The sequence below is a fragment of the Megalops cyprinoides genome, chromosome 2 (assembly GCF_013368585.1).
Source record: "Megalops cyprinoides isolate fMegCyp1 chromosome 2, fMegCyp1.pri, whole genome shotgun sequence".
Classification (NCBI taxonomy): Eukaryota; Metazoa; Chordata; class Actinopteri; order Elopiformes; family Megalopidae; genus Megalops; species Megalops cyprinoides.
In genome coordinates this window covers 63,266,012-63,337,695 of record NC_050584.1, presented here as the reverse complement: position 1 = coordinate 63,337,695, position 71,684 = coordinate 63,266,012, and the positions used below count along the sequence as shown (strand labels likewise).

Below are 71,684 nucleotides of genomic sequence, written 5' to 3'. Positions count from 1 at the left end.
GAACGCTCTCCGAGGTCACATTCCTTCATGCTTCCAGCTCCGCAGTGTGAGGCCTTCCGGCACGGGACCGTCCACCCCCTACACCCCATCCTGAGGGGTGCGGGGGTACAGGCGGTGTGCTGCGGGAGGCCCAGCCAGGCCTCCCGCCTCTCCCGGGTCTACGCAAACAGAGTGGGAGGTGGCCACACAGAGGCCTACTTAGCTGAGAGGATCCCGTCGCCCGGCCCCCAGAAAGCATTTTTCCAGCATTAGCTCACACGTGAGAGAACGAGAGAAGGCTTTGGAGGGGGGGGGGGGGCTTGTAAACGCGTCTTCCAGATCCTCCTCAGGCCTGAACGCTCTGCTGCTAGTTCCTCTCCACCCCCGCCACGTTCCCACCCACACACACACACACACACACACACACACACACACACACACCCCACCCACACACCCCACCCACACACACACACACACACCCCACCCACACACACACACACACACATACACATACACACACACACACAGCCACCCCTCCCACCCCACCCACTCACACACACACAGACACACACACAGCCACCCCTCCCACCCCACCCACACACACACCCACCCCTCCCACCCACACACGCATGCACACCCCCCTCCACCACACACACACACACACACCCACACACTCATGCCCACCCACACACACACACACACACACACACCCACACACCCCTCCTTTCCTGCCGTCTGAGGCTGGAAAGCAGGGAAAAGTTCAACGACCTCTCCCCGCTATCAGCCGATCTTGCCAAGTGCTGGGGAAGGTATGAGAGGAATGCATTGATGTGGGCACAAACAAAACCACTTTGTTCCGCACAGCGCTGGAGATGGGAAAGTAGCCACTAGAAAAAGAGGGAGAGAGAGAAAAAGAAAGAGAGACTGAAACTGCATCCCCTTCTCCCTCCTCCTCCTCCTCACCCTCTGCTCTCTGCACGACGAAAGAGAGGGCAGTCGCCCTCACTGAGGATTACCCACTGGGAAACCGTGACAGTACATCTGCCTCACAGAACATGCAGACACACACAGACGTCTCTCTCTCTCTCTCTCTCTCTCTCTCACACACACACACACACACACACACACACACTCACACAGGTGCATCCATTCATATCTAGTATCATATCATATAGTTTCCGCACTTTCGGTCACCCGGACTGACCGCTCCAGAGAGATGACAGCTGACAGACATCTTTGATGACCTCCAAACAGAGATAGCTGAGCTTTACTGAGAAATTGCACATCCTCTGCTTCTTCCTTGACTGCTGCTAAGAGGCCTCTATGACAAAAAACAAAATCCTAGAATATAAATAAACATTGAATTCTGGTCCAATAAATGGTGTCTGACCTTTTCCACCAGGCTAATAACATTTCTACGAGTCTTTAAAAACAGCTGACCAGCCAGCATTTCGAGATTAAAATACAAAAAGGTGATTCTGCAATAAAATAAAAACCGAGGATAGCATTTGGTTGGACGTAAGTGTAAGCCTTTTAAGAGCCAATTAAAGGTGTGCCAGACAAGACAAACTACACACTTTCCATGGGGTTCGTCACCTTTGAGGCCTGCCAATGGAAGCCCAACACCGTAACCAGACCCACTCAATCAACACGCTAATCACTCAATCAATCTAAGTTCTGTCAGCTCAATTGCAAACTGCTGAAATGTGTTTAAAGGGAAAATTCAAACTGGAAAAAATCTTCCCCACAAAGAAAGTTTATTAATGCAATAAAATAGTTCACCAGGATATAATATACCAAATATAAGCTAAGACCAGATTTTGGGTCAGCACAGACACACCGCTTGATATAGTCTAATCTACAGGTAACAGGGTCAGCTTGGTTGGGCATGTTTTGTCTGGGCCTGTTGGGCCAGTTTTTATAATTAAACCACATAATGCTTTCAAGCTCCAGCCAATCAATCCACTTTTATCTGCTATGGCGCTCTTTACAATCAAACCGCTACAATACACAGAGAGAATCGAGAGATACGAACAAAAAGTGAAAGAGTTAAGAATGCCTCCCTGGGCTTTTGCAGAAGGCGGCAGAAGCAAACTCCTCTCCTGACATGGAACCGCTCTGTTCCTGCCACCTCATTCACCTGACACGGCGGCTCCGAGTTTCGCACCTACCCGACTTACGCCGTCTCTGCCTTCGGGAGATTCGTTTCCCATTCGTCAGCACGAGAGTTTTGGTTTTGGCGCTTCCAAGTCCTCATACGAATGTTTGGACAACAGAGGGACATTAATTGCACGGTGCACTCAGTCGGGGGGGGGCCTCTAATTTCATCCAGCTTAATTAACCGCGTTTTGGAAACGCCGGAGCGTAGGCTCAGCGCTACAGCACAGCTGAGAGGAGCTGCACGCGTGGGAGAGAGCGAGAGAAAGTGGGAAGAATAACACTTTTAATGGCGGAGAAACTTCTAACTGAAAAGGTGAAGATCTAAAAATCTGCAGGTGTGTGTGTGTGTGTGTGTGTGGGAGTGGGGGGGGAGGGATTGTAAAACTCCCATTGTTGAGCAGAACGGCTTGAAACATTCTGGTTGGTGGCTGCTGCTAAAACAACGTGCCTTTTTCCCAAGACAGCCGCCTTACCGCCACAGGGCAGTGCAGGTCACCGACGGTGTGTGATGGCACCCAAGTTTCTGTTAACACAACACTGCTACGAGATAAGGTCTGCAGTTAGTGTGTAAGAATCACAATCCACCAATATCACATCTTTAAAAGGCAACACGGTCATATAGGAGCTCTCTCTCTGTCTGTCTGTCTCTCTCTCGCTCTCTCTCTCTCTCCCCCTCTCTCTCTCTCTCTCTCTCACTGTGTTACTCTCTCTCTCATGTCTTCTGAACCTCTTTATCAGTGGAAAAAATGGTTTATAGAATTCATAATAAGAATGCAGGCGAAGAGTATTCTTGTGAGCTTCTCAGAGAGAAAAACCTATGATTACTTATATGAGTCTGTCAAGATTTAAGAAGAAATGAAGAGAAAAATATGTTTAAATAACATCAGAATATTTTTGGAAGTGGGAATACAATTACAAAAGGTTTTTCTCACAATACGAAAACACTACAAATGACCAACTTCATAGATTTTTAGTATTTCAGTATTTTAGTACTAGTATTTTTTAAATAAAGTTAAGCTTTTTTATGATCACACATAAATGTTTGTCCAGTGCAGCTACATTAATAAAATTCAGCTGTGATGTGAAGAATGAGTTAATCCTGAAGCTGTTCCAGTGAGAACAGACATCCACAGGGCAAGAGGTCACAGGCTTTGGTATCGGCACAAAAATCTGTCACTTTCCAGGACTGTGGAAAAAAAACTCCATTATCAGCTTAGCCATCTAGCAACGGGCTAGGACTTCCTGTCCTTAAAGTACAGAGGCATATAAGGTAGACAGGTGCAACGGCCACAACCACCTGAGCGTAGCCCAACTGCCAGGTCCCCCTTTGTTAACTGCTTCTGATCTGCAGCCTGAGGCCATGTGAAGAAGCATAATGATTAATGGAAAAACGATCACAGGGCTATTTCAGAGGCAGCGCCGACGGGCCAACAGCACAGCGGAAAACACCGTACCAAAGTTTGCAACGTCCCGGGGGACCTTTTCTGCGAGTTTTTAAAAGACAAACGCAGGAAATCGAGACCAAAACTGATTCAAACGAAGTCAGTAATAGCCCTGCGTGAATGGCCAAATGAAAAGACATTACACAATAAATTTCCAATTTGTTCCCTGACAAAGCAGCGTGAGGCCGCACCAGACTCATCTATTCCCTTCAATTTGCTTGACTTTTCTGTGCCGTCGAATACCCATGTGATTTTCCAAACTATTAAACAGATCCCCCACCCCCAGCATTTTGCCTTCGATAGCTTATTCCTAACAAAGATCATTACATGCCGCCTGCTTCCAGACTGAGATTCTGCTTTAATTAAGCATTCATTGAAATAAAATGGGCTGTATCTTTGTTCAAGAATTCAATTAATTGATGATTACCACTAGTGCTTACTTTCATACTTAAATATTCAGATTTCATGTCATCATAGTAACGTAGCATTGATATGTTTTTTTTTTAAAACTCTTTTTACAGCTAAATAAATGTTCTGTTTTTTGAGTCTTTGTTATAGCTATGTGTGCTTATCTTTGATGACCCTGCCCCCAAAATAATTTTGCACCTATGAAAATAACCATAAAGATTATTTTTAAAAATCTGAATTGAAGTGCCATTAGGTAGTTTTTTCTTGTTATTGTGCTTAATTTAATTTCTTAATGCTTATACTTAATAACCTTATTAACCATAATAACAAAGGCAAATCTCTGGATGAGATCAGATTCATCTGCTACATAAAACAATAATAATGTTCTCCCATCAAATATTGCAAATAGGAAAGTAATTATATAAAGGTAACGCAAATGCATTATTCAGAGTTCCAGCTTTAAATCAAGTTGACGTTTATCTCCTGCAAAATTACAAAAGCGTACTACATTATGGAGATGAAAGTAATTAAGGAACAGCCGTTATTTGCTGCTGCAGAGAAGCCGTAAGGTTTTTCTTTTAATGATTATTTTGTTCTCGTTCAGCAAGGGGGAATACCGAGGGGACTTTCATTTTCTCTGTCACGGACAAGGTTGTAAACAGTGTAGGTAACCTTACATTCGAACAGGGACTTTTCATCCATGTCATTTGCATTAGCGTCAAAACACTTTGCTTCTTTCACTCGAAATCTAGTTTTGAGTCCCAAAATAAACCCGGGACAACATTTTTAAGAAACAAACTTTCAAAATGGTTAGTTCGTGTCATGTGTGGAAGGCCACCGGTTGATTTAAAGAGAAATGTCTGTCATTTCTGAACCAAAAAAAAAAACAAGAAAAGAAAAAAACACTCCGGACAGTGTGATTTAATCATCCAGATGGTTATGAAATGAATTACCCACTAGTATGTGGGAAGTATTTTAATCATATCTGGTAGCATGCTAGAGAGAGTACAGAGGCAGGACCTTACTGAACTGAAAAGCCTGACCAAAGTGACGGAACTCGATGTGTGGCCAGGATTCTAGAGATCTATTATGACGACCACAGCATGGTTTATTGTTCAGTTCTGATTCTGGGGAAGCATTAAGTACATATTGAGAGGAGGAGGAGGAGGAGGTCAGGGGACTTTTCTGCCAGCTGGATTGTGTAAAGTAGGGTGGAGGCAACATTTCCAGCGCAGTAAAATGACAAACGTCTCGCTGAAATGACAATGGCCCTCACCGGCGGCTCCAATGGCAGGAAACGGTGACAGACTGGGCACGGGCGCGGCTCCGTCCCGGGTGGGGCTCGGCGATGTTGGGCGGCGTTCTTTTAGCGGGACAGCTCCCCTCCGGGTACGCGCCCCTTCCTGCACGCCCCCCACGCCCCCCAGCCCCGCCCAGGAGAGGCTGCAGTCTGGCACCGGCACAGTTAAGACCTGTCTGAATCAGCAAGGGCGGGAACCACGGTAACAGTATGAGGCGGGACACTCCTGCGGGCCTGATGTAGGACTGCTGAGGTGGAGAGCACGCCACAGTACTGAGAACAGCGATACCTGCACTACCCCACACCTGTGCTCACCTTTCGGCCCACCTCAAGACCATGCAGCACAGCCAGTCATTCTCATTCCCATTCTACACTGCATTACATTACATCATTGCCATTTAGCAGATGCTCTCATCCAGAGCAACTGCCAGCTTTATCCATACATACAGCTGGATATGTGCTGAGCCAACTGTGGGTTACCTCGCCCAGCGCCCCGGCAGGGAATTGAACTGGTGACCTTTTGGTAATGAGCCCTGCCCCTTACCACCACACCGCTATGCCGTGCTGCTTCTAGAGCAACTCCATCGTGACCAAAACCAAAACCAAGTCACCTGAAGTTGCTGTTTTCCACCACAACTGACATTACGTTACATCACATTAAGCTACATTATTGGCATTTAGCAGACGCTCTTATCCAGAGCAACCTACATCAATTACAGGTTTTTACCGTGTTATCCATTTATATAGCTGGATATTTACTGAGACAATTGTGGGGTAAGTAACTTGCGCAAGGGTACAGCAGCAGTGCCCCTGTGGGGACTTTCGGTTACGAGTCCTGCTCCTTAACCACTACGCTACGCTGCTGCCCTTCTGATGAAGCCATTGTGACACTCCCCAAGCTTATGCTCAGCTCTCAGTATGATGATCCAGGCCTCAGAGGCCCTCGGCACGGGGGGAAGGCCCCAGCACTGGGGAGCAGGAGGAAACCCCAGAGCGTGTTGCTACACGTTCAGGGAGACCCCACTGCTGCTGTTGTTCTGAGTGTATTTGGGTGGTGGCACCGCACCCCCCCCAAAACCTCCCTTAATGCCAAACCATCCATCTGCTCCTGCAGTCCCGCAGAGCAGTAATCCCCCCCCCCCTTTTCCCAGCGCCAACAGCCCTCCACTACCACATCAACTGTCCTGGCCTGGGTTCTGCCCCTGCCCCGGCCCCGCCCTGCTCCCGCCAATCAAAGCTCCATCTGCGGGAGCTGGCGGGCCAGTATCCCCACCCAGGCCACGGGCGTCTAATGTGGTCTGGATTTCATTTGAGCGCTCGGTACACCGACTTCGGCTTAACTCTGTGGTCACCCACCCACCCACCCCTTTTCTGTTCTCTCATTTCGAGATTTAAACAAAACAAGGCAAAACAAAAAAACGCAACTATGGCCGCTGTTACAGCCATCACTTTACCCAGTGACGCACGCAGTCGGGCCTGGGTTTGGAAACTTGTGCAGCCAGCATTCTTCATCCACTCGCTTATAAAACCAAGATACGCTAAAGATCTTTCCAGCTGAAATGAACCAAGCTGGCACATTGCCAGGTTGGGTTTTTTTTTTTTTTTTTTTTACTTCTTCAAAGTTCTCTTTCCAGCACACTTTTACTGTTCGAATTTTCTTTTTTAATATCTCAGAGTTTTCATTTTGACATACATCTACAGTTAGAGAGTTTCTCCCTTTCAAAGTTTTCCCCCGTCACGAAATCGATTCTTCACGTTGAAGTGGCTGGTGGAGACGTTACCTAGCAACAAGGGGAGAAACAACAAGACAATACAGCACTTAGCTTTCTCCCTTTAAAGGAGCTACTTTTAACGGCTCCCTCCGAAACTGAGGCCTGCACACGTCCGACGTTTTGGGCTCGGTTCAGATTTATTGGCCTTATTCAACCAATGGATTAAGCCAAAGTGGCTTCATCTTCTGTTTATTACTGCACCGAACCATGTCTAGACGCCTCTGCCTTCAATTTCCCACAATCCCGCTCGCCATAACAAAAACAAACACAGGCGAAATAAAGCAGAGCTTCAGTGTGGATTTTGTTTTTTTTTTTTTTTGTTTGCCATCGTTCTCTTTATCGCGTGATGCGTTACCGCTCAAATCGACTCTGGTGGTTACGATGCAAAAAACAACATGGCTGATAACTGGAGCTGATCTTTGGGATTCCTAATGAGACCATATCAGGGGACACCCCCGTGAATAATGGGGTTCCTGATGTCAAGAAACTGCCTCGTCCCCCAAGCCGGGAGGAGACGCTGTAGAAACCAGAGGAGTCTGACGCCAACCCCATCAACCATTAAAAAAAAGCATCAGCGTAGCATAGTGGTTAAGGAGAAGAACTCATGACGGAAAGGTTGCCGGTTCGATTCCACGCTGGGGCACTGCTGTTGTACCCCTGGGCATGGTACTTAACCCACAATTGCCACACTAAATATCCAGCTGTATAAATGGATAACATTGTAAAAAAGTGCACCCTATGTAAGCTGCTCTGGATAAGAGTGTCTGCTAAATGCCGATAATGTAATAACGTAATGTAATGAAAGACTATGCGCCGCACGTGCACCCAAGAGCACGCCGATGTCACCGCTTCCTTTCGCCCGGGGCCGCGTTGCTGTAGCGCTGGAACGTGACAGCTTTCAGGCTTTCGAGTCTCACGTATCGCTTTCCCACACTTCAAACCTCACCAGCTCTAATCAAAGGTGACTGCCGAGCTTTGGTGGGGGTGGCGGGGGATGAGGAGGAGGAGGAGGAGGAAGAATCCAGGCTTCCACCTTCGTCAGCCTATTTGCAGACTTAAAAGGCCCTCGATGCTTAGCAATCCTGATGTTTTTTTACAGGATTCTGGGATGGATACCACCCCCTCCCACCTTTTTTTTCTGCAAACTAAGACAACCCTCACCTGACTGGAGCACAGAGTTATGACAGTAGAAAAATAAAAAAAAAAGGGTGTGTATCCTCATGAACAAGCAAGTCAATCCCAATAAATCAGCCTTGATCTCTACGGTAACCCCCACAGTAAAAGGGCATTTTCTCTGCTGTACCAGGTCACCCCTTGTCAACAGAACTGGGCCCGGCCCACATTATCAGGGGGCGGCTCTCAAACCCGGGTCTCGTTTCCTGCTCTACCTGATGAGTGGCAGTTGAAACCCATGCCCTGGGATGCTTCCACACACAAACTCGTTCCGCCGTTTCCATGACACTAGATGCGTTTGTCAACTGAATTCCAACAGACTGCTCCTTGGGCTGCCCTGTCCACCTCAGTTAACAATCAACATGTGAACTTACTTAGGGCCTGTAAATACTTCAGAAGGTGGTTTCGAGAAGAAGAGAGAAAGCTGTTGAAGATGAACCCCAGTGAAGGTGTTAAGATCCCCCATACTGTGTACATAACATGTCAAGAGCAAGAGAGGGAAACACACAGCAAGTCACTAGAATTTAGCAGATGCTCTTATCTAGTGACTTGCATCGGCTACTGTTCGTACATGTTACCCATTTATATAGCAGGCAATTTACTGAGGCAATTCTGGGTTACCCAAGGGTACAGCAGCCCCAACGGAGAATCGAACAAGAAACCTTTCGGTTAACGAGCCCTGCTCCTTACCACTATGCTACACTGCCAAACACTTTAGAGTTTACATGTAAATTCCCTGGGATTTTGCTTTCTCAACCTTGTTACAGTATGCCTTAGCAGTAAAACAATACTCCAACACAGCTCGCAAATTCACTTTGCTGCACAAAACTGCTAACAAACTACTACTAATAAAGAGGCCAGATTTACATTACATTAAATTTACATTAGATTTACTCCGGTGCTCTCGCTCAGTGAGCTAGTGTAGCAGCTAATTCCCACAGCTGTGAGGCTGATCAGAGCAATGTGTTTGTGAGAACATACGCCCCCGAGAAGGCAGCTCCCGAGCCCAGAGACAAACTTTCCTGATTAAACAGAGGCACTGTAGTGCCCCACACAAAGGCTTCCTGTTGCGACCGACCGCGGCCTGACCGCGGCCTGACCGCAGCGCGACCGCAGCGACCGTTTGACTCCCGTGCTACACAATAGGGAATTGTTGGGATAATACCCTGGGGGGGCGGGGGGGGGGGGGGGGGGGGGGGGGGGGGTGAGGTGAGGGCAATAACTTATGGTACCTTACGATGGCCCCAGCATAATCCAGCGAATCTGGGGGGGTGGGGGGGGGGGGGGTGGTGCTGCCCAACCAGCAGGCATCCCTTGTTCACCCCAAACGTGTCTTCATTCCTCTTTGCAGTTCTCACTTCGCACTTGAAGTTCACTACCTACAACGGCAGTTTAGCATAGAGGTGAAGAGCAGTGCTCATAACCACAAGGTTGCTGGTTCAGTTCCCTGCTGGGGTGCTGCTGCTGTACCTTTGGGCAAGGTACTTAACCCCCAGTCGCCTCAGTAAGCATCCAGCTGTATAAATGGATAAAACTGTAACCTATGTAAGCTGCTCTGGATAAGAGCGTCTGCTAAACGACAACGTAACGTAATGTAACGTAGCCAAGGTCAGGGCCCGAGAAATTTTAGGAATACGTCAAAATGGGTGAAGGTGGTGGTTTTTCGGCTGTGCTGAGAGCGAGGGGATGGCCGGCGGTGTTCCCCTGGGCCCAGCTCCGGGGGCGCGGCTTAACGATGCGGGGGACAGGCCTTCCCTCGCATCGCTCTGCCCCTGCTTGCCGATCGAAATATGGTCAGATTCCCCGCTGGGGCACTGCTGCTGTACCCTTGTGCAAAGTACTTAAGCGATAATTGCATCAGAAAATATCCAGCTGCATAAACGGTTAACATGTAAAAATGTGTAACCAATGTAAGGTCACTCTGGATAAGTGCGTCTGCTAAATGGCTGCAATGTAATGCAATGTACTGTTCTTTATGTGCCTTCGTAACATGAGCTTTGGCAGCTTTGCTTTGTGGGTCGCTGCCAAGCGGCTGGATGCAAATATAAACAGGACCCTGGTGATTCTGCATGTCTGTGACCTCCCCTCTGAGCCTCTAGAGAGGTCTTAACCCCGCCGGAGGGTTAAGTCAACAGAGGTCTTAAAAAGGCCAGGCGACAGTAATCGCATTCACACGAGACTGTGCCAGCCTCATAGTGTAGATTACATCGCCAGCTAGTAAATGCTGTAGCCATCCCATCCGGCAGCGCTCTCTCACTAAGCGGATAAAGCTAGGCACAGCCAGGCCTGGTGAGTACATGGACGGAGAACCTTCTCAGAAAACACAGTGGCCGCCGCTGGGCCAGTAGGGGCTGGCCCAGCGGCTGGACAGAGCAGAAACCAATGTCCAAATGCAGTGATGGGAACACTGTCCTGTAGGAGGTTCTCACTCATCCTGGATGGGGCGTTAAACCAGCTAATCCTCTTGCTATGTGGCTAAATAAATCCTTACCTTTCCATCTCGGCTGATACCTACCGAGTGCTCAGGTGCAAAAGGGCAGTTGTGTAACACCCAGGTGAGTGATGCGTGCTGGTTGTGGCTCAGGTGACTTACCTCTCCTCCACCCTCACTAAATATATCTTATGGGAAAGCGATCTGCTGCTGCTGCTGTTGTTATTGTGGTCATCCTCATTAGCGGCCATGCCACAGCACTTCCCCGAGCGAGAGCAGCTTTCCTCGTCCGCGTTCCTCTCCCCGGGGGAAAGGCTACTGATCCCGGCCACAGGAGGCGCCAATGAGCCGGAGCTCACTAAAACAGCAGCCTGCCTCTTCAGCACGAGCAGAGCGGGATATTTCCGTCAGCAGAGCAGAGGCAGAGAGAATCACGGCTGCGAGGGACGACCTGTCCGCCACATCGTTAACCTGCACCCCCGGAGCTGGGTGCAGGGGAACACCACTGGCCTTGGCTGCGATGTTAGCACACACGTTAGCTACGCTGTTTAGCTGGCTATGCCGACAGCAAACACTGTGACCTTCGCCCATTCAGCTGCATTCAGACAATTTCACGGGCCACGACCTTGACTGCATTACATTACGTTATTGTCATTTAGGAGACACTGTTATCCAGAGCGACTTATATAGCTATACAATTTTACATGTGACTCATTTATACAGCTGGATATTTACCGAGGCAATTCTGGGTTAAATACTTTGCACAAGGGTACAGCATCAGTGCCCCAGAAGGGAATTGAACCAGCAACCTTTCAGTTACAAGCTCTGCTCCGTACCACTATGCGACACTATCACCTGACTCAACACAGTCTGGCCTGATTCAGGGGTTTTTTTTCCCCTCTACAGATTACCAGAGTAGAATAATTAGATTTTCACAGCGTTTCACGTCTGATGTGAGATTTGCGAGGTTATCAGCAAAGGCACGACCCGAATGCTCGGCTTGGAGCGGGGAATGCGGCACACCATCACCCAAACGTGCCGTGTGTTGCTCCGCACACACACACGCACGCACACACACACACACACACACACACACCCAAAGCTTGTCGCCGGCTTTTCTCGCACCGCGCAGGAACGCATTCATAATCAGGACAGAAATAACCGCCGCACCGCAGCGGCGGGGCCCCGTATTTTTAGAGTCCTCTCACGTGTCCCTGCATTTTTCCACAGCCCCCCCCAGTCACCTGACCCACTCCAGCGGCATCCTCAGGTGACAGGCATACGGACGAGCACTCCGCTCGGCTTCAGGGCTCAAGAGGCCGGGGGGGGGGGGGGGGGGGGGTTGGAGGGAGAGAGAGAGAGAGGGAAGGGGAAAGACAGAGAGAGAGACAGAGAGAGAGAGAGAGGGAAGGGGAAAGAGAGAGGGAGAGGGAGAGAGAGAGAGAAAGAGAGAGAGACAGAGAGAGAGAAGTGAGGAAAGAGGGATAAAAGGAGGGAGAAGAATAGAAAGAGAGAGAGACAGAGGGAGATGCGGAAAGGAGGATGAAAGGATGGAGATGGACAGAAAGAGGGAGAAACACAGAGAGAAAGATCGAGACAGAGAGAGCAACGGACAGAGAGAGAGAGATGGAGAGGGGGAGAGAGAGAGAGATAGAGAGAAAGAGAGGGGGGCGCAGTGTATTTTCCAGGGAAGTCCATTTAGCGTTTGAGATCAGCCCCTTCGGTGAATTATTCATTGCCACATGCTCTGGACTCATGCGCTGCGGCCTCACACCGACGAGCTGGAATAACTCACCGTCAGGCCGAGGACTGTGTCAGACAGCCTCTCTCACACACACGCTCCACACATGGTCATAACTGTAAGGTATGCATGCGCATTGTTTTCAAAAACTTCAGGGGCTTTAATGAGGCCCCCGCATTAACACCCATAATGTTCCAACATTGCAACACCTAAGCGTGCTTCACTTTGACATTTCTGTAAAACAGGCAGAGGGTCCACTTTGGGCCTTCCCTGCCTGCTTCAAAAATCACCAGAGAGGCACACTGGCTGAACAAATCCCAGCCAAAAATGAAGCTCGTTTAGGGGGCTGGTCATAGCAAAAATCTACAAGCCATTCCCTGAGTCAGAACAGCACACGCTATCACATTAATACCTGGTGTGGGTGCACCTTTCTGGTTCCTGTCAACTGTAAATCTCTCACCATGGCTCTGCATTTGTTCACATGGAAGTTAGTTTGATCCTAGCCTGAAGTGACGTTTCCCAAAGAAAATGATGAGCACAACGCGTGCAATCGGGAGACTCGCTGAGCCAACTGTCACCTGTGTCCCACAAAGCGATGAGAGCTCCTCTCTCATCGCTGGCCCAGGGCCAACAGCGACCGAACCCCACTGATTACAGCAGCATTCCCAGAATGGGATTCAACAGCGAACTGCGAGAGGCCGCCTCCGTTCCTCCGTGGTGTAAACATGGTGTGGCTGCAAAGCATGATGGGAGATTGACACCTCACCCTTGAGCAGTTCGCCGCTGCTCTTCTTCAGCCTTCTCAGGTGCTGCCACAAAGCGCGCACTCAAGGCGTTCGATGCTACGTCTGAGCAGCAGTAACTCCGTACGGCAAGAAACAAGGACAAACACTCCCTCTTTTAGCAAAAAAAAAAAAGCAAGCCAGACAGGTAAAAAGCAACGGAGAAAAAATGAAGTCAAGTTCCGCCGCCAGGCGTAGCGCTGAGCAGCGCCGAGGCCGGCCAGTCGCTGAGGGCCAGTCTCCTGGGGACACGGCCTAGCTCGGGGTGAACCCTGACGACCCAGCCGCAGCCCGTCCTGCTGAGAATAGCCACTCCACACCCAGGGCCCGGCCGGCCTGGAAACCAACCACCGCATCGCGTCCACTTACTAATTTACTGTAACCGTGAGGGCGGCGGGGGTTAACGCGACCGGCCACAAACAGGCAAGCGGGATGGGGTGGGGGGGGAGGACGGGTGAACTTGGATTGAGGGATTTTAACCCTTTCCCTTCCTCAACCAGTCAGCGCTGGAAGTGAACATCCAGAGAGAGAGAGAACGACAGACAAACCCCAGACCCTCCCGCGTGATGTTCAGTTCTGCTTGGATGATGCTTCCCTGGACCGCGGTGGAATTCCCTTCACCAGAAGTGATTGCATACCGTCACACCCACATAATCAGACAAACTCAGACGCGCAAAGGAATTCTTCAGGGGTTTTCCGGGTCATCAATCCCAGCAGTCACGTTTTCCCACATTTTACTTTGCGGATCAAACCTTAAACATTTTGAAAAACGCTACCCTTTCCCCCAGAATGGTACTCAAAAGGACACCAGCCTGCAAAAAAGAAAGGAGGGTCGTCTGCAGTCTGCACTCAATGTGGTCCTAATCATGGGAATCTTTTTAACTCTTTATTTTCCCCCACGTTGGCTTTCCCCACTTCCCCAGCACATCTGTCCTTCCATTTCTCCACTTGCTGGTTCAAAGTCTCAGCGCCCCAAGTGACTTTTGCCTCCAACATTTCTGCCATTTATTTTGCCACTTGGCACTGCCCCGCTGGACAAGTAGCTGGCCAAAGAAAAATAAACAAAATTAAAAACACCAGTTTATTTTTTTTTACCGCTGTAACCAATAACCACATCACGGATGGGCAAAATAAATTCATCACGAATCAAGCGCTGCTACCATGGTACCGATATGATAAACAACGTTAATAGAACATGTGCCGACACAACAACAACATGTAGTTCATGCTTATGCAGCAGAGTCTCTCGACACTGGGGCTTTGATAATTTCTAGCTTCCCCAATAAATGCTAAAAAGATTCCGAACATAAGCTCTCTTTGTGAGCCTGCCTCCGAGTGAGAAAATCATGGCTAGGAGGAAGATACTCTCTCTTTCTCCAAGAATATGAATAATTTATTACACGGCAAAACTATCTTACCGACCTAAAATACATAATTAGTGGTTGGCTAATCTCAGCTTTGATTCCTACATATCTAGCTTCATTATAGCCCATGCTTTGGCGATATCTGCTTAATAACTGCTCTGAGTCAAATCGCACTTTTTAACATTCTGCAGCTGTAAAGGACCGTAACTCTTGGGTGGAGCTGCATTCTTTTGCCCTTTGCTCTTTGCCTTAAGATGAAAAAAGGCAAAGCATTCACAGAATACAAAGCGCCTGACTTTAAAAGGCGGTACGAGGTGGGGCAGAGGGCACTGCGGGGGAGAGGGAAGGTATTTGGCTTGTAACCCAGAGGTTGCAGGTTTGATTCCTAGGCGTGGCGCTTGCAGCTGTACCCCGGAGCAAGGTGCTTAACCAGCGTCGTCTGGGTGAAGATTCAGCTGCATGAAGAGGTACCGTGTAAAGCACGAGCTGTTCGGCACTCACAGGGCGTTTGCAAACCGAATCTACGAGAAGGAGGCAAAAGTTGATGTACGCAATATGCTGGAGCACTTGGTTGCCCGGACGCGAGGCCAGATCAGTTTGTCTCTTCCTCGAGAGGGGTTTTATCGCTGGGGGTGGGGAGTCGGGGGGGGGATGCTTGGAGAGAGGGCACAGGATGCTGCGGCGAGCACATGAAAGGGGGGCATTGACGTTCGGGACAGCCCGGGATGTGGCTGGGGCCTGCTGGTAGGAGATGTTTTGGAGATTACAGGCCCTGCAGTGCTGAGAGTGTGCGCAGAGGCAGATGGCGAGTGACACAGAGAGACTTTGGCCTGGAGGTATCGGGGGGGGGGGCGGAGGGGGGACTTGGCCGGGTTGCCACTGCCGATGCCGCCCCGGCAGCTCCCAGCAGATCTCCCGCGCTACAGAGCCCAGGTGGCCGGGGTTTCCACAGACTCCCATGATGCACCACTTCTGAGGCCCCTGAACGCCTGCTGGTATCCAATCCCTGCGCCCGGGTTCATGAATTTTCACTCACACAGTGGCTTCACCCAAAACACCTCCGCTTTGACTGACTCCGTCTGCCTGCAACTCTTCCGTCACCTTCCCCCCAAGCCGCCCGTCAAAAGGTCATGATCTGACATAGATTTACAGGATGCTTAGTCATTCAGACCGCGTTCTTAAATGTCCCCAGCTCGATAAAAAAATAACACCAGGGCTTTAACGCCGTTTGCATAGGGGCGAGGAGGTAATGACTAAGATTTTCTGAGCGCGTAATTTCTTGAGAGCGTAAGTGAACGAGGGACTGTGTTCTCACCAGCGCCATGTCAGGAAGCCTTCTGGCATCAAAGGGAGGCGATCATTGGGGTCATCGGTGCTCGCAGGGAACGCTGCAGAAACCAAGCAGCTCAGGGAAAACCAGACCAAGCCGCCTGGGTTCACTTACACGCCGCGCACGGGTGTCCCAGGGATGGGAGGGTGGAAATGAAGCAGGCATCTGTCATCCGTCCGCCACAAAGGAGAACGCGTCATCGCAATCAAAAAAGAGGCTCCTCCGACAGAGCTCACAGAACTGGCACCGCTTTTAACACAAACAAACAAGTGGAAATAAAACGGGGAGAAGAATCAGACGTAAAAAAAAAAAACAAAAAAAAACTAAACAAGACAAACAGCAAGGAGTGGGTTTTAGCTGCGGAACACATCTGAAGGCAATTGGCAATCCATATCCCACGCCCAGACAAATTCCATTAACCGGCCCCCGAACCTGCCTACACAGCCTCCCACACACTTCTGAAGACCTCAGCTGCCCTGAGGAGGCTTGCGTTAGAATGTCTGCGTGTCTGCCGTCTGTGTGTGTGCGCGCGTGTCTGTGTTTCCGTGTGTATGACTGTGGGAGTTTGTTTGTGTGCGTGTTTGTCTGTGTGGATTTCTGCGTGTAGGATTGTGTGTGTGTGAGCTTGTGTGTGTGGGGTGTATGACTGTGAGAGTTGTGTGTGTGTGTGTGTGTGTGTGTGTGTGTGTTTGTCTGCAGGGATCTCTGTGTGTAAGACTGTGTGTCTGTGAGCCTCTGTAAGTGTGTGTGTGTGACTGTGTAAACATTTGTGTGATTTTATGTTTCACTGTAAATCTGAGTATGTGTGTGTGTGTGTGTGTGTGTGTGTGTGACACAGACAGAGAGAGAGGGAGAGAGAGAGAGAGTGAATGTGTAAGCATGTGAGTGAGTTTATGTTTTTCTGTGTAAATCTCTATATGTATGTGACCCTGTGTGTGTATATGTGTGAATGTGTAAACATGCAGAGGATTTATGTTTCTCTGTGTAAATATGTGTGTGTGTGTGTGTGAGAGAGAGAGAGAGAGAGAGAGAGAGAGAGAGAGAGACAGAGAGTGACAGACAGAGAGAGAGTGTGTCTGTGCTGGAGGGGAGGGGAAACAGATTTGCCATAAAGTGCTCGGGAGCGTCGGCTGGCAGGGCTGACGACTTTGTGTGGGTGGTTTAAATCGCCCGTTGTTTGAATGGGGCCCACACTCTTCTGGCAGACTTTCCCCCTTTTTTTTTTTTTTGCAAAAACAAAATCGGATTTCCCTTTTGTGACAAGCAGGAGAGGCAACTCCACAGCAACAGGGTACGAGGGCACCATTAACGAATCCGAGGCCGCGCTTTTGTCTCTTCCTCCGGAATGTGCTGTTTGGGTGTGTTCCGCGTTGCCGCTTTACTGGCAAATTACCGGCAAATTACAAACTGCAGCCCTGACGCGCACCAGATAGCTCACATCTTTGCCTCCCATCCGTCTCCCCCTGCCGCGAGCGAAAGGAAACCGCCCCCCCGCCCCCCCGCTGAAAGGACAGGGCTGGTGGGGATGGGTCAGGACACAGCCCGGGATCACGCTACAATGCGGCGCAGACAAAGGAAGGGGGCCACCCTATCCCAGCATTCCCTGGGATCTAAAGCTCTCCTGTTTGACCTCTTCTCCCCCAGGGGTTGATGGGATATTCCATAAATCTACCAGGCTTTCAGCAACCACTCGTGGCGTATGCGGTCGATGAACATCCTACCGAACCGGCAAAGAAGGTCACAGACTCACAATTCCTCCGCTTCCTATAACGATATGACAATAAATGCTTGTCCCAAAAAAAAAAAAAAAAACAGATTTTTTTTTATGTCAAATCACAAATAAACAATCCGTCAATCAATCAATCAAATTTTACTTGATGGCATGCTCTTAACCAGGAAATTGTCACAGCTTCAGAGTTTATTAGTAGAGAGCGATGAAAGCAAGTTACAGCAGATATGACATGACTTGGATGGGAAAGGGAGAGCAATTACACGGTGACAACAGAGAACAAATCAGAGTGACAGTATTAAAAAAAAAACAGATGCATTTAAGCTATGCTGGTTTATGAACAAAGACATGCCCTGATGCAATATCCTTCAGTTACTCTGTAGTAAGGTATCCAGCTTCGCTCGAGAACCAACAACAACAACAACACAGGGCCGACTGAGCGACAACATTCAGACACAGAACTATGGAAAACAGTAACAGCAATGGACCGCATGTGCGAAACCCCTTTCGGCAGAAGCTGTAAAATGGCATCTTTGGAGGGGTCACATCGTCACAGATTATGGGTCAACACCCCCCCCCCCCCCCTTGCCTGTCCCCACCCTGCCAAGCGGACTGTTTCTCATGAACAAACCTGCATTAGCTATACATTGGTCCGTCCATTATCATTGGGCTAGAATCCACGCACACAGGCGCACACACATGTGTTCACACACACACACATGCACATTTACACAGAAAAACATACATTCACACAGACGCTTACACTGTGTCTCTCTCACATGCACATACAGACTCTCTCACACACACACACACACACAAACCCTGCCTCAAAAACATACATGTGCTACTGCTTCACCACTTTAGATTACGACATAAATCAATTATGCGAGATTATGAATATCCTTAATTTGGTAAAGGCCGAATGCGCCGGGGCCGAACAATGGCTCCGTTGAACGCGGCGGCCGGTCCGGGGGCCACACAGAACGTACTCATAGTAGTAGGGGGACACTGTAGTCACTGTCCCCCTATCACAACATCCATTTCACGCCACTGGGGAGGAAAATTACCCTGCGACAGGGGGAATTACACAGGGCGACTTTCTCAAACCCCAGGCTCCAGCAAGAGGTTTACAGTTAACGAACAGGGGGGGGACCGCTACTGTACGAGTGTTTATGTATCTGGGCGGGAGGTTTATTGACTCTGAGAGCACCCAGAAAACCCCCGGTCTGAAGCGGAGCACTGGTGTTTTTCTGAGTCAGAGTGTTTTGATGAGTAAGAGTAAGAATGAGCGAGAAAAAAAAAAAACAATAACATATTTGCTTTGGAGTGGATGTGGCTGCAGCTCGTTCGTACTTTCCTTCCTCGAGCCTGGCTGTTTGTCGGGGGCCGGGCGGTTTCCGGGGCCGGTTTGTCCTCCGTGACATACACACAGGCGAGACGTAACGGCCTCTCTCTGGAAACAAAGGAGCGCTTTTTTTTTTTTTTCTGGGGAGCAGGCCCCCTCGATTGGTTTTGACAGGGAGGTGTTATGGCCAGTGCCTCTCCCAAACCCCCCCCCCCCCTCACTCTGAAAACAGAGGCCACACTGCTGCTGATTTACGACTTCCCACGGTCTCGGCTCCTTCAGCGGTAACCGCGCGAGAGAGGGGACCAGGTTTCTTCTTTTTCTGCTCTGTGGCTCAGGTCCGCCCCATGCCTCCAACGGAACCTGGGCTGCGTCCAAGGGCCTCGCTCACCCAAACGCGCGCCCACGCCCCCGGCTCACCCCCCCCATGGAGTCGTGGGCACCGTCCGCCCCCTGCTCCCGCCTGAAAACGCACCGCAGAGGGCCCCCCGAGAGGGCAAACAAGGCCAGCCCATCAGAGGCCCCTGCAGGCGGCTGCTCCGCCACAGCCGTAAACAGGGTGTGGGCGTTGATCAGCGTGTCCTCCACCTACACCAACACCCACCCACCCCCTCCTCGCCACATTCCAGGTGTGCTCTGTCACACGCTTTCAAAACACAGAGAAAAAGGCCAAACGAAGCATGACAGGGAGGAGGGAGAGAGCCTGAAACTACGCAACCCCCCCCCCCCCCCCCCCCAAATCTGGCCATCTCCACACCCCCCCCATGACCACCTGAATTTACTTCCACGCTTTGCCAATCACCCCCCCCCACACCCTCCACCCACCCCACCCCACCCCACGTGAGGACAGCTGACATCAATGTCTTCAAGCTGCAGGTTAAACAAACCAGACACAGCCTTTACTACCTGTGGGGTAGCAAAGCCACCCCACGCCAGATCCCAGAGGTGTCTCTTTCATGCGCCTCTACCCGCCCTCAGCCAGTCAGACAGCCCCTTTCTCGCCACCCCCTCCCTCCCAGGAGCCGCCAGCGGAGAAGGGCACAGCTGCCAGGTACATCGCGGCTTCGTGTGAAGCCATTATATTCTCAAAAACATGCCGAAAACAAAGCTCTGCCCCCCCCCCCCCTCCCTCTCTCAGGGGCTTTTGTCTTTTGACTTCAGTGTCGAGTTCACGTTCATGAACATTGTCACTTGAAAGACCGGAGTAAGAGGCTCGTGCTAGGGAGAACGAATACCTGTACGGCGTCTGTTTGATGCCTTCTTCCCCCCTGTTTTTTTCCCCTGAGCGCTCCCCACTACCAGATTTAACACACACGTGCACACACACATGCACATGAACACATACACACAGACACACACGAATGCATACACACACACGAATACATACACACACACGTACATGAACACATACACACGCATACACACAAGAATATATACACACAAACACACACAGACATGCACATGCACATGAACACATACGTAGAGACACACATACACACACACACACACAAATACATACACACACACGTACATGAACACACACGCACAAGCATGCGTGCGTATACACACATGTGCACATACTCACACCACACACATCACAGGTGATGATAACACTTTTGTCTGAACTACACTTCAAAAAAAGAACTATCAATGTGGGTGCCATTCTATTTTCATTTGTTTTAAGCTTTTAGCTGCCTAGTAATAGACATGGAGAGTGTCCACCGGGGTACGCTAACCTGTTACAGTTTGCACCCTAGAGATCAAGGGACTTCACTTACAGCCAGAGCATTTTAAATCCCAAGCAGGTGGAGTACCACAGGTGTACCCTTGAGCGAGGTACTTAACCTGACTGGCTTTGGTAAATACACCCAGCGGTATGAACAGACAGCACAGCAACTTATATAAGCTGCCCCACGAGAAGGGCACCTACTACGCAAACAAGCGAAACAGAATTTTCCCAAAAAGCCCCTTGACTTTATCATGCTATTAATACCAGAGGCTGGTGGAATCTACTTAAACCAATTTGCCGGCGGAATCGCTTTCAAACTCAGTTTGACATAAATCAGCATACAGCAGGTGAGCTAAAACCGTCTCCCCTACACACAGAACAAAAGACCGCTAAGCTTAATGGTAATCAGAATAAGTCACGCATCCTCATTTTAAGCGAGGGGATAAGGCAGCAGTGGTGATGAATTAGGCACGCCTCTATGATGCCTCACGTCCGAGCACCGGCAGATCCAGAGGCTTCACCTGCCTTCATTTGCGTGAGATGCTGGCGTCCTGCCAGAGACCTGTCAGCCAACTGGAAACTGGAGCTATGTCTCCACCCGGAATACGAGCGAAGGCATACACGTGACAACGCCATAACCGATATACCGTCCCACCACAGACAGGTGCCGAAAGGATCCGCCAAAAGGCTTCGGCCCCATGTCATTTACGACAACGTCATCTGGGTCTCACCCAAACCCCTTTCGAGGGGGTTTGTGACACCTCCCTCCAATTTAAAAAAAAATCACGTGCGGCTAGTTTCGCAAGGGGGACCTGGGGGAAGATGGTGGCTCTTCACTCACTTTGAAGCCCCCAGGAACGTAGATAGTGCCAGTTCATTCAGCAGATCCATTTCACTGCCTCCACAACACTGCGTCTCTCCCGAGACCCAGCTACACACCTGACCGAGGACACCTTACTTTACTACTCTCAGGTCAGTTTCAACCTGTCGTTAACTTGACTTTCATGGCTGTTTCTACCCTCCAGTAACATCTAGTGACCAGCTGCGGAGGAAAATTATGAGAACTCTAGCTCCATCTCTAATAAATAATTTCTAATTCTGCATTTGCAAGACACGCTCACACATGGACACACCCAAGCATATCGGGGGAATTCATGTGCCCAGCAGATGAATAAATACAATGTTCTGCAGTTCTCTGCGCGCTACCGTTCAACGCAGCGCTCACCCGAACAGTACAAATATGCGCATTGTTGCTCATTTCTTTTTCAGAGAGGAAACGCACGGTAAGGGTCACTGCAGTGAAACCAACGGAGAGGAAAATGAATATGCCTATTGTCGTAATGAAAGCCCCTTTTCTGACGCAGAATGAACGTTGTTCTGGGAAGTCACATTCAGGGTAGGGTTTTTCAGCCTGAAAAACACAGAGGTCATACCTATATCGAGCCTACGCTGCCCGTTTTCAATAATAGGCACAGGGAGGTGGGGCAGCTGGGAAGCCTTCCACATCATTTCATACTACTGCTTACTAAATATGATCGTTAAGACTAACTGGCAGCCCACTTCTTACTATTCTGAGGAGAAAACAGTTTAACGTCCACGCTGAATCATTTCAGCCCAATGAGGTCGTAGGTGTTCCTGTCGCCATAGGCAACAGGAGGCCTTTTCACCTCCTGGCTATCTCTCCTTCTCTCGCCATGTTTGTTCCACGGTTCCCCATCACCCTGTTGCATTTTCAATCCCCGGGCCAGGAAAGACTTCAAAATGGAAGAAAATCTGCTTCAAAACTGTAGAAAAATCGTATCTCTTATTGGCACTATTACCATCTTCCGAGGCCGAAGAAGGTTAACCACTCTTTAAATGTATCAACAAAAAACGTGCAAAACTTGAAACCATTAATTCATGACCTACAGGAACGTTCTGGAGGGGGAAGCCTGATTCATCCGACTGGACAAATGTATTGAAACTCAAATAAGATTTCAGCAATTTGAACATCTTCAGCACATGCAAGTTCACTAGTTTGGGGGGGGGGCGGGGAGGGGAGAGGGGGTGAGGGGGTGATAATTGTAAGCCTCAAGCCACGACGTTGCTAAGTCATGTATTCTATATAGACGTTCCAATTATCCCAGGACTTTAGCTACGGCTTAACGAATCACACTAATTCAAAGCGGGATAATCACAGTGGATTAATGTGAGGGGGAAAGGGGGAAAAAATGGGAGGTGCCTGACCAGTTTTCAGCCATTGGAGAGACAAACTTGTTGCTTATAATTGAGCAAACCACTTGAACTGTATAATTACATATACACACGTTTTATATATAAATACTCACGAGTTCATAGAGCCAACAAAGATGGGCAACTGCTCTGCAATGAACTCTTGCCTGACCCATTTTTAGACTCTGCTAACAAGTACGCTCTGCCAAGACTTCACCGGAATGGGCAGCGACTCAAGAGGGCGGACATGCTTCATCACAAAACAATGACACAACTGTCCAGAGGTGGCACGCCAATCCAGGAGTATGACCTCATACCTCGCTTCCACGATATCTTTGCGAGAAATCTGATGATGAAGGTGCTGCAAATATCACAGGGTGGAGGAGTTTTTCCCAGGGACGTAATCTTGGGTGCACATCAGATTCTTTTTTTTCCCCCCATTAGGGAATCTTTCTCCCTGACACAAAGGTGAATTACCATGACGACTGGACACAGCCGTTGGCCGCTCAGAGGTCGTTTGGATAACATAACCCACAACACAAATTCATCAGTCATTCCTGATCTACCTTCAACCATAAAGACTCCATTCACGCAATTTTGTGATCACACCACCCTCTACCACCTACCGACAAAAGAGAGCATTTTTAAGCTCACAACCAAAGCTCTTTTTTTTTTTTTTACACAGGCAATAAATAAAGTGCTCTGAAAATGCATCAGGTACAAGGATGTCAGATGGGATTTCCCCATGAAAAGCTTTTCATTGAATAAAGGGGAATCACTGTAAGCAGCTGTTTACAGACACAGCAAATCTGCGTCAGATTGTTGGCTGTGCTGAAAAATGACTCCCCTGTTTTTTTTTAACACAATGACATTACCAGGTTTGGATGAGAGTCATCCGTGCCCCCCCCCCCCCCCCCCACCTCCCCACCTCAAAAGAGGCACAGCAGCTTTTCAGGGCCCTGGGCTTTACTAAGGAGATTTAGAAATGACCTCAGCGTGAACATGAGGCGGCTTGCAGACACCGACTCTAACAGGGGAAGGGTTTTATTTGCTGAATAAAGGGAAACAGAAGGTATGATTCAACCAGGACTCTCGCTGGGGCCGATGTAGGCCTCTCCTTTATCCCAAATCGCCAATCAGATTAAGACAACATTCACCCCCCGAATGAAAAGCACAGAACAAAGATGCTTAAGCCCTGTTACCTTCTGTCTCCAGAGAAAAGAGAAAACACACGGTTGTCATTGTCCATATTTCCAACCGAGGCACAAGTTAAGAAGTGAGAAATTAGCAACAGAAGTGGGCAGAAGTCCAACATTTTGTAATATCGACATTAATAAATGGACAGTTTTCACGATAATAAAAGTCTATACGAACACTACCACATAATGGCACAGTGGTTGCAAATGTACTGTCCAAATGTACTGTGCCTCCTGCCATATGCCAGTGTGAGAGTCATCATGCAACCGTCACATTTTTTCCTTGTTAAAGGCCTAAAACACTGACCGCCCATTAACAGAGTGCATGAGGACCACTAAAATAACGCAAATTATGACCCAGTTGCAAGGGTTTTTCATCATCAGGAGGGAGATGGAGTCACTGTCTTTGTAACCCACGGAACCAATGCTGACGTTAAATGTGAACCTCAGGAGTGAATCCAGGTCCTGGCAAACTCGCTAGTGGCATCTTTTAGGGAGCTTAACTCTGCACCTGTTGGAGTGACTCATTTTAAACACCTAGGGAAATGCCACTGACAAAACTTGGTCGTGTGACAAAGCGTCTGCCCTCTGGGGCACCTCACGTGTGAGACCTGTCCAGGGGTGTAGTATTACGAGGAACCCAGAATCAATTCCACATTTTGATAAGGCACGGTGCCCTCTTATGATCATTCAGCCTGTGTCAGCTGCATACCTGAGATCAATGATTACATTGATGCCCATCAAGCTGACTACATGCAGCCAGTATCAGCGGCAGACCTGAGGTCAGTGATTACAGCGATACACAGTGAGGTGAGGACATGCAGCCAGTATCAGCCACAGACCTGAGGTCAGTGATTATAGTGACACACAGTGAGGTGAGGACATGCAGCCAGTACCAGCCACAGACCTGAGGTCAGTGATTATAGTGACACACAGTGAAGTGAGCACATGCAGCCAGCGTCAGCCACAGATCTGAGGTCTCCATGCTACAGAATGGAGGATACCTCATACCTGAGCTGGTCAGCTGCTCCTGCTGCCTGTATGTGCCTGTAGGGGCCATTTAACTTAAGAGCACCGACATTTGTTCTGCTTCAGGTGTCCCCCCCCCCCCCCCCCCCCTTTCAGGCCAGACGGGGGATAATGGCTCTCCCCATCCCATGAAAGGCCTGCCCTGTTTTTTCTTTTTTTTTTAAAGCTGCCTCTTTGATGCATGAGACTGAGCTCCTCAATCCGACAGAGGGTTTAGGATGACAGGCAGACAGCACCGCCACGCAGTGCACCTTTCTCACACGGTTTTCTCCACACGGTACCGAGCAGTGCAGTCTCCGACAGGTTTCTCCACCGCGTACTGAAACCCAGAGACGGCTAGTGCCCATACATTCAGCCATGTGCAATTATTTGCACTAATGCAACACAGGACAAAGAATCAATTGAATGAGCTGAAGGAAAAGTAGAGGGAGAGATATAATGGAAAGAATGTGCACTTGAACTAGACTGTCTCTTTGATTCGGACAGGAGGAGCTCATGGGAAAAGCGCTGTCTCTCCTTTCAGACTGGCTCTGTCACACAGCGCAACTTTCGCCAATCTAGAACTTCTACTATGTATCATACTGTTCATTAACATAATCCAGGAAAAGAAAAAACAGCCCAGCCTAATGAAATATTTGATGACACAATCAGAATGAAGTATGACTGAGTCAAAACTGTCTGCTCGCCTGGTGCGTGTGAGATCTCAAGTGTAATCATTTGCATGACCTAACAGCACAAACTTCAGGGGTCTGACCAGGAAAAATGAAATCACTCTGATGCACAATGCCAACACGTCCAGGTGCGTATCTGTGTCTCTTGTGCCTACCACAGCCTCACCTTTATTGCTGGCCAGAGCCTCCTTCTGTTAAATACACAGCAATCGGTTCAGCCTAAATGTGTTCCCCTACCAGAGAGACACGTGCTCACCTTTTAGGCACTAAGGCAGGTGTCTGACATTGATAGCGTCTACTGATGACAGAGCGCAACTACAGACAGAAAGGCGTTTGGGAGGAGTGACAGGTGAAAAGCCATGCCATTGGTGGAAAATACTAGGCAAAGCACCTGACCTTTAAATGGGGGAATTCTGAGCTCTGATGTCATTGACTTTAATGACTTCCCATACTGCGCTCGCCTGGCAGAGACAACAATGCATCACTGTATGCTGGCACTCTGCATAACGTGACGAAAGCGACAATGCGAAATGACAAGGAAGACATACCCAGCCACCATTCTCCTGGATCCAGTTCTGCAGCGGCCCGTTTAGATAGTCTGTCATCCAGTGTGCAATGTTGTCGACCTGGGACGTCATCTCGCGGTTCACGCTCTCCACGCACATGGTACCCCCGAACTCGAAAAACGCCACGATCCGACCCCAGTTCACGCCGTCGCTGAAGAGCTCCTCTATGACCGCAGTGAACCTGCGCTGCGCCGTGCTGGGCGTGAAATGCAACTGGTTCGACATTTCTGCGAAGTCCCGTTGGTACATCCTTTCGATTTCGTCCCCCGCCTCGCGCAAAACGCGGTGGAGGGCAGCGTGCGGGTCCGGCTGCGCGGTTCGGCCGGGGTAGGGAGAAGCGTCCTCTCCCGCCGTGCCTGCCTGGGGTCGCCGTGTCAAAACTTGAGAGTCGGAGGGGGAGATGTCCATTAATCCATTATTCGGGGAATCGCTTTCTCTGGCCGCGTGGAATTCCCACACGTACCCCTTTTTTAACAGTTTGTGGTAGATGTATTTTTCCACTATATTCCGGTTGTCGTAGGGGCTCTCGTTTGCCATTACGATCTTAGGAAAGGTTCGACAAAGCCTCGGCGCTGTACCAAGAATCTCACACAAAATGCATGTCCACGAGTTACGTTTTCAGTTTGAACAATTCCGAATATGGGTGTTGATAGCCAACCGATGTATTCGCTGAAGTATTTTCAATAAGCAGCAATTAGACATGTATCGTTAAACTGCCTTTTCTTATTGCTGACCTTCAAGAGGGAGCACGTCAGTGCATGGAACACTATTTTCTTGATGTAAATTGCGCAGAGAAGCTGCCTTTTCTATTTTAATTGGCAAATATTGATATTAATTAACATTCAAACATCAAAAAAGGAAGCATCTGCCGTGTGCAGAACTGCACACATTCACGTCAAGTTTGAGCAGCAGACCAACTTACAGCATGGTGCCGACACGGAACGTGTTCCGCCGATGCGAAATAAAAATCCGCCTGGAATGCTTGATCTTGGCTAATGATACGCCCCTTTTAGCAGCGAGCAAAGATCCTTGGAAAAGTAGCAAGTTTCGGATATCCTTTAAAATATTTTTTGCTCAAAGTCAAGCATGGGGAAACTGCGTGTCTCTCTCGGATGCATCAGTCGAGATAATATATCGTGTATATTTGTACAAAACTGCAGAAACGCCGCTTCCCTTCCTGGGTTAAATTATTCCACTGACATTTGCAGCGCCTCAGAAAAGACGGAAGAGAAAGCATTTGCTGGCAAGCAAGCTTTCGAAATGCACTTATCCCAGAATGAGGAAAAAACACATGAGGAAAACCGACGAAAGGCAACGTTAGATCGTAACGGATCTGAAGTCCAGACAACGCCGTTGTTGTGTAGTCCATATGCTTGCACCTTGACAGCAAAAAACTACTACACTAACGCTCCTGTCATGTAGTACAGTGCAAGCAGAGAATCCCTCACTGGAAGTACTCTCACTCTCTCGCTCCCTCTGCCTCTCGTTTTATGTTACTCCTTCTCCAGTGAGGTATTTCCTCTACGTCACGCCATTCAGCTTTTTCACCAGCTATATGATATTATGCTATATCGGCGGAGCCGCGGACACCATAAATGATGGAAACGCTGCACGCTGCAGCACCTTGATGCAGTATTCAGCTGCGCTCGGGTTTGGTGTCTCTTGTGTCCTAACTGAATTTAATTTTTCGCGTCCTAACGTGCGCTTTAACAGTTATCCGGTGCTATGTTTGTGTTTGCGTCATACAGAAGAGGACTGAGATCTAATGCTTAGATACATATATATTTAAAACTTTTAAACTTAATCGAAATGTTATATAACAGTAATGAGCTCAGGAATAAGGAATAACTTCAGTAAGGTAGCAAGAAATGAAAGCGATAACAGCATTGAAGAAGAATGGCCAATTAGATGTGCATTGGGTAAAAAAAAAATATATTCAAACGAGTTCAGCGGCCGTACTGGGAATCGCCCTGTTCAGATGTTCTCTCCTACGCAGGTTCTCCTTTGATTAACGGGGGACCCCACTGTGGAAAGGGTTAACCCAGTTGTTGGGCTGCGCTGGCTACCGTCTTCCGATTCTTTTTGAACATTTTCAGTTTTTTTTTTCTTCCTCTGCGTAGTGTGTGTAGCACCGCTCACAGGCAGTTCCGCCAACTGGGGTCTCCGGTTGCGAGCGTGGGGCTACAGCTAGCTACAACTCTTAACATGAAAGGGCACTTCTCAAACGGAATATCTGAACCCCCCCCCCCCCTGCAACACACATTCACATTAACAAACCCTCCCTGGTTTTGGGATATTTATTTATTTATTTATTGAACGACTATTTTGGAGGGGGTGGGTAATTATTTGTAGAGTGCAGTTTATGGTCTAGCATTGGGGGTAGAGGCCAGGGAATAAGACTTGTAAGCAGACGGTTACAAGGCTGATTTGAATCCAGGGCAGGGTATGTGCTGTTGTATTCTTGGGTTCTTGGGTTTTTAAAATCCTTGTAAATCTGCCTGGATAAGGGACATTCACCCTGAAAATAAATAGGAATTTGCGATGTAAAAAAAGAAGAATGAGGGTGCCAGTCAGTTGTAGAGTTGGGGCAGACTGGTGGGTGTTTGCGTTGCAGATTATCACTGCTTTCCACAAGCAGCTCAAATTTAATCTCTATTTTAAATACGTAATTTAATGTCATTACTGAGTCCAGTCGGGAACCGTGAACATCTTTTCAAAACGGATTTTTTCAGTTTTTTTTTTCTTCTTCTTTTTTTTTTTGCCACATACAGCAGCCTGATGAGGTCTTCAAAGCAACGTCGGGAGCTTTGCAGTCTAGCGTGGGCTACTGTGTGCAGGGGGGAAGACAATAGCCAATAGACAATACATACCTGATCCAATCAGAGTCTTCCTTGCGCTTGTCTGGAAGCGGGGAAGATGAGTGGGGGTCTGCGCCGCGGCCCGAGCCTGTCCCCGCACAATGACGACGGGGCCAGCCGGCAGTTATTTTAATGGGTCGCCCACTGACATGTCGACTCTCCCTCGAAGTGAAGGAGAGTCGCCGGGACCCGAAACAATGACAATCTTGTCAGCGCCGAGCGGAACGCTGGAAAGGAATGCCTTGAATGTGACCAGAAAGCCAGACTAGGACCGAGATCCTCCCCCCGAGAAGAGCAGAAGAGGGGAAAAAAACAGAAACATGTTTACGGCGGCCAGGCTGCCGCAAGGCCCGGTGCTAGCTTACCGGCTTGGCATTTTGTTAACTTTTCACGCTACGTTTGAGAAAAAAACGATTCGCTCATCAAAGTTCAGTGGACCAGACAGCTGTGAGATTAGTATTTCGATGCAAATTAACCCGTTTAAGAGATTTCCCCTCCCCGAGAGTAAATAAATGACTCTGCTCAATAACATGGTGACCTTTGTACAAGCATATATATGTATTGAGAGTCATGGAATGTGTTTGCATTTCTTTTTTTTATTTTTACTAGTTCTGAAATACACATTTTATCTCTGGCTGATTAAAGACACGGAAACAGCACAGTACATTCTTTGTCTTGAATTCACAAAGTAATAACTATCCTTGTCGCAGTGTCAAAATCCATTGTGTCAGTGGTAGCACTTGCCATTGTTTCAAAGGCTGAAAGCACACTGGACAATTGTATCAGCCAAATCAATAAAAAACCCATATAATCATTTTCCTCTTATCTTGGGATGTCTGAGAGATTAATTACACAGGATGCTTATGAAGGATTACCAGCCTGTGCGTAATTAATCTCAAGCATGATGACAAAGAAGCATATACATATGAGCTTTCTCTTTGGGTCAAAATTATGACATCAGCTGGCATTGGAAAAAGGTGTTGCTGTACTGTTACCCAGGTCTAAACATCCAGGACTGAGAGCCACTTTTGACTGATGTGTAGTTGTGCAGCTGCTGTAATTCCATGATGTTATCTGTTTAACATAATGCATTGTAAAACCTCAGTGGCGCAACAGTCTTTAATTTCATACCAGTTCGTACCAGAAGCACCCGAGTCCCTTCTTATGACGGATCAGAGTTACCCGGAGTGACACCGACGGTGAAGGCCTAAGCTTTGCATGTCCACTTTTCATCTGGCATTTGCTGAGAGGCTTTTAACAATAAGAGACGCTCTACCTCTCTCAGACGCTGTGCGACATCTGGGAGTTTTGCATCGCTTTAAGGTCATGCTCTTATCTCTGTCAGCGCATCTCTGGACCACTGAGGGAATAAAGAGAGTCTGCGTTTACATGGCACCCTAATCGTATGGCATGAGACTCAGCTTTTAACCTCTGCCCACAGATGGAGATTTGCCCTAATCGCGCAGAAACGTCTGGCAGGAAAGGGCAGCAACACACAAAAAGAAATCCAGTATCTAACAGCTCTTTGTTCGGTGATTGAAGAGCACTTGTGGAAATTTCCAGTACAGAAGAGACTGTTGAAGAGACAAAAGTATTCTCCGTGACCTATCATGGGGTGCATAACTAAAAGAGCAAATGGGAAAAAATGCTTTAAAAAATTATGTGCAAGAATGAATCTTGAGGAAAAAAAATCATAGACAATGACAACTAAAACTGTCTACATAGAAACATTTACTGAAATGAAACATATAGTCGTGGGGTAATGGAGAGCTGCAGGATTTTACAGTCACTTTGGTCTCAGTAGAAAACTGATTCTTCAATGAATCATATTAGTTATTAATGTTAAAATGCAGGGTAAAATTGCACAAAACACTGATGGAGAAATTCACAGAGGAAGAGAATAGACAGCTGAAGGCATGTGTGCCATTTCTGCATGCACTGCACATGTTATTGCAGTTTTGTATACGTCAGGAAACTCGAGGCGAAATACTCATAAAATCGGGTACAGTCGAGCTCTTGTTCTCAAGAATATGTCGGGAAATTTCCCTACAATCAATGTAGGCCATACATAAAAAGTTACGCATGTGAAGAATGTTAAAGACTACTCTGCTTTAGAACATTGCGTTGTCTGGTGCATTCTAGAACGAGACACAGTGAATTCTGAGCCTCCAAGAGACACATGGCCCTAGAAAAATGAGGAATGAGGGAAGAGGAGTCCATGGAGAGTTACCCATGGCTTCCTTTTTGGAGCAGTGGTTTTATCAGCAAACCATCTTGCTTTAAAACAGACAGGATGTCTAGACAAGGACCCAGATTCAATCTGACCGCATCTAACTTTGAGCAACGAATTTAAGCAAGTGTCTACTAATTCTGAGAAGAGAAAAAAGCAAACCACGAGTTTGGTGATTGTGAACCAGAAGTGTGCTGTAAGTGCTGGAATAAAGTAATGCTTGCTTAGTTCTTGTTACAGGACTGAGTGCAGCTGGGGTTGAATTGTATCTGGGTCAAGCTGTATGGAACTCCCATTACGTTGGAGTAATGTTAGTGTAATGTTACATCACGCCACATCACGTTTCATCACATTACGGCCTATTATTGTCATTTAGCAGATGCCCTTATCCAGGGCAAGTAACATAGATTACTATTCTTACATGTTATCAATTTATACAGCTGGATACTTACTGATGAAATTGTGGGTTAAGTACCTTGCCCAAGGGTATAGCAGCAATGCCCTAGTGAGGAATCGAACCAGCAACCTTTCAGTTACAAGCTCTGGTCCTTACTACTATGCTGTGCTGCTGTCCCTGGTGTGTGTATTCCGACACTGACATCATCTGGCACACGGTTTGCCTATCCAGTGCCTTCTCTGACGCGCCCTCTCTAAAAGTGATCGGCGTTGTCCACGGGTGTGGTGGGTATGGGCAGATCTGTCCCAGAGGTCACTCTCTTCCAATCCGCCCTGTATAGGGATGTGACATCCCTCTGGGTAGGATCAGGAACATCACCCCCGGGATAGGGGTGCCTTGCGTCGGCCTCTGGTGCCCACGGCCTTGGGGTGAGATCACGGCGCCTTTTCCAAGGACTGCCCATATACTGCCACACAACGCTCTGTGGGAGAGGCAGCGTTCAAACTGTGAGAACGGAGAGGCGGAACCTCCTTCCTCCAGCGCACGGCACCTCACCTCCTGGGCCATCAGCGGCAAGCGGAAAACGCAGTGCGCTCACAAGATGGCCGCCCACTCGCCACGCATCGCGACAACCCCTTCTTCGATACGCTGCACGTGAGGATCGAGGGTCTCGGAAGCACAAAAGCAGCGTTCTATCAGTGTTTCACAGAAGGCTGGTACAGAGTGTGCTCATTGGGTAAATTCAGAGATGCGGGGGGGGGGGGGGGGGGGGGGGGTTTGGGGTGGCATTTTCTCAGGGAGGCTGTGTGAAGTAGAACAGTACTAAGGAGCCCTGGCTCATTATCTGAAGGCTGCAGGTTTGAAACATAGGCTGAACACTGCTGTGGTAACTTTGAGCCAGTTGCCTAACCTGAATTTCATTAGTTAAAACATCCAGCCGCATGTAAACTGATCATTTTGTGAAACGTAAGCTCTGCACACATCACCCTGGGTAACAGCAACTGCTAAGGAAATACATAAATATAAAAATGTATAAACATAATAATTTCTGATCCAAAAAAATTATGGATGACAGCAAACGGCAACAACAGACTGGTGGGTGCTTGCACTCCCAAAATATTTTTTTCCCGAATATTTCTGCCGCCTCAGAGCGGTGCATCATTTTATCTCGGCTGGAGGAGCGGGAGCAGTCATGTACGCCTCTTGCATAGCAAAAACACACCCTCAGGCAGCCGGCACTTAATAACTGTTAGTCTCACTCTTGCCCTAAATGAACAAGGATGAAAAGAGCTCTGACCTCGTTCAGACCAAAAAAAAAAAAAAACAGCATCCAGTCCCAGAACGGCGACTTGCGCTGTAGTCTGTAACCAGCGCGGTCTCCGCCAGCTCCAGCTAAGTGATGCGAACACCTTGCGGTGTCAGCTCCCGGCTTATGTTGCCGTCTCCCTGAGTAGTCTGTTTATTATGAAGGCTTCAGCTCAAGCCTGTTCTTGAAAAATTGTATGCGGCAGGAGGAGGAGGAGGTGGAAAAAAAAAAAAGATGAATAAAGTTCTATTCGTGGACACATCATGTACATGCTTGTTTGCTTCCTCAATGCTGTGGCACCGCTGATTATTCAAGCCCAAAATCCCAAAACAACCCACCTATTTTTCTGATTTGTTTGGGAAACATCCTTATAAGGGGCAACCTATACACCTTACAATTTATCCATTGTTACACCTGGATTGTTCCTGAGACACCTCAGGTTAGGCTCCATATGTAGGGGATGGCAACGAAGCCTCACCCAAGCTTTGAACCTGCGACCTTGCCATTTTACCAGTTTGGCCTGAATATAAGCCAGCCCCCAAGAGAACCAAAATAAAAATACACCTTCAGCGATCAATGGGAAAAGATGAATGGTTTTTCAGTCACCACAGAAGGTGAGAGATCCAGCAGAGCTTGTGTTTGTAATCCAATAACACTGTTTGACAAAAAACCACTGCCGAAAGCGCAGTGAACAAGGAGTAAAAGGAGAAACATAATTAAATTAAATAACTGTAATAAGAATAAATATATTCATATATAAGGTGAGAGTATATATACAGGATATGTGCGTAGATGAAAGAGTAAAACATATGTTACAATGTGTTACATATTGCACAGTCCCATAAAATGTCCCATACTATGCATGGTGTCTGTTACAAATTGCACAGTTCCATACAATGTTATATAATGTGCAGTCCCATACAATGTGTGTGTGAAGTGCATGTGCATGTGTGTGCAAGTGTCTGGTGGTCCTGGTCCTGATGGAGCAGAACCTGCGGCTGGATGGGAGTTTTCTGAAGAGGCACACCATGCTGGATGTACACCATGTTGCCAGCTGTGACACAGTGTTCCTGTAGGCCAACTCATCATTATCCTTGATAGGCCCAGTACCATGGTGTCATCAGCTTGATGGAGGGGTGGCTTGAGGTGCAGTCATTGGTGTGCAGAGAGTACAGATATGGGGAGAGAACACAACCTTGTGGAGCTCCAGTGTTGGTGGTGAGGGGGGTAGACAGGTGGGTGCCGAGCCGCACCTGTTGCTTCCTGTTGGTCAGGAAGTCTGTAATCCACTCGCAGATGGGGTGGGGTACCTGCAGTTGTAGCAGCTTGGTGTGCAGACGGTCGGTACGTCAGACGGACGTAGGTACTGGGTGAGTCCAAACGCTGTAGTATGTGGTGGAGGCTGAGGTTAACAGCATCGTCCACAGGGCGGTTGGCTCTGTAGGTGAACTGTAGAGGGTCCAGAAGGGAGTCTGTGATTGGTTTGAGGAAGGACAGGATGAGTCTTTCAAAGCACTTCATGACTGCAGATGTCAGGGCAACAGGTCTGTAGTCATTCAGGCATGTGATTCTGTCCTTCTTTGGAACTGGAACAGTGGTGGCTGCTTTGAAACCGGGTGGTACACAGCATTCAGAGATGGACTGATTGAAGATGCGTGAGAACACTGGCGAGAGCTGGGTGGCACAGTGCCTCAATGTGGCTGGGGAAATACCATCGGGTCCAGGGGCTTTCCTTGAATTCAGCCGTGAAAAGAGCTTATGGACATCCTTCTCTGTTAATGTTTGTTTATTGCTGTTTAAAAATAATAAAAGTTCTCCCTTTGTGAATTCCTAGTTTGGTGAAGACGAGGGGTAACACACACATTTGAACTGCAGTCGAACTATCTGTAACAGGCATCATAACTCCCTCTCATTCCGTTGGCTAATGGTGCCTTTCACCAGTTACCATTAGTGTTAACCATTTTGAGTTGTCTCCAATTTACATTACAAATATAGGGCTAGTGGCATTTTCAAAACACACTTTTTTTGAGGAAAAAACTGTATATTTTAGCCCTACATGGTATGTGTAATCCCTTAGCCAATATCCAACATTCCGGCCACTCATTACTTGCTCCAATCAGCAGCCATCCAAGCCCTTATACTCTCTTGATTGGACTGTTCTAACTCTCCCCAGGCGATTTCCTCATTGGACTATTCCAACTCTCTCTTGGCTATATCCTTTGAAACCACCCAGAACTCTGACTGGTACATCATTGTGCCTCCTGATTGGATCCTGAACTTGAAACAGGGATAACAATTTCACTTAAGGTTTCAAAAAACATGTAAATGATTTGGGCTCTGGCACTGAATTTAGAGGTTGAACTTACATTTCATATAATTATAATGGTACTGTTTGCACTTACTCTTCTTGTTAAATTGTTATTATTATATTTGAATTGTATTTTTTTCACCTTCAACTTCCATCTTCTAACATTCTGGAACTCTATGTTTCTCATAAATAATAATGAGTTAGCTTTTGACGATAAGTCCAATACTGCCACCTATGGCTGTGCTGTGTTTTGCCATATATCTTCTCATTTATACAATAAGGCTTAAAACTGAGTATGAAACACTTAACCATGTAAAAGAGTGAGTCACCCTGAGCTATGTTTAATAAATCAAAAGTATGCTGACAGCGTTGCATGTTTCCTGCTAACAGAATTTTCTTTGTGTTTATCATTTATGGGGGCTGTTTAAATTGGTCAGTGCTGGAGTTTTGCATTTGTTACAATTATGTATTTTATAAGCAGACTTCTGGGGTGACACATCACCCATTCAGGGAACTGGGTCTTTACTTAAGCAATTCTGGTTTGGTGTGTTGCCCAACCTTGAGAGAGAGAGAGAGAGAGAAAGGGGGGGAGGGAGAGAGAGAGAGAGAGGGAAGGAGAGAGAGAGAGAGGGAGAGAGAGGGAGGGAGGGAGGGAGAGAGAGAGAGGGAGGGAGAGAGAGAGAGAGAGAAAGAAGGAGGGAGAGAGAGAGAGGGAGAGAGAAAAAGAGAGAGAGAGGGAGAGAGAGAGAGGGGGAGGGAGGGAGAGAGAATGTGGGGAAAAAGAGAGAGTAAGAGAGAGGGATAGAGACAGATAAGACAGATAGAGGTCAAGAGTGAGAGAGCGCAAGACAGAGAACAGAGAGAACGAGATGAGAGAGATGAGAAAGAGAAAGACAGAAGAGAAAGAGACCCACAGCGAGATACTTATCTGTTCTATGAGCCTAACACTGGTCAGCGCTGATAGTCACAGTCGAATGGGAAACTGAAATCATCTGCACCTTCTGCCACACTGTGAGTCCATTTATGGCCATTCTATTCAAAAGAGGAGTAAAAACAAGAATAAAAAAATCCCCATCTTCCAGTTTTGATTAGATATTGATTTTGTGGATAAACCCCCTCCTATTTGTGTTAACATATCCTCCTGTTATCTCTCAAAGCTTAGGCTGAGACAGAGCCCATCTCAATGTTCAGCCACATTAAATCTATATGTAATATCAAGTGTACATTTTGTGTGTGTGTGTGCGTGTGTGTATATGGTGTGTATATAAGTTGTCCACTTGCATTGAAAATTTCTCTGGGTAAAAGCATCTGCCAAATGAATGCAACACATATATACGTATAATTTATATAAAACAAATTTTGTCTACCGGTGAAAACAATCAGTATGACAAAGTGACCTACATCATGCCAAACCTCAACCGATTTTCTCTGTCCTGTTTGAAATTTGCCGCTGCAGTTTTCCACTGCCCTCCCTCCTCTGCCCAGTATTTCATATATACAGGCTTACCTTGGCAGGAGGCTGCCTCTAGCTGTTCTGTTACATTGCTGCACGTGCCAAATAAGACCCAAATTAAAAAGTGTGTGTGTGTGAGAAGGGCGTGTGACCCAGATGTACATACACACATAAACACGCATATGTTTATGTATAGAGCTGATGATGGCTCCTTATTGATGACTCCTTATTTACCAAATTAGATGGTTCTTATTGTCTTTTGCTGGGGGAGCAGAGAGGTGAGGGTCTTCCAAAAGCTGTTGTGTACAACAGGAACTGCAGGTCCCCATCACTGATCCCAAATCAGCGCTCAGAGCTCCACTCCCCCATTCAGTCACACAGATCGCCCCGTCACCCCGCAGTTCTCAGAGCCAGCTTCCCGTGGTTAACAGGAGAAACCTCCTCAGTGGCAGAGTACTATCACACACTGTGAACACGCTGTTTTGACCAGAGGCATAAATGAGTCATACATTGTTAGATGAATTCCTTGAAAGCCCTTCAGCTTGTCACTTCCAGAGTTTCTCCAGATACTGATTTCCGAACTCTGAATAGATATATAAAACACTGAATATATATATATTACGTACTGAATATTGTATACAGAATTTTCACATATATAAATGTATAAATATTTAAGAATTCCTGTTTGATGGAATCATCTTGTCTGAAGGGAAGTAAGCAGCCTTTATATTTTAAATGTGATTTTCCATATGTGATTATCCAGGGTGACTTATACAGTTTTCACTGTTAGAGTCGATCCACATGGACAGCTGGATGTTCACTAAAGCAAGCTGGGGGAAGTGTCTTACGTAAGGATACGACAGAAGTGGCCTGCCTGAGCTTTGATCCTGCCACCACGCCAAGCGTAGCCTCACTGTGGCGTCCTGACAATGCTAGTCACAGTCCTGACATTTCAGCCACCTGTTTGGGTTTTAAAGGGTGGAGCAGAGAGAAAGTGAGACAGAGAGACTTTTTTTTTCACTTTTAAAAGCCATTTGCTTCAGCAAATCCAGCACTTAATCCAGCAAAGAGCTTGGGAAAAGGTACTGTCTGCATATTAACAGAGGGAGAGAGAGAGAGAAAGAAGGAGAGAGAGAGAGAGAAATAGAGAGAGGGAGGGGGAGAGAGAGAGAGAGCGAAAGAGAGAGAGAGAGAGAGAGAGAGAGAGAGAGAGAGAGAGAAGGGATTCTCTGGGTGAGAGGGGAGGGCAGCCATCCGGTTCGCTTTGTTATTCATACCGCGGCAGGTGAAGGTGCTCAGAGAGGAGACAGGCAGAGGGTATTCCCTTCCCAATTAAGCAGGTACACGTAAGACAGGCGGAAGAAGGCATGGGAGAAAAAAAGGCTGAAACGATTCGCCCAGAGACAGAACATCAGAAGCAAGAGGCAAGAGAACCAGGGCGAAGCCCTCCTCTCGCTCTCCCCTGTTGGGCACTGTGTTGCAGCGTTCACAGGGTCACGGCTCACCCGTGGATACTACACGACCTAACCTGGTCATTTTCAGCAACCCCTCCACCCACCCCTTCCACCCAAAAAAATGCTGTTCTGTAACAGGTAAGACATTCCTGCTTCTGAAATTTTACAATCACCCAGTCATTTCTAGGTCTCTCGAAGCAGGTAGATACTGAATACCTTCAGTATATGGTTACAAGGGTCAATAATGGTCAATACTGGTCAACAAGGCATTCCAATAAAAACGTAGGAAGTTTAATTACATTACAGCCATTTAGCAGATGCTCTTATCCAGAGCGACTTACATCAATTACAGGTTTTTACAATATTATCCATTTATACAGCTGGATATTAACTGAGGCAATTCTGGGTTAGGTACCTTGCTCAAAGGTACAGCAGTTACACAATTACAAGAACAGGCTATTTAGCCCAACGACCTTGTTGATTTGCCTGAAATTTAGATGGATCAGATGTGGCACTCAGGCCTCAGGCGGCTCCCCTGAGCTTCATCCATGGCCCCCAAAGGGGCTGTAGAGGTATGAATCAAGCACACAAACGGGTACAATGTTTAGGTGCCAGGGTGGGGCGCGAGACGGAGGTGACCAATCCCGTTAATTCCCCGCTGGACTCCAGCGGGCCTCTTTCTCCCTCATTTCCACATCAAACATGAAGCATGCGTTAATGCGCCCAGCTGAACCACTTCTTCCTGGGCTGAGGCTGTGGTTTGTGTACAGAGGGAAGAATGGAGTGGAATGCAGCTACTGTGTAAAGCCCGCAGGCAACGAATGGGAGCAGGCTGTACCCACACCGGCCTACAGGGGGCGCTGACAGCATGCGTGAGCGCTCCCGGGGAGTTCATCTCAGAATGCTTCCCTCTCTTGCGATTTCCATTATTTCGGGTCCGGTTTCCATGCCAATGTAATTGCATTTCTGCAGGCTAACGACATCGGACTGTCAGTGAGCGGGTGACAACCCCCCCCCCAACCCCTCTGTGGCAGGCAGCTTCAGGAAATCAAATGACAGCGATAAACCTATTATAAGGGGGAGTGGGCGGATGGGGTTACTGCAGGTCACTGAGTCCTCATAAAGTGGTGCACATCTAGCTGGTTATGCCTTGCCGAGCCAATACGATGCGCCTCCTCTGAGCCTGGTAACGAGGCCACGGCTGCCCTGTCTGCTTCTTGTTTGTTGACCAGTGTGTAATTCTACACGAAGTTAGCGCCACAAAAAAGAAGGCAAATAAACCAGCTGCCCTGTGCCCTCAAACGCTTCCTCTGCTAGGTCTGCCGCTGTTTAATGTGGTCTCAGAACTGCCAGCAATATTTACCTTTGGGCCAACAGTTTCGGATGCTGGAAATCTCCGAGTCCAAGCAGAACTAATGTGTTTTGGCCCTCCTGAACTGGAAAGCATCACAGGTAATGGAAACATGGTCAGAGAAGCGCCTACAGCACCAATTCCTCTCCAACACCAAACGGAACAAGTAGCATGCACCTGGTATAAAGTGATAAAGTGCGAAATGATTTCATTCAATAATTAACCCATATATTACATATATTCAGCTTAGATTCTTATAATACTCCCATGAGTTATTAAATGGAAGCACTCATACACACAAGCATTACGTGCTTTAAAGTCTGTGTGCACAACCATACACAGATTTCTGCTGCTGACTGCGGTGTCAGTATTCACATTCATTAGGTACATGCACTCATTTTAAAACAGTGCGTGCAGGTTATTTAAGGCTATGCACAACACCGGTAGATCTCTGAAGAGTTGGGTGAAAAAAAAAAAAAAGCTCATTTGCTGGTGTCTGCTGCGCTTCCAACCAAACACTCACCTTGGAAATTCAGGATAAAACAGGTACTAATTTATTCCAGGAGAGTTAAATTAAATTCCAAACTCCAAACAGAGATGAAAATAACACACAAGATAAACTACTGGCGCTTTTTCAGAGAGCAGCTGTGGGTGGCGGGAAAAGTTTCTGTCAGTGACAGTGACACCTGGACAGAGACTAAAAGGTGTTTTTAGTCCGTGATTATCAGAGGTGATCTGAAAAACCACCCAAACTCAGTCCACCCCATCTGCTGCAAGACACTTCTCGCTTGCCTGTGTAGAGACTGGCATAGAGAGAGCGCCACCTGCTGGACATAACAGATACTCACTTAGCGAATGAGACTTTGTTGCTGCAGCAGCATGGCACACCTATGAAGGTACTGGCTGGGTAACAAGGTAACGGTTTTATTAGCATTTAGCAGACGCCCTTATCCAGAGAGATTTACATCAGTTTTTTTACTACAATTATATCCATTTAAACAGCTGGATATTTACTGAAGCAATTGTGGGTTAAGTACCTCGCCAAAGGGTACAGCAGCAGTGCCCGAGCGGGGAATTCGAACCGGCAACCTTCCCGTTACGAGTCCTGCTCCTTAACCATTATGGTGCACTGCTGCCTGCCAGCTTCATCTGAGCTTGCAGAAGCAGCTTGCAACTGAGCGGCGTCTCTCAAAGGGCACAGTGGCTCGGTCACGCCTTTCAAGGCAATCCAACGCTGGCGTGCAAGGAGCATGCTCAGTCTGAAAGCATTTCTGCAATGTAAATTTCAGCCTATCGTACCGAACGGCTTTGATTTGCATCTGCTCACCCCGCTCTTAGATAGGGAATGTGTAGTCCCCCCCCCCCCCCCCCCCCCCCCCCCCCCCCCCCTTCCAGTGAGATTCCGTAGATAAATACAGAAATGTAATGGCTTCATTTCCCCAAATGGCAGACACTATTTCTCAAGCTTTGCACTCATTCAGGTGGTAAAGAAAACTGCACATTACATCAGCATTAGCAGATGCTCCTATCCAGTGTGATTTTTATAGACCATATTTTAGAGATAACCTTGTTATTCAGCAGGACTTAAACTGAAGCAGATCAGGCTGAGAACCTTGCTTAAGGGCAAAACAGCAGCGCCACACCTGGGATTTGAACAAGCAATCATTGGGCTGAAATCTCTTTGGTTGCAACCTCCGCTCTTTACCACTACGCCAGACCGCTGTAAAGCCTAACACGTTATACACGTTACTATACAAGACTACACAAGAATATAACAATATACACATTTTACTGTTCATATGACGGAGGTGCTTTCATGCTATTGATCTTTTTTAGTTCAGATCACAGCTGGCAAAACTCAAACGCTAGTCCAAACACGCTAAGTGCTAATGCATCTGACAAGCTGTGTAAGCCATGGTTAATAATTGAATAGACCAGCCATATCACAATGTATTACAGACATTTCGCTCAAAATCTAAGCCAGACGCATCACTCCCTCCCCTGTCCTGTAGATTATACCGCAGCTCTACAACATGTGACAGTTAATCTATATCAGCGGCGAAGTGTCAATATGTTCACAGTAACTCATAACATAAGGCTGACAAAGCTAAATCTTGCCATTATTTCCCAGTGGCTGGGGAACTTGCTGTATACTTGCAATGGATCTATATACTCCATTCACCCGCAACAGCCATCAGCCAGGTACTGCAAAAGATGCTCTTCCGTTTACTGTAATGAAGAGCAGTAACCACATCTCCTTCCAGCAGCAAAACGCCTGGTCTGTGAATTTTCCCTTACGTAATCACTTTATTTACATATAGGCTGGGACGACCGGAACAACCCAAAGCCAAATAAACCTTGAATCTATAGGCTTAAGATTCCTCAACGCATACATTTTTCATGGGACACCTACAGGCATACATGTGCAATATCACAAACAACAGACAGCATAAAACGATTAAGTGGTACAGGATTTCTTTACTGGTGTTTAAGGGATAAATGGAGTCGTGTTTTGTGACATCAGCACCGTCTTCTATGAAAGCTGGAGAACTCCGACCAGGAAATCAGAATTCTTACAGCTTCGACGTTTCAAGTTTAAGAAATTTCAAACAAGAACATCTGGCAAGACTTCTCCATGTTTAATTTACACATTTACGCTCGTTTGGATACAAATGTGGTCCTGTGTTTCTTCCACTCTTAGCTCCTGCGTTTTCATGCTCTCATACGAGGTGCACTTAAAGACAATCAAAGACATTATAGTGAACAAAAGGCAGAGTGTGCTTATGTTTTATAAAGTAAATCAACGTAGGTATCAATGTGTATTAGTATGGCTGTGTGTGTGTTCCACGTGGAACAATGCTGTAAATTAAATGTGCAAAATAAACACAATGCTAAAATAAAAAAAAATAATGTTCCCTAGGAGTGCAAAATTCTACTGAGTGCACATAATAATGAGGTCTCTTTGCGACTGCTGCATAAACTAGTTTTCAGTTAAAAAGAGGGAAATAAATGGTAACACCTGACTTGGAGTGGGTCTTATGAATAATTCATAATGCTTTCGTCTGCTCTAAATAACGGCCATAACTCTTGTCTTCAGAGTACATGAATATTATGACCTTGTGAGCTTATAGCAACTGACACAAGGGTGTAATGATAATCCTGATGACACTAATGGCATAACTTCAAGCCACACATTGTAAGAAAACTACCTGTTATGGGCTGGTTATGATCCCGATGTGTTCTTAGGGTGCCCTGTTAGGATGCATTACATAGAGCTTACTCAGCTGATATGTATTCAACATGAGACCCACACCAAGTAAAGTGTGATCCAAAAGTGACATCATAATATACAACAATATGCATTATGCATACATGTAAGAAAAAAAAGTGAATTATGCTGGAAGGCACAGGTTGCATGCTGCCTCTACAAGTGGGCAGCATTACAGAAAGCATTGAGAGCCAGTTTAACACTCCTAAGAGTCTCCTAACTGTGCTCCCTTTCCACATATGCTTTTGTGCTGAGACTTTAAGGCATACTGCACACTCCCTGATACTATCACAGTCAGACAGTACACTTCAGCATCCTCTGGCTTTGGACCACTCCATAGTAAGGCATCACAATCAGTAGCTTGAAAGGCCAACAGGAGTACAGCAGGACATTTCTTTTTTTTTATAAAAATACATGAACGAATAGAGGGGGAAGAGATACTCTGACTTACTGACAGTTGATCGCGGTCCCTTTTTTTGCTGTACTATTTCAACTAGATTAAAATGACAACGTGCTGGTCCGTAAACATCCCTCTTATTTAAGAAACAAAAACCAAGAAAATAAAAAAAAAAACAAATCCACTGATAAACTAGGCCACATCAGCTTCCTCTATGAATCTCAGACAGCCACCATCATCTGCTGCTTACGCCCACCTCCCCAGAGATTACACAAACTTCATGTATGGAGTGCTTCAGACAGCTTCTATAAAGAACAATAGCACACACTGTTAGTCCGATTCTGTCAAAAACCAATGACACTTTAGTGTTTTAAAGCAGACATTTAAAAAAAATATAGTAAATAAACACAATCTTAGACATATATTAAAAAAAAGAACTGTATGATATATGTATAATTTTGTGGGGAATTATGGGCAATTAAAGTGCATACAGAACACAGGATCCTGATGCCCTGATGGAACCCTGACTAGCTATGTGGAGCAGTCAGGTGTAATGTCTCACTGCCTCCAAAAGTGATGGCACTTAAAGCCAAGAGACGAAACAGAAGGAGAAAGAAAGAGAGAGGAGACAGAGTACAGGTCAGCTGCACGGGTCAGCTTTGGTTTGACTGAGGTATGCGTTAGCCCTCCTGGCCGAAGTCCTCCGTGAACTTCTTCAGTTTCTCCAGATCCTGCTCGTTGACCGTCGGCTTGGTGCTGGTCAGTGACTTCAGCATATGCGTCTGCAGATGAGGGAAAACTGTGTTAGGTATAACTACCCATCTCTCTCTATAACTACCCATCTCTCTCCCCTTCTCTTTGACCCTTTCTCCCTCTGTTTACCCTTCTCTCTCCACCCTTCCATCTTCTCTCTCTCTCTCCATCCTCCCATTCTCTCTCTCCACTTTCCCATCCTCTCTCTCCCACTCTCCATCCTTCCATTCTCTCTCTCTCCATCCTCCCATCCTCTCTCTCTCCATCCTCCCATCCTCTCTCTCCACTTTCCCATCCCCTCTCTCCCACTCTCCATCCTTCCATTCTCTCTCTCTCTCTCTCCACCCTCTAATCCTTTCTCTGTCTCAATCTTCCCATCTTTTCTCTCCATCCTCCCATCCTCTCTCCACTTTCCCATCCTTCCATCCTCTCTCTCTCTCTCCCTCCATCCTCCCATCCTCTCTCTCCACTTTCCCACCCTTCCATCCTCTCTCTCTCCATCCTCTCTCCCACTCTCCATCCCTTTTCCATCCTCTCTCTCTCTCCATCCTCCCATCTTCTCTCTCCACTTTCCCATCCTCTCTCTCCCACTCTCCATCCTTCCATTCTCTATCTCTCTCTCTCTCCACCCTCTAATCCTTTCTCTGTCTCCATCTTCCCATCTTCTCTCTCCATCTTCCCATCCTCTCTCTCCAGCCTTCCATCCTCTCTCTTTACACCCTCCTGACCCTCTCTCTGTCTCCATCCTCCCATCCTCTCTCTCCACTTTCCCACCCTTGCATCCCCTCTCTCTCTCACTCCATCCTCCCATCCTCTCTCTCTCTTTCTCCTCTGCAGGCTGGCCCCGAAGCTGTTCAGCCTTGAGAAAGCTTTGCTTTCTAACACATGCCCACCTTGATCACAAACACACCAGGTTGGCTGTCTCCTTCAAGCACACTGGGCCATTTCTAAGGAGCCAAACGCAGACACACCCAGACTGCCCTTTGCGTGGATGATCCCCCTCAGTGTCAGCAGGGGTTATTCCCTTTCCCCCCTCACCATGGCGACCACCGGCTCCTGCAGCTTATTGTCCTCGATGTCCACCCACGTCATCTCCACGGCGTTCGGGTCTCCCGGGGAACACGGGGTCCACAGGTCGTCCACCACCACGTCGGGTTGGTTCCACACCGACCCTCGGACCTGCGAACGCACGGACACGCCCGCTCAGCCGGGCTGAACTGTACCCTACCTGAAGCGAAAGCAGCTGGAGTGAAGAGTACAGCAGAGGAATGATCTAAAAGAGCAGCATCGCCCGCAGTCGTACGCCTCGCCACTGGTCAGGTTACAGACCGACTCTGGACTGTCTGACAAATTGTGAGAGTCTCCATTGCAATCCAAAACTGTCCAAACCTGCCTGTAACGTCACAGACTCTGCCAGTTTTTACTTCCTCAAACAAATCTGTCTGGGGGGGGGTGTCAGTGACACACGACACACTTGTCATGGTTGTCGTGGTTCATTGAGCGTCATGCAAGTTGAACACGTTTAAATGAAAACACAGTACTGCGTTATATTACGGATTGTACCACACATGTTAAAGTGCTCAATTTCAGTTAAAGTGGCCATAAAGTCTCCCTCCATATTAATATACAAGCCCAACTGAATGTTCAATTTCAATTGAACATTCAATTTATAAACGAAAGTAACAAGAAAAGACACAAGGTATCACTATGACAAGCCACAGACAGACCAGTGGAGTTAAGGCAGTAGTGTCTGCTGTATTCTTTCTTTGGCACCAGATAATGGCCCATAAGAGCTACATTAACTTGCATTGCTCTTCCATTCTCAAAGTGGCTGGTTAAAAACTGAAAGAGCCTCATGAACTCACCGGGTGCTAAATCTGAGCAGACCCTGATCGCACAGATGTCAGGACCTCCGCCTGAGGCCCTCCTGTTCTGTGTGTTTTTCCCCGTCTGTCGGTGTGGGTGTGTCTTTTGTTTCTGTTTACACGTCCTTGTGTTTCCTTGTCCCGCCTGCCTCCCCGGCCCTCCTGTTACTCGGCCACGCCCATCACCTGAAGCCTGTTCCGCACACCTGTGTCTCGTCCCCTCATCATCTGCCGGCCTACACATACCCTGCCATTTTCCTTGTTCTTTGCCTGATCGTCTCAGTGTTTTAGCTGTTTTATTCCTGCAGTTAGTTTGTAAGCCTGCCCTGTTTCTGCTGTTACCGACTCTGCCTGTTCCGGATTTCCCTTTTGCCTGCTGTTTTTGGATGTTACCCGTTTTCCATTTGATTTTTGGCTACTGACTCAGACTGTTTTTCTGACTTAGATTTTGCTTGTGATTGTTGGACTCTGTCATTAAAGATTAGCCTTTTCGTACCGCCTGCATTGTCTGCGCCTGGGTCCTTTCCCTGCAAACCCTGACAACAGACCCCTGCCTCCCCGCCACGTCGGTCACCACGGAGACGCACCCGTTTGAAGTGGGTGGCGGACTGGACCATCCTGACGGGCTGCATCAGGGCGTCCCGCACGATGATGCTGATGTCGGCCCCCGAGTAGCCCTCGGTCTTCTTCCCCAGAGTGGCGAAGTCCGCCTCCGTCAGGTCGTTGGGGGTGGAGCCCAGGTGCAGCTTGAACATGAAGGAGCGGGCGTGCTCCTCAGGGAGGGGGATGTAGATGCGCTTCTCGAACCTGAGCGCAGAGCAAACAGTGGTACAGTGGTAAGGAGCAGGGCTTGTAACCAAAAGGTTGCCAGTTCGATTCCCCTGCTGGGGCACTGCTGATGTACCCTGGGGAAAAGTACTTAAACCATAATTTCCTGTATAAATAGCCAACTGTTGAAACTTAAGTCATGCAGCACTTCTAATATTGTGACTCTATGCATAGCTTTAGCTTGTGTTGTACTCTGCCTCACTTGTAAGTCGCTTATGCTAAAAGCGTCTGCCAAATGAATAAATGTCAATGGATAACATAAAAATTGTAACATACGTAAGTCGCTCTGGATAGTCTGCTAAATGACAATACTGTATTGTAATGCAATGAGAAGGGTGTTCTTACCATATCTAACTGACTGTCCCTTCTTCCACATGACTTATGCAAAAATGGCTCCTTTTCACTAACCCGTGTGCAGGTGTGCTTGAACACACCCACACTATTAAGGCTGTTAAACTCGCTACACTGCCACCTGTAGGTGAGGAGGGATAGCTGTAGGAACAGTAGGCTACCTAGTGCTCCATTTGGCCCCGGTAGGGTTACGCTACATTGGGTGTGCTTATGGAACCCCGTCATGTAATTAAGGAGGAAGAGGCCATATAAATATAAATAGCATAATCCCTCAAACAAAAAAATTGGTATCACAATCCAAGAGAACATAGTTTTAAAAGGGGCTGACCTCCTATATCCTCCCACGGGTAACTGCACCTAGATACAATGTAATGGCAACAGAGTCCAAGAGGGTATTTTTCCTCTGAGGTCATTAAGTTATGGGTGAACATAGCGGAAAAGAGTGATTATATGCCCACACAGAGGACCATATTCCCAAACACTCCACAGTCGAGCATCTGCTCTTTTCCAGTTTGGCCCTTGGTTCTTTGTTACTCGCAGGTAGGTAGGGCAGGAAAAAAAAACCCAGGTAAACTTTTTGGTTGGGCGTACCAATCAATATAACAGCCTCGCGAGGGCCACGGACAGGGTGTGATACTGGCATGTCCGGCAAAACTTCTACCCTGGGTTAACTTTCAAAGGCTTATTGACTTTCTCCAAACAACCTGCAAAAAACGTGTTCAACTTCCCAACCGATGCACATATTAGAGGGTGATTATGAGGAAAAGGACGGATCTTTTTCCGAAGGTCTCTTTCCGAAGACCAAAGACCAACCTCATGGTGCCTCTAAAATGGTGCATTAGCGAGACTTTGGCATCAAAGCAAACCACCAAAAGGACGGCTAAGCTCTGACAAACAGCTGGATTTTTTTTTTCTTCATTAGCTTTAATTACTGGCTGCGCTAAACACAGACTCAACTCCCTCACTGTATTGACAGACTACGTGGAAGATCTCGGCAAAGACTTCAACCATGAATTATTCTCAAAGCTGTGAGTAGGTGTAACCACGGGGAGCCATTTCAAATTCCCTTTGACTCTGGTTGCTAATGCTACGCTACACATTTAGCAGACGGCTTTCATCTGGTTACGGTGCAATTACACAGCAATTAAAAGAAAACCAATGGAAGTACGGAGGAGATTTTTCGTGAAGCCGGGAGACAATACCTCCTCCGGATGGCCGAGTCCAGGGTCCAGGGGATGTTGGTGGCTCCCAGCACCAGGATTCCCTCATTGTCATTGCCCACGCCTGCGGAGAGCCCGCAGGAAGCCGTGAGGCCAGCAGAACCGACCGAGCGGCTTCCTCCTCTCTGCATGACTTATCTCTCTGGCAGTCCCCCTAATCCAACGCAACTTACGCAACCTCCATTTGCATATGATCCACTAATGTAGCTGGGTAGTGAAATTCATATGATCCATTCATGCAGCTCGATATTTAACATATACGACCCTTTAATGAAGCTGGAATTTTAATACATACGACCCATTACTGAAGCTGGGTATTTAACACATATGACCCCTCGATGAAGCTGGATATTTAACACATACGACCCATTAATGAAGCTGGGTATTTAATACATACGACCCATTGATGAGGTTGGGTATTTAATGTATATGACCCAGGAAAGCAGCTGGGTATTATATTACATGTGATCCATTAATGCAGCTGGGTATTTAATAGGCTGATTAAGGGGAAGTACCTTGTTCTAGTGTATGGCAACCGTGCCCAGACTAAGACTCGAACCACCAACCTTCTGGCTACAGAGCTGGGTTTCCCACCTTCCCTGCAGTACTAACCCCACTCACATCCCAAAGCTACAGCACAAAGAGGCATGCTGACAACAGTTGGTGGAACCGTCAGGCTGGCGGGCCGCTGTTGAGGCCTGACACCTGTGATCTGCGGAGCCTGGGCATTCGGTCCCCCCCTCGCCCCATCGCCGCTCCCCGCCCCTCTTCCCCTCACCCTGCATCTGAACCAGGAACTCGGTCTTGATCCGGCGGGCCGCCTCGCTCTCGTTCTCGCTCCGCGAGCCACACAGCGAGTCGATCTCGTCAATGAAGATGATGGAGGGCTTGTGCTCCCGCGCCAGGCTGAACAGGTTCTTCACCAGCCTGGGGACAGGAGATAGAGAGAGAGGGAGAGAGAGTGGGAGAGGGAGGGAGAGAGGGAGGGAGAGGGAGAGGGAGAGGGAGTGGGAGAGGGAGGGAGAGTGGGAGAGGGAGAGGGAGAGAGAGTGGGAGGGAGAAAGAGACAACCAGAGAGAGGGATGGAGGTAGAGAAGGAGGGAGAGAGGGAGAGGGAGAGGGAGATAGAGAGAGAGGGAGAGAGTGGGAGGGAGAGGGAGAGGGAGAGAGAAAAGGAGGGAGAAAGAGACAACCAGAGAGAGGGATGGAGGTAGAGAAGGAGGGAGAGAGGGAGAGGGAGAGGGAGATAGTGGGAGGGAGAGGGAGAGGGAGAGGGAGGGAGAGGGAGAGAGAAAAGGAGGGAGAAAGAGACAACCAGAGAGAGGGACGGAGGTAGAGAAGGAGGGAGAGATAATGAGAGAGGAAAAGACAGAAGAAGGGAAAGGGAGGGAGGAGGAGACAGAGAGGGTAGGAGACAGGGAAAAAAGGAAGGAAAGATAAAGAGAGAGGAGAAGACACAGGGAGAAAGACAGAGAGAGGGAGGAAGAGATAGCGTGAAGGAGCGAGAGAGGAACAGAGGAGGAGGGATAGATAAAGAAATAGGAGAAAATAAAAAGTAGAGCGACAGATGGGGGAATCAGACAGAGAGAGGAAGGGATAGAGGGTATGAGAGGGAGAAGAGAGAGAGAAAGAGAGAGAGAGAGAGGGAGAGGAAGACATAGAAGGTGCAAGAGAGAGGAAGAAAAGACAGAGGGAAGGAGGGACAGAGAAAGATTTATACTCTGCAGCATCTGTCTGCCCAAGCCAGTGGAAGTCACCAAACACTGGCAAAACACTTACACACTTCAGCTCTTTCCAGTATACAGCCATGTGGTTGACACGTACCAAAGCACACAGGAACACCAAGCGTTCACAACCCATTCAAAAAACCCAGCAGCAACTGCAGGATCCCGCTCTGCCCCAACACACACCCACATCAGCACCACACCTATGACTCTCCCCGGTCAGTTAAACACCACTCCCTGCCCCCCTGTGAGCTTCAGGGCCTGCACAGAGGGGCCACACTCACTTCTCACTCTCCCCCAGCCACTTGGACACCAGGTCGGAGGACGAGATGGAGAAGAAGGTGGAGTTGTTGGCCTCAGTGGCCACGGCCTTGGCCAGGTAGGACTTCCCCGTTCCGGGAGGCCCAAAAAGCAGGATTCCCCTCCACGGCGTCCTCTTCCCTGAAGGTCACAGAGCACACGTACAAACCCAGACATTACCATTGCCGCTGTCTATTATCATTACCATCACTCATTTGCTTAAGAAATGGCCTTGTTCAGCCGTGTGAGTTTTAACAGCCTATCCACTCACACAGTCTGAAGGAAGGAAGTCGCAAGGGCTCAGTTACAGACGAAACGCCTCCGTTACGGGAGGGATGGTTGCTTAGTGAACTCACACAGCGCCTCCCTCAAGGCATAACTGATATTATTATTAGCAGTTTTAAGATGACTGCTGGCTTACTGAGCATATAATGCCATCCTCAGTGATTTACAGCCTATTGTTTCACACGCTATCCGTTTACAGAGCCAAACGTCGCCCAAAAGAAACTATGTTAAAGTCGCTCAAGGACACAAACAAAGTGCTCCACCTGGGACTCAACCCAAAAAACCTGCTGGTTTTTGAGCTTGGTTCCCTAACTACCAAACCACACTCGTTTCCAGTATACTATCAGTCAGTTAGGGGTTTAGAGTAGCAGAGGAGAGTTAGCTTTCCACACACACTGCAGCCAGCTTCTTCTGTTGAGAAGGGAGGGGCCGTACCTGTGAACAGGTGAGGGAATTTGATGGGCAGAATGACCGCCTCTTTCAGCGCCTCCTTTGCACCCTCCAGCCCTGCCACGTCGCTCCACTTGACATTCGGCTTCTCCATGACGATGGCCCCTGCGAACACGCACGCACACACACACACACACACACACACACACACTGTGAGTTCATATGAGCAGTTCTTGGTTCAACAGAAGTATTTCTTGATTCAATAACGTATCCAATAATTTGTGGTGGAGCTTGAATGGTGCTATGCTCATGGTCACTTTTCTGGGAATGCTGTTAGCCTGGTCTGTTGCTCATTTAACTGGAATAGATACATTTCTGATTTCTTGGACTGGAAGATGCTCTGGGTAAGAGCTTCTACTAAATGCATGTAATAATGTAAATAATGTAAAGTATTCCAGCAGCTAACCTTAAAAAGTGCTTAAAGTTACTTTTTAACCCAGTGTTTCTCCTGCCATAGCAAGGTAAGACCTGCCTGTATCAACAGGAATTCTGGAAGTGGATTAAACTGGATCAATTAGATTGTGTTGGTCAGAAAGACTTCCTTTTACTTGTGTAATTGCATACAGAATACTTTGAGAGAGCTTGGTCTTCCCTCTGAGCCTGACTGATCAAAATATCCCTTATCTGCTGCTCTGCACTGCTGAAGATATTCCAAATGAAATCACCATGTAGTCTGGGAATGTCAAAATTAGCTGCAGGGCTGCAATTGTATTCGACATGGCACTAGAACTGAAACCGCATCACAGATCATCATAGAGAGCAATCGCATTTGAAAGACAGGTGTAGGTGATAAACAGAGATACCATTTTGCAATTGTACTTGCGGATAGACTGGGCTACCTCCTGTAAGGAGTGCATTATGGATGGAACTTACCCTCCAGCTGGTTCTGGAACTTCTTCTTCTCCGGGTCATCTCCTTCATCGCTGTCATTTCTGTAGATCAGATGATCAGAGAGATTAAAGATACTGTCACTCAAAGCAACTATCCAATGGCCCTTCCCTGACTTTGGTCATTGCGGTACTAAAAGTGGTGGGCAAGCCTCCATATTCAAATTTGCCCAATACATCAAACACATATCACATAAGGTATAGTTAGCCGATAGGGAATGCTGATAATACACTACTAAAAAAAAGTGAATGGATAGCTTTGAAGTGAAGCACTCACGGGAACACTTTACAACTGACATCAGGGCTGTCCGAAAATCAGCTTAACTCCACTACACCAGGCTAAATGAATATTTATTAATATTTATTTTAATATTATTTAATTATATTTAAATTAAAAATATAATTTTTAGCACTTCTGTGACTCTCTGCTTACATGCTAGCAGCAGATAAAGAGAGATGATGACGAGAGATGTAGGCCTTTAACAATGGGATCCAACAGCCAAAGAATGCATTGTTTTGTGTTGTCTAACTGAATATGCTGATTAATATTGTGCTTAAGTAACAACAGCAGTAATGTGGCTGTCTGCCCCAGGTGCGTAAAGTCAATGATCAGTGCTCCCGCACCCTTTGTCGTCTGATTGGTTCTCCTTCACGGGCTTGGCGGGCGGAGCCTTCTCCTTCTTCTTCAGGTACTCCTTCAGCTTCTCCGCCCGGTCCAGGTACTCGGCACACTTCGCCCGGATGCTCTGCTTGGACTTCTCGCCCTGAGCTTCATCTGAAGAGAGAGTGAGAGAGAGAAAACCATCAACACGACAAGCACGCTATGAGGGAATGTGACACAAATACACTGCACACATTTTACAACATGAACAAGGAAGGATTCAAAGAATGGCCCTTATCTGTCTTCCCAATAGTACTGGGTGTTATTTCTCCACCACCCAAAGCCTATCAAGACATTTGTGAAACCCAAATGTGACAGACAATGTATATGTCACAAACTGCAGTGTGGGAAACGGTTGCTGTTAATATGTGAAATCAATGAGGCAGAAGAGTCAGGGAAATATCTGCAGAGCTGGTTCCCTCTCTGATTACCTGAGATTACCGCACTGATAAGATACAGCATTAAAGGGAGGTGCCTTAGCGAAAGCTGGCGGTAAAACCTACACTCCTGGAGCAGGTCCTGGGAGTTGCAGACTCTACTGTGATCAGTGAAGACTGTACTCCTGGACTGACCCTTTCCATTTGACCTTGTAAACCCTAGATTCTTGGCTCGCAATTGTAGCACTATCTCTTATGTTGTATTTGTAGCACGTTTTTGGCCTAGATAGTACGGCAGCACTTTATTGTCCCAGTGACTGTATTTGGTATATGTAACCTTAGATCAGATTAGTTCTGTCTCGCTACACTGACCTTGTGATCAGCTTCAGCACTATCCGCATTGTATGACCTGTACACATCTTGCCCTTGTGCCTGTTGTTTGCCCACTATATGCACTTTTGTATGTCGCTTTGGATAAAAGCGTCTGCTAAGTGAAAAAATGTAAATGTACTCTTATCTGCCTATACAGACAAATCCACAAAGAGCCCAAGCAGGACTGAACTTGGCTGAAAGCTTGACAGGGTGACACTTTTCTATAATGACTCATCCTGCACTGTCAGACTGCACATACAGGATCTGGCCGGATAACAGCTCGCTATTCAAAGCCATTGAGGTATTAACAAGTATGCGTCTGGGCACCACCCTACAGGTGAGGAAGTGGAGCTGGTGTGTACCTCTTCAGATCACAGAATTGGCCTTTTCGCAGATGCTCTTAGCCAGGGCAACCTCCAGCACAAGAAAGCAGAAGTGTATCCATTTAAACTGAATGAGCAACAGTGTCAGACCAGGCTGACAACACCCCTAGACCGGTGAGGGTGAGCACAACACCATCCAGGCACTTCCACAACAAACTAGACAGCCCACAAAACTAAGGGACGCCAAGTACACCCACTACCGCACATCACAGCCACTGGATCGCCGAATCCATAACACATTGTGACACTACACATAAAATAAACACGGCAAGTAATGCAAGGATTAAAGGAAGAAGAAGGTGAATGGCTGATATGAAAATGAGGGCGGCGTATATATATATATATATTTTTTTTTTTTTTTGCTGACAGCTTACACTTGACCACGTGAAGGAAGTACTGCACAGCATGCTGGTAGAGGCGGAGCGCCTCTTCGTAGTTCTGTGCTTTGTCCTCCTCTGCAGCCTTGCTTGCCAGATCTATGGCTTTCTGTAACACAACAGCATGGCAAAGAACACCTTTACATACATTAACATTATTGGCGTTTAGCAGGCACTCTTATTCAGAGAAATTTACATAGGTTACAGTTTAGTTTTTTTTTTTTTACAAGCTATCCATTTATACAGCTGGGTGATTACCGAGGCAATTGTGGGTTAAGTGCCTGGCCATCAGCAGTGCCTCAGTGGGGCATTGAACCAGCAACCGGGCGCTGCTCCACACCACTATGCTACACTGCTACCCCCCCAAGCCACCTTTATGATACAGAGCCCTGCGGGCGGGTGTTCTGACACAAAAAGGCCAACCCCCTCACTGTAAAGTCATTTCAGAGACATCAGAGGCGCCACACAAATGCAATCCATGATTATAATTACACATGACAATCCACATTACCTTGTTCACCGGTTCGTCAGCACGCCTGACAAACTAAACTTACGCTCCTGGCTCATTCGTTGTTCTCATGGCAAACAAGTCTGAACGACCAGCCCGACGTAGCTATGTATGCAGCTTTACCTACATACTATTCAAAGCCACAGATATGTAGCTGTAAGACACGTACATCTTTACATGATGCGTGTGTGCATGTAAGACAAGTATTCTAACTTCACATACAAGGACGACATCAAGGAACTTTCACGCTCAAAGCAAATTAAAATTCAACGGGCTAATTCACCACCTGACAGTGCTGTTGCTCACACGAAACTATGACGTCAACATCACACTGTAGCTGCCTAACCCAACTGTGGCCAGTTAAAATGACCTATGGGTTACGATCCTCAATAACTACTACTACTACTACTACACGAAACGGCTTTAGGACCTGGAAAGTGAAAATGCAAGTACTGCTAGCAAACTTAGACCTAGATGACACTAATACTAACTTCATAGCAATTCAACCAGCTACCTAGCTACATTCCTATCTAGATAATAATCTAACAGCTAAGAGACCATGGAAACGATTCGGTAACATTAGCTAAAAAGCAACCAAAAGTACTGTGGACAAACGCATCCTATACATATAAAAGTGTGACGACGTACAGTGTCAGAAGTTAAAGATTAATCAGTGCTGTTACTGTTAATCGCCTTACCTGTAAATTGTTGTTAGACATGGGAGCTGGCTATAAGGAACGGGAAAGTAAAAAGCCGCGTGTCACCGCCGTTACGCCCAAATCAAATAAATCATATAAACTATTACATGTGAAACTGGATCGTTTAAGATGTTTTATTACTTTTCTCGGCGATACTTCAGACAGCGTTGAGGATAACTACCATTCTTCCGCGTCAAGTTGTCGAGTGTTACTTCCGCCTCCTGGAATCACGTGATCACAACAGCGTGGGTGACGTTCTGAAGTGTCTATGACGTTGTTGTCATTTTAGACAACACATTTTTCTAGCCAGGTAACTAAACGTCTGAGTTAGTGGAACTAACCAACAAGCTAGTTAATTCACTTCACTCCAGTCAAAGTGAAATTAAGTGCAAATGTTTTACCTAAATAACTTACATACAGATGTTGTAATACTGTAGTACCTTGCAATTTCTTAGTTTTACTAATGTAATCATGTATTAGTCTACATTTATAAACCTATATATTAGATTGTAGGTCACCGTAACAAACACCTGCAGCTTTTGTACAGTGTTACGTTTGAATAACTGTTTTCAGTCATTGATTCATGGTTTTCAAAAGCAGTAGCCTATACCGCAAACGAATGTGTGATTAGGAATAAACTGCTAAAATAAATCTTATTTTTGAATAAATAGTTTTTGCATCATCTCCTGAAAAGATATCACGAACAACATGCTTCCCTGAACCTTGCTTTTATTTCTCCAGCATGCTTAAAGTAGGCTACTGTTTGTTCCCTTTCAAAATGTGGTTTAGCAGAGGTACTATAGTGCCCTCTACCGGGTACTTGTTATCCTAGATAATTTAAATAGGAGTGAACAGCAGATTGTTACAATCGATTTAAACTGAATCAGCAAAATTATGACCAAATACCTCTATTAATCCCACCCATACTCTGGTAGTAATCAGATTATTTGTAGCATCAAGAATATAACGATCATTAAAACAGTTAATTCAGAATAAATATGCTTCTGAATAAGGTAATATTTCATGTGTCAAATCTAAAGGATTTCTTTATTCCATCGATAGTCATCGCTAATTAAGGGGATATTATTTCTCTGTCAATACCTATATTTCAAAATAGTATTCTTGTCTTCAATGTCATATGTGTATGTACCCTTGGGCAAAGCACTTAACCCAGTATTGTCTCAGTAAATATCCAGCTGTATAAACGGATAACAAGCAAAAAACTGTAACTGTAGGAGGAAAAACTTTTCTAAATGACAATAATGTAATGTAACTACAGTGAGAAAGATCTTGTATCTTAGATCATTTCCATTTTTTATAACGTATTTTTCGATTATTCTCCTGTTCATTACACACCGATGTCATGTATTATCTCGAGAAAGAAGACTGAGATAAAAGGTCATGTCATTTTCAGTATATTTTATTTCACAAATGTACAGTCTGTATCACATGTATTACAAATGCAGAAATAAGAATTTTGCAAAATATTTAGAAATGTACAGCACCAGGAGAAAATCATTTTAAGAAACCTATTTCGCTAAAGTTAAGAATTGCATTTCAAAGGAAGGAGGTACGAGACAGAAATCCTTGCAGTAGACGGGATGTGTTGTGCAGTACATAAGAATTTGCCCTCCCGACGAGTTTCACATTATGGCTGTTTAATTAATGCAGATTTAATGAAGCCGCGATTTAAAGCAAACACCAGCATCTTTAAGGGGGGGTTGATGTGGCCAAGACTGTCGGTGTCTCTGGCCTTCTCTGAAGGGAGCTCAGTGCACTTCTTTGATTTAATGGCCGTGGGGCAGGGGGGCGAAGGCCTCGGGGCGGTCATCAACTCTTTCCGGTCTCCGTCTGTGTTCGCAGGACCCGCAGGATCCGCTCGTTCTGCGTAAGGTCTCCCGGCAGTTCGTTGTTCTGGGGAGGACGACAGCACTGGCGAGATTTAAAAGCAAGCTGATTTTTTCATTTCATTTCATTTAACGCTGGCTAACAACTGTACGCATTTCATAAATAAGTTTTTATTGCTGGATCACTGTCGGAGCAGTTGAGGGTGAGTTAATTTGCATGAGGTCGCTAATGCGGTAATACTTACGGAATATGAACCTACTCTTCAGGACCAACGGCTATACAACATGCAGTCCACTGCTTCTCAATGGCTGGTATTTAACATTGCATGTTAAAAGCACGTGTGATAATGTCTCCTGTGCGGGACAGAACAGGCTTGGTTACCCGAAGGTGCTAGTTAAAATTCCAGGTGCGGTCCCGACGTTGTACCCTTGACCTTGCTTAACCTGAATTGCTTTGGTAAACATCCACCTGAATAAAGCTTCTGCTAAGTGTAACAGAGTGTGAAGTCAGCATTTAAATTATTAATACAGTACAAAGCTAATTTGTAGTTGTGAAATGGCAGGCAGTCTGGCAAACCCCAATGGCTTTTTGCCCATAATTTTGAGTAACTCATCTTTCCCATCTGGAGAATATTTTCAGTAACTTCAATGACTACCACACTCACAATGTTTCAGAGTGAAAAAATGTAATATTCACTTTAATTAAAAGCAAGAGGCACCACAGTGGGTACACTGACTGCTCCACATAAAGTTTCCAGCTAAGGGGCTTTTGGGCACACTGCTGCTGACACACTGTGAAAGATGTGCATTGTGGACGACTGCAGTCACCCTCTGTAGTGGACAATACCCTCAAAACATCCCAAAAAACTGCTCTAAAAACCACCCACACGAAATGGAAAGAAACAAAATTGGCAAGAGCCCCACCCAAAAAAACTATGCGGTCGAGTCAGGATGCCTGAGAAGAGGGGAGGTTGGGGGGGGTGGCAGAGTTTCCCGAGAGGGCGAGAGCCAGGCGCACAATCACATGCTCAGCCCCCAAAAAATTTTCAGGCTGATCCGGTTGCCACGGCAACAGCCTTAACTGACACTCGGCGTATGTCACACGTCCAGATCCACCCCGGATTCCCGCTCCTGCTGTGGCTGTTTGTGAAGCAGACAGGCCTCTGTGTGCCTCACTCTGACAGACCCCCACGGCGACAGCACTTAGCCTGCTTCCTCTTCCCCTCATTCAGCCTGCTCCAGTCCCCTGGCTGTGCATGGCACATCTCCCTCTCTCTCCACCACACTCTCTCTCTCTCTCTCTCTGCCTCTCTCTTTCCATCGATCCCTCTCCCTTTCTCTATCACTCTCTCTCGCTCTCTCTCTCTCTTTCCATCGATCCCTCTCCCTTTCTCTATCTCTCTCTCTCTCTCTTTCTCTCCCTCTCCCTCCCCTCTCTCTTTCCATTGCTCTCTCTCCCTCTGTATCACTCTCTCTCTCCCCATCACACCCTCTCTCCATCAATCCCTCCCCCTCTCCATTGCTCTCTCCCCCTCTCTCTCCATTGCTCCTTCTCTCTTTCCATCGCTCCCTCTCTCTCTCTTCATCTCCCCCTTGTCTCTATCCCTCCCCCTCTCTCTCTATCATTTCCCCTCTCTCTCTCTCTCTCTCCCTCTCTCAAATTCTAATTCAAAGTAAAAAATAAAATGCTTTATTTTTATTTCTCTCCCTCCTTCCCTTCCCTCTCCCAAATTCAAATTCAAATTAGCTCTCTGTTAGCGCGTGTCCCAAGTTAGCTTGCGTCCCAAAAGCTACGGCATGAAACGGGAAGAACAAAGAGGCAACACAGCAGGAACATGGCAGAGCGGAGGCCCATGAAGAGAAGGTATCCGCACTCCGGATTCAAAAACACGAGTGATTAATCTGTTGTTATTCTGATGATCCTCGTATGATCCTTAGCGTTCCTCTCTTGTGCTACGGCAGGAAGGGGAAAATTGAGCTGCCGCCTCAGCGTCTTCTCCTAATGGCAGTCTCCCCATCTATCTCTATCTCTTTCAAAAGGCCTTTCGGTTAGAGTGCCTCAGAGAAGTTGGGACAAATGAATGTCAGCACGGTGCAGCTGTGTCACTCGAGTGTCATGTTGTCACATGTCACATCTGCCAGTCATGTTCTCTGTACCCAAAACCAGCAACTCGGCCAAAAATGCCACTGCTGACACCATTTCCCGAGGCGCACGGCTCTCCTGCCCTCCAGCGGCCTCAGAACACATCATTTCCACATTCTCCTGTACCTCAGCCTCAGGTGAGATGCCACACAGAGCCTCTTCAAATCATTATGTCTCTGACACAAAAAACCCCAGAATATCAGGCTTGAATACGGGAAGTAGAGTGGTGATAATGAGCGGGTAAGGAGCAGCGCTCGTAACTGAAAGGTTGCTGGTTCGATTCCCCTCTGGGGCTTTGCTGCTATACCCTTGCACAAGGTACTTAACTCAGTTACCTCAGTAAATATCCAGCTGTATAAATGAATAAAATTGTAACCTGTGTAAGTTGCTCTAGATGAGACGGTCTGCTAAATGACAATAATGCAATGTAATGTAATGCAATGATAATTGTCCCGATGAAGCGTTAGCCTCGCCCGCAGAAATGTATTTCAGTGGGAGGAGAGCCCGAACTGCACTGAGCTTCCCCTCATGGAGACACCAGACGTGCGGATCGCCCCACTCATAGCAGCGAGCACAGGGCCCAAACACCTGTCCAAACACCTGCGTCCCCCTGCCCAGGTGACAGGGCGTGCCACGAGGACCCACCTTGTTTGGTAGAGTGGGGTCCGCGTTGGCTCCTAGCAGCAGCACCACCGAGCGAAGGTTCCCACCCATGACCGCGCCGTGGAGGGCCGTGTACCCGTTCTGAACATCGCGGGGAAAAATCACAGAGAAACATTTGGTAATACGGACAGGTGGCTTAAGTTGGTGTCAGCACCGGGAATCTTGGGTAAAGAAGCTCTATGATGTCATTAACTGAGGCGGAGACTAAGCCCAGCCATTGGCCAGCGCTGTGTTGCCCCCCTGCCTTTACCTTCAGCATGCCGAGGGACGGAGAGAACTTCAGCAGCTCCTCGATGACGTTATTGTGCCCTTTGTAAGCGGCCTTGAACAGTGCGGTCGAGCCGTCCTTTGAGGGGCGAAGAGAAATTTACAGAGTTAAGGGGAAAGTAAGTTTCTACATGGTTAACGTCTGCACAGTCATAATCACCTTCCCCCGTACACCGAAAACATGTACCACATCCCAGAGCGCAGACGAGGCGTTACATGAAAAGAACCTGCGTGGGAAGTCATATTCACGAGAGGCACAATAACTGGATGCATTTTTAATACTGCTCTCCACATGGTTCTCCTGCTAATTTGGGGGCTGATTAATAATGCAGCCGTGGCTTGCAATGGGGACGCCCGGCGTGACGCCGCGGTGCACTCTGGGAAGGATCCGGGCGCGAGCGCACCTTTCTGTCGGCGTCCCGCTCCGCCCCGCGCAGCAGCAGCACCTTCACCACTTCGCTGTGTCCCATCTGTGCCGCCATCCACAGCGGGGCCGTGCCGTCCTGCAGAGGAGGAGAGGGGAGGGGAAAATTAGGTGGGGGAGAGGGAGAGAGGAGAGGGGGAGGAGAGCGGAGCAGGAGGTGGAAGAGAGAAATGAGAGAGAGGGAGAGAGAGGGGAGGGGGAGGGAGATGTGAGAGGAGGTGAGGGGTAGAGGGTGAGTGGTGAAGAGGAGAGGAGAGGAGAGGAGAGAGGAGATAGAGGGAAAGAGAAAAATGAGGTGAGGGAGAGAGGAGAGGAAATAACAGCAGGAAGGGGAGAGAGATGAGGAGGGGGAGAGGAGAGAGGAGAAGAGGAGAGCAGGAGAAGGAGAGGAGAGGTGAGCAGGAGGAGGTGAGAGAGAGATGAGAGAGGGGCAGAGGGGGAGAGGAGAAAAAGGAAGAGAGAGGGGAGAGGGAAAGAGAAAGAGAGGAGGGAGGAGGGGGGGAATGCAGGAGAGAGGAAAGAGGGGAGAGATAGGACGATTAAAATTGCAGAAAGAGAAGAGAGGAAAGGAGGGAAGGGAGAGAGGAATAAAGGAGAGGATGGGGTGGATGGTTAACAGAGCCAAGTACGAGGTAGGAGAGAGAAATGAGAGGAAGTAAAGAGTGTACAAGAGAGGACAGAAGAGAAAAGAGATGGAGGGGTCAAAGGAGGTAAACCCCCCTACCTCCCGAGCTTGGTTGACTTTAGCTCCCACTGACAGCAGGTGGCGTATAATGCTCACGTGACCCTCTTGGGCGGCCAAGAAAAGGGGAGTGGCTCCATCCTGAAATGCGATGACACAGGCGCGGTCATGTTACACAGGGGCAGAGCGGTCACACGATACAGACACGCAACGCTTCCCGGGTCACACACGCAGTAACACATAGGTTAAAGTTCAAGCGCTGCCCACGTGAGGCACAGTTTTTTTTTTTTCACACACAGGCATCTCTCCATTTAGAGTCACATGATGACATTTTTTCCTGTGAAAGCACTGGAAAGGCACCTTAATGTGCAACATCGATACCTGATTTGTTGCGCTCTGCTCCTTGGCCTGATATAAATCGGAACACTACAGCACCAGCTATGACTTAATAATAACAAGTAAGGTGCAACATTCTCTTCAAGTAGACAGTGGGTGCCCTCTGGAGGTTTTAGGAGGAAATGAACATGTTCCATACACACAGTGGTTCTGAGAGCTGAATACTTTCTGTCTGACTGTGTGGCAGTGCAACATAGCTCATCACTGAAAGGTTGCTGGTTCGATTCCCCGCTGGGGCACTGCTGCTGTGCCCATGTGCCAGGTACTTAACACAGAATTGCCTCAGTACATATCCAGCTGTATAAATGGATAACGTGTAAAAAAAATTGTAACCTATGTAAGTTGCTCTGGATAAGAGAGTCAGCTAATTGGCTGTAATAACTGAAAAGGGGCCTCGATACATCATCGAACGCACGGCACCATGGGGTAAAAAGCGGGATTAGGGCAGGGTCGCTCACATGTAGCTGGTCGTGGACGTTGGCGCCGTTCTTGAGCAGAGTCTCCACCACCTTGGCGTGACCGTGCTGGCAGGCGGCCGAGAGGGCAGAGCCACCATCCTGCAGAAAAACAGAGAAGAGAAGTGCCGTTTCAGCACGTGAGCCGCCCCGTCACACACACACACATACGAAGCTGAAGTTTCTGCAGTTTTCTAGGCTCAGGACGTGTTTGGGGGAGGGAGGGTGCAGGCTCCCATTAATTCAGGGATGTCACCCAGTAACTGAACGCATGGAATCAGCTTTTCGACATGGCACATATGAGCCCTTTGCACGTGTCAGCATATGCTTGCTGTCCCCTCCACGTCCCCTGACTCAACAGACTGGAGGAGAGATCTCTATCTCCCTTGCAGCCACCCTTAGGGACAGGCTGAAGCACTGACAGCGTACTGGGAGAGACCGCAGGCGCGGTACCTTTGTCTGGAACTCGGTGGAGGCCCCGAACTCGAACAGCAGCTTGACGATGTCATTGTGCCCTTGCTGGGAGGCGTAGAACAGAGCCGTTGCACCTGTCTGGAAAAACAACAACAGTCTCTCGGTGCGGGAAAACACCCTCCCCTGTCACACAACCTTGCAGATATTGTCTGGGGGAAGATGGTGGCTCTTCACTCACTTTGAAGCCCCCAGGAACGTAGATAGTGCCAGTTCATTCAGCAGATCCATTTCACTGCCTCCACAACACTGCGTCTCTCCCGAGACCCAGCTACACACCTGACCGAGGACACCTTACTTTACTACTCTCAGGTCAGTTTCAACCTGTCGTTAACTTGACTTTCATGGCTGTTTCTACCCTCCAGTAACATCTAGTGACCAGCTGCGGAGGAAAATTATGAGAACTCTAGCTCCACCTCTAATAAATAATTTCTAATTCTGCATTTGCAAGACACGCTCACACATGGACACACCCAAGCATATCGGGGGAATTCATGTGCCCAGCAGATGAATAAATACAATGTTCTGCAGTTCTCTGCGCGCTACTGTTCAACGCGGCGCTCACCCGAACGGTACAAATATGCGCATTGTTGCTCATTTCTTTTTCAGAGAGGAAACGCACGGTAAGGGTCACTGCAGCGAAACCAACGGAGAGGAAAATGAATATGCCTATTGTCGTAATGAAAGCCCCTTTTCTGACGCAGAATGAACGTTGTTCTGGGAAGTCACATTCAGGGTAGGGTTTTTCAGCCTGAAAAACACAGAGGTCATACCTATATCGAGCCTACGCTGCCCGTTTTCAATAATAGGCACAGGGAGGTGGGGCAGCTGGGAAGCCTTCCACATCATTTCATACTGCTGCTTACTAAATATGATCGTTAAGACTAACTGGCAGCCCACTTCTTACTATTCTGAGGAGAAAACAGTTTAACGTCCACGCTGAATCATTTCAGCCCAATGAGGTCGTAGGTGTTCCTGTCGCCATAGGCAACAGGAGGCCTTTTCACCTCCTGGCTATCTCTCCTTCTCTCGCCATGTTTGTTCCACGGTTCCCCATCACCCTGTTGCATTTTCAATCCCCGGGCCAGGAAAGACTTCAAAATGGAAGAAAATCTGCTTCAAAACTGTAGAAAAATCGTATCTCTCATTGGCACTATTACCATCTCCCGAGGCCGAAGAAGGTTAACCACTCTTTAAATGTATCAACAAAAAACGTGCAAAACTTGAAAACATTAATTCATGACCTACAGGAACGTTCTGGAGGGGGAAGCCTGATTCATCTGACTGGACAAATGTATTGAAACTCAAAGAAAATTTCAGCAATTTGAACATCTTCAGCACATGCAAGTTCACTAGTTTGGGGGGGGGGGCGGGGAGGGGAGAGGGGGTGAGGGGGTGATAATTGTAAGCCTCAAGCCACGACGTTGCTAAGTCATGTATTCTATATAGACGTTCCAATTATCCCAGGACTTTAGCTACGGCTTAACGAATCACACTAATTCAAAGCGGGATAATCACAATGGATTAATGTGAGGGGGAAAGGGGGAAAAAATGGGAGGTGCCTGACCAGTTTTCAGCCATTGGAGAGACAAACTTGTTGCTTATAATTGAGCAAACCACTTGAACTGTATAATTACATATACACACGTTTTATATATAAATACTCACGAGTTCATAGAGCCAACAAAGACGGGCAACTGCTCTGCAATGAACTCTTGCCTGACCCATTTTTAGACTCTGCTAACAAGTACGCTCTGCCAAGACTTCACCGGAATGGGCAGCGACTCAAGAGGGCGGACATGCTTCATCACAAAACAATGACACAACTGTCCAGAGGTGGCACGCCAATCCAGGAGTATGACCTCATACCTCGCTTCCACGATATCTTTGCGAGAAATCTGATGATGAAGGTGCTGCAAATATCACAGGGTGGAGGAGTTTTTCCCAGGGACGTAATCTTGGGTGCACATCAGATTCTTTTTTTTCCCCCCATTAGGGAATCTTTCTCCCTGACACAAAGGTGAATTACCATGACGACTGGACACAGCCGTCGGCCGCTCAGAGGTCGTTTGGATAACATAACCCACAACACAAATTCATCAGTCATTCCTGATCTACCTTCAACCATAAAGACTCCATTCATGCAATTTTGTGATCACACCACCCTCTACCACCTACCGACAAAAGAGAGCATTTTTAAGCTCACAACCAAAGCTCTTTTTTTTTTTTTTTACGCAGGCAATAAATAAAGTGCTCTGAAAATGCATCAGGTACAAGGATGTCAGATGGGATTTCCCCATGAAAAGCTTTTCATTGAATAAAGGGGAATCACTGTAAGCAGCTGTTTACAGACACAGCAAATCTGCGTCAGATTGTTGGCTGTGCTGAAAAATGACTCCCCTGTTTTTTTTTAACACAATGACATTACCAGGTTTGGATGAGAGTCATCCGTGCCCCCCCCCCCCCCCCCCCACCTCCCCACCTCCCCACCTCAAAAGAGGCACAGCAGCTTTTCAGGGCCCTGGGCTTTACTAAGGAGATTTAGAAATGACCTCAGCGTGAACATGAGGCGGCTTGCAGACACCGACTCTAACAGGGAAGGGTTTTATTTGCTGAATAAAGGGAAACAGAAGGTATGATTCAACCAGGACTCTCGCTGGGGCCGATGTAGGCCTCTCCTTTATCCCAAATCGCCAATCAGATTAAGACAACATTCACCCCCCGAATGAAAAGCACAGAACAAAGATGCTTAAGCCCTGTTACCTTCTGTCTCCGGAGAAAAGAGAAAACACACGGTTGTCATTGTCCATATTTCCAACCGAGGCACAAGTTAAGAAGTGAGAAATTAGCAACAGAAGTGGGCAGAAGTCCAACATTTTGTAATATCGACATTAATAAATGGACAGTTTTCACGATAATAAAAGTCTATACGAACACTACCACATAATGGCACAGTGGTTGCAAATGTACTGTCCACACCGGCCCTCACTGTTGAACCATTTGATTTCTGGAGCCTCCTGCCATATGCCAGTGTGAGAGTCATCATGCAACCGTCACATTTTTTCCTTGTTAAAGGCCTAAAACACTGACCGCCCATTAACAGAGTGCACGAGGACCACTAAAATAATGCAAATTATGACCCAGTTGCAAGGGTTTTTCATCATCAGGAGGGATATGGAGTCACTGTCTTTGTAACCCACGGAACGCATGCTGACGTTAAATTTGAACCTCAGGAGCGAATCCAGGTCCTGGCAAACTTGCTAGTGGCATCTTTTAGGGAGCTTAACTCTGCACCTGTTGGAGTGACTCATTTCAAACACCTAGGGAAATGCCACTGACAAACTTAGTCGTGTGACAAAGCGTCTGCCCTCTGGGACAGAGACCTGTCCAGGGGTGTAGTATTACGAGGAACCCAGAATCAATTCCACATTTTGGTAAGGCACGGTGCCCTCTTATGATCATTCAGCCTGTGTCAGCTGCAGACCTGAGATCAATGATTACAGTGATGCACATCAAGCTGACTACATTCAGCCAGTATCAGCGGCAGATCTGAGGTCAGTGATTACAGCGATACACAGTGAGGTGAGGACATGCAGCCAGTACCAGCCACAGACCTGAGGTCAGTGATTATAGTGACACACAGTGAGGTGAGCACATGCAGCCAGTGTCAGCCACAGACCTGAGGTCAGTGATTATAGTGACACACAGTGAAGTGAGCACATGCAGCCAGTGTCAGCCACAGACCTGAGGTCAGTGATTATAGTGACACACAGTGAAGTGAGCACATGCAGCCAGTGTCAGCCACAGATCTGAGGTCTCCATGCTACAGAATGGAGGATACCTCATACCTGAGCTGGTCAGCTGCTCCTGCAGCCTGTATGTGCCTGTAGGGGCCATTTAACTTAAGAGCACCGACATTTGTTCTGCTTCAGGTGCCCCCCCCCCCCCCCCCCCCTTCCCCCCCCCCTTCAGGCCAGACGGGGGATAATGGCTCTCCCCATCCCATGAAAGGCCTGCCCTGTTTTTTCTTTTTTTTTTTTAAAGCTGCCTCTTTGATGCATGAGACTGAGCTCCTCAATCCGACAGAGGGTTTAGGATGACAGGCAGACAGCACCGCCACGCAGTGCACCTTTCTCACACGGTTTTCTCCACACGGTACCGAGCAGTGCAGTCTCCGACAGGTTTCTCCACCGCGTACTGAAACCCAGGGACGGCTAGTGCCCATACATTCAGCCATGTGCAATTATTTGCACTAATGCAACACAGGACAAAGAATCAATTGAATGAGCTGAAGGAAAAGTAGAGGGAGAGATATAATGGAAAGAATGTGCACTTGAACTAGACTGTCTCTTTGATTCGGACAGGAGGAGCTCATGGGAAAAGCGCTGTCTCTCCTTTCAGACTGGCTCTGTCACACAGCGCAACTTTCGCCAATCTAGAACTTCTACTATGTATCATACTGTTCATTAACATAATCCAGGAAAAGAAAAAACAGCCCAGCCTAATGAAATATTTGATGACACAATCAGAATGAAGTATGACTGAGTCAAAACTGTCTGCTCGCCTGGTGCGTGTGAGATCTCAAGTGTAATCATTTGCATGACCCAACAGCACAAACTTCAGGGGTCTGACCAGGAAAAATGAAATCACTCTGATGCACAATGCCAACACGTCCAGGTGCGTATCTGTGTCTCTTGTGCCTACCACAGCCTCACCTTTATTGCTGGCCAGAGCCTCGTTCTGTTAAATACACAGCAATCGGTTCAGCCTAAATGTGTTCCCCTACCAGAGAGACACGTGTTCACCTTTTAGGCATTAAGGCAGGTGTCTGACATTGATAGCGTCTACTGATGACAGAGCGCAACTACAGACAGAAAGGCGTTTGGGAGGAGTGACAGGTGAAAAGCCATGCCATTGGTGGAAAATACTAGGCAAAGCACCTGACCTTTAAATGGGGGAATTCTGAGCTCTGATGTCATTGACTTTAATGACTTCCCATACTGCGCTCGCCTGGCAGAGACAACAATACTTCACTGTATGCTGGCACTCTGCATAACGTGACGAAAGCGACAATGCGAAATGACAAGGAAGACATACCCAGCCACCATTCTCCTGGATCCAGTTCTGCAGCGGCCCGTTTAGATAGTCTGTCATCCAGTGTGCAATGTTGTCGACCTGGGACGTCATCTCGCGGTTCACGCTCTCCACGCACATGGTACCCCCGAACTCGAAAAACGCCACGATCCGACCCCAGTTCACGCCGTCGCTGAAGAGCTCCTCTATGACCGCAGTGAACCTGCGCTGCGCCGTGCTGGGCGTGAAATGCAACTGGTTCGACATTTCTGCGAAGTCCCGTTGGTACATCCTTTCGATTTCGTCCCCCGCCTCGCGCAAAACGCGGTGGAGGGCAGCGTGCGGGTCCGGCTGCGCGGTTCGGCCGGGGTAGGGAGAAGCGTCCTCTCCCGCCGTGCCTGCCTGGGGTCGCCGTGTCAAAACTTGAGAGTCGGAGGGGGAGATGTCCATTAATCCATTATTCGGGGAATCGCTTTCTCTGGCCGCGTGGAATTCCCACACGTACCCCTTTTTTAACAGTTTGTGGTAGATGTATTTTTCCACTATATTCCGGTTGTCGTAGGGGCTCTCGTTTGCCATTACGATCTTAGGAAAGGTTCGACAAAGCCTCGGCGCTGTACCAAGAATCTCACACAAAATGCATGTCCACGAGTTACGTTTTCAGTTTGAACAATTCCGAATATGGGTGTTGATAGCCAACCGATGTATTCGCTGAAGTATTTTCAATAAGCAGCAATTAGACATGTATCGTTAAACTGCCTTTTCTTATTGCTGACCTTCAAGAGGGAGCACGTCAGTGCATGGAACACTATTTTCTTGATGTAAATAGCGCAGAGAAGCTGCCTTTTCTATTTTAATTGGCAAATATTGATATTAATTAACATTCAGACATCAAAAAAGGAAGCATCTGCCGTGTGCAGAACTGCACACATTCACGTCAAGTTTGAGCAGCAAACCAACTTACAGCATGGTGCCGACACGGAACGTGTTCCGCCGATGCGAAATAAAAATCCGCCTGGAATGCTTGATCTTGGCTAATGATACGCCCCTTTTAGCAGCGAGCAAAGATCCTTGGAAAAGTAGCAAGTTTCGGATATCCTTTAAAATATTTTTTGCTCAAAGTCAAGCATGGGGAAACTGCGTGTCTCTCTCGGATGCATCAGTCGAGATAATATATCGTGTATATTTGTACAAAACTGCAGAAACGCCGCTTCCCTTCCTGGGTTAAATTATTCCACTGACATTTGCAGCGCCTCAGAAAAGACGGAAGAGAAAGCATTTGCTGGCAAGCAAGCTTTCGAAATGCACTTATCCCAGAATGAGGAAAAAACACATGAGGAAAACCGACGAAAGGCAACGTTAGATCGTAACGGATCTGAAGTCCAGACAACGCCGTTGTTGTGTAGTCCATATGCTTGCACCTTGACAGCAAAAAACTACTACACTAACGCTCCTGTCATGTAGTACAGTGCAAGCAGAGAATCCCTCACTGGAAGTACTCTCACTCTCTCGCTCCCTCTGCCTCTCGTTTTATGTTACTCCTTCTCCAGTGAGGTATTTCCTCTACGTCACGCCATTCAGCTTTTTCACCAGCTATATGATATTATGCTATATCGGCGGAGCCGCGGACACCATAAATGATGGAAACGCTGCACGCTGCAGCACCTTGATGCAGTATTCAGCTGCGCTCGGGTTTGGTGTCTCTTGTGTCCTAACTGAATTTAATTTTTCGCGTCCTAACGTGCGCTTTAACAGTTATCCGGTGCTATGTTTGTGTTTGCGTCATACAGAAGAGGACTGAGATCTAATGCTTAGATACATATATATTTAAAACTTTTAACTTAATCGAAATGTTATATAACAGTAATGAGCTCAGGAATAAGGAATAACTTCAGTAAGGTAGCAAGAAATGAAAGCGATAACAGCATTGAAGAAGAATGGCCAATTAGATGTGCATTGGGTAAAAAAAAAAAATATTCAAACGAGTTCAGCGGCCGTATTGGGAATCGCCCTGTTCAGATGTTCTCTCCTACGCAGGTTCTCCTTTGATTAACGGGGGACCCCGCTGTGGAAAGGGTTAACCCAGTTGTTGGGCTGCGCTGGCTACCGTCTTCCGATTCTTTTTGAACATTTTCAGTTTTTTTTCTTCCTCTACGTAGTGTGCGCAGCACCGCTCACAGGCAGAGTTCCGCCAACTGGGGTCTCCGGTTGCGAGCGTGGGGCTATAGCTAGCTACAACTCTTAACATGAAAGGGCACTTCTCAAACGGAATATCTGAACCCCCCCTGCAACACACATTCACATTAACAAACCCTCCCTGCTTTTGGGATATGTATGTATTTATTTATTGAACGACTATTTTGGAGGGGGTGGGTAATTATTTGTAGAGTGCAGTTTATGGTCTAGCATTGGGGGTAGAGGCCAGGGAATAAGACTTGTAAGCAGACGGTTACAAGGCTGATTTGAATCCAGGGCAGGGTATGTGCTGTTGTATTCTTGGGTTCTTGGGTTTTTAAAATCCTTGTAAATCTGCCTGGATAAGGGACATTCACCCTGAAAATAAATAGGAATTTGCGATGTAAAAAAAGAAGAATGTGGGTGCCAGTCAGTTGTAGAGTTGGGGCAGACTGGTGGGTGTTTGCGTTGCAGATTATCACTGCTTTCCACAAGCAGCTCAAATTTAATCTCTATTTTAAATACGTAATTTAATGTCATTACTGAGTCCAGTCGGGAACCGTGAACATCTTTTCAAAACGGATTTTTTAGTTTGTTTTTTTTCTTCTTCTTTTTTTTTTGCCACATACAGCAGCCTGATGAGGTCTTCAAAGCAACGTCGGGAGCTTTGCAGTCTAGCGTGGGCTACTGTGTGCAGGGGGGAAGACAATAGCCAATAGACAATACATACCTGATCCAATCAGAGTCTTCCTTGCGCTTGTCTGGAAGCGGGGAAGATGAGTGGGGGTCTGCGCCGCGGCCCGAGCCTGTCCCCGCACAATGAAGCCGGGGCCAGCCGGCAGTTATTTTAATGGGTCGCCTACTGACATGTCGACTCTCCCTCGAAGTGAAGGAGAGTCGGCGGGACCCGAAACAATGACAATCTTGTCAGCGCCGAGCGGAACGCTGGAAAGGAATGCCTTGAATGTGACCAGAAAGCCAGACTAGGACCGAGATCCTCCCCCCGAGAAGAGCAGAAGAGGGGGAAAAAACAGAAACATGTTTACGGCGGCCAGGCTGCCACAAGGCCCGGTGCTAGCTTACCGGCTTGGCATTTTGTTAACTTTTCACGCTACGTTTGAGAAAAAAACGATTCGCTCATCAAAGTTCAGTGGACCAGACAGCTGTGAGTATTTAGTATTTAGTTTAGTAATTTAGTATTTCGATGCAAATTAACCCGTTTAAGAGATTTCCCCTCCCCGAGAGTAAATAAATGACTCTGCTCAATAACGTGGTGACCTTTGTACAAGTATATATATGTATTGAGAGTCATGGAATGTGTTTGCATTTCTTTGTTTTATTTTGACTAGTTCTGAAAAACACATTTTATCTCTGGCTGATTAAAGACACGGAAACATAATCAGACAGAGGCAGCACAGTACATTCTTTGTCTTGAATTCACAAAGTAATAACTATCCTTGTCGCAGTGTCAAAATCCATTGTGTCAGTGGTAGCACTTGCCATTGTTTCAAAGGCTGAAAGCACACTGGACAATTGTATCAGCCAAATCAATAAAAAACCCATATAATCATTTTCCTCTTATCTTGGGATGTCTGAGAGATTAATTACACAGGATGCTTATGAAGGATTACCAGCCTGCGCGTAATTAATCTCAAGCATGATGACAAAG

The 71,684-nt window shown here is 47.3% G+C and overlaps 4 protein-coding genes across 4 annotated transcripts in view; all 4 read right to left on the bottom strand.

The window, feature by feature from the left end:
* The window catches only part of LOC118773089 (apoptosis regulator Bcl-2-like), a 56,708-nt gene extending 29,579 nt beyond the window's left edge, over positions 1-27,129 (bottom strand). Inside the window, exon 1 of the mRNA XM_036521843.1 lies at positions 26,341-27,129. Coding sequence (XP_036377736.1) covers positions 26,341-26,895 — 555 coding nt within the window. The 5' untranslated portion in view covers positions 26,896-27,129. The remainder of the gene's footprint in view (positions 1-26,340) is intronic.
* A 16,669-nt stretch (positions 27,130-43,798) lies between these two features.
* Positions 43,799-55,505, bottom strand: LOC118773406 (vacuolar protein sorting-associated protein 4B-like). The gene is made up of 11 exons (XM_036522328.1): positions 55,420-55,505; positions 54,211-54,322; positions 52,668-52,818; positions 52,030-52,088; positions 51,142-51,261; positions 50,406-50,562; positions 49,176-49,324; positions 48,380-48,461; positions 46,586-46,805; positions 45,172-45,312; positions 43,799-44,162 (listed from the first exon to the last, which is right to left on the bottom strand). The coding sequence occupies exons 1-11, from the start codon at positions 55,438-55,440 to the stop codon at positions 44,061-44,063; spliced, it is 1,314 nt and encodes a 437-aa protein (XP_036378221.1). The 5' UTR covers positions 55,441-55,505; the 3' UTR covers positions 43,799-44,060.
* Positions 55,506-57,171: 1,666 nt separating this feature from the next.
* LOC118772049 (ankyrin repeat domain-containing protein 29-like) lies at positions 57,172-64,495 on the bottom strand. The gene is made up of 8 exons (XM_036520293.1): positions 64,487-64,495; positions 62,750-62,848; positions 62,300-62,398; positions 61,488-61,586; positions 60,744-60,842; positions 60,323-60,418; positions 60,055-60,153; positions 57,172-57,333 (listed from the first exon to the last, which is right to left on the bottom strand). The coding sequence occupies exons 1-8, from the start codon at positions 64,493-64,495 to the stop codon at positions 57,250-57,252; spliced, it is 684 nt and encodes a 227-aa protein (XP_036376186.1). The 3' UTR covers positions 57,172-57,249.
* Positions 64,496-67,677: 3,182 nt separating this feature from the next.
* LOC118772989 (apoptosis regulator Bcl-2-like) lies at positions 67,678-68,711 on the bottom strand. The gene has a single exon (XM_036521706.1). The coding sequence runs from the start codon at positions 68,417-68,419 to the stop codon at positions 67,715-67,717; it is 705 nt and encodes a 234-aa protein (XP_036377599.1). The 5' UTR covers positions 68,420-68,711; the 3' UTR covers positions 67,678-67,714.
* Between the last annotated feature and the right edge of the window lie 2,973 nt (positions 68,712-71,684).

Coding starts and splice junctions, on each gene's coding strand:
- LOC118773406 (XM_036522328.1), bottom strand. CDS start 55,440: ATGTCTAACAACAATTTACAG. Junction 54,323..55,419: donor TGTCTAACAACAATTTACAG/GTAAGGCGATTA, acceptor GTTGTGTTACAG/AAAGCCATAGATCTGGCAAG. Junction 49,325..50,405: donor TGGCTGGGGGAGAGTGAGAA/GTGAGTGTGGCC, acceptor TCCTGTCCCCAG/GCTGGTGAAGAACCTGTTCA.
- LOC118772049 (XM_036520293.1), bottom strand. Junction 60,419..60,743: donor AGCGGGACGCCGACAGAAAG/GTGCGCTCGCGC, acceptor CGCCCCTCAAAG/GACGGCTCGACCGCACTGTT. Junction 60,154..60,322: donor CGTCCCTCGGCATGCTGAAG/GTAAAGGCAGGG, acceptor CGCGATGTTCAG/AACGGGTACACGGCCCTCCA.
- LOC118772989 (XM_036521706.1), bottom strand. CDS start 68,419: ATGGCAAACGAGAGCCCCTACGACAACCGGAATATAGTGGAAAAATAC.